General features: G+C 35.1%; 1 protein-coding gene across 6 annotated transcripts; it reads right to left on the bottom strand.

Annotated features, from left to right (window-relative positions):
• Positions 1 to 24,194: 24,194 nt before the first annotated feature.
• On the bottom strand, positions 24,195 to 34,164 carry LOC131070084 (pentatricopeptide repeat-containing protein At2g03880, mitochondrial). 6 transcript variants are annotated; one of them, XM_059219796.1, is made up of 5 exons: positions 32,210 to 34,164; positions 31,971 to 32,064; positions 31,574 to 31,832; positions 24,615 to 24,684; positions 24,195 to 24,509 (listed from the first exon to the last, which is right to left on the bottom strand). In XM_059219796.1, the coding sequence occupies exon 1, from the start codon at positions 33,973 to 33,975 to the stop codon at positions 32,353 to 32,355; it is 1,623 nt and encodes a 540-aa protein (XP_059075779.1). In that variant the 5' UTR covers positions 33,976 to 34,164; the 3' UTR covers positions 24,195 to 24,509; positions 24,615 to 24,684; positions 31,574 to 31,832; positions 31,971 to 32,064; positions 32,210 to 32,352. The 6 variants fall into 6 exon arrangements, with proteins under 6 accessions (XP_059075779.1, XP_059075777.1, XP_059075775.1 ...); XM_059219794.1 differs by having other exon boundaries at positions 31,574 to 32,064; XM_059219792.1 differs by having other exon boundaries at positions 24,199 to 24,509; positions 31,971 to 34,164.
• Positions 34,165 to 72,089: the final 37,925 nt, after the last annotated feature.

Raw genomic sequence — 72,089 nt, 5'->3', positions numbered from 1 at the left:
AATTAGTTGAGAAGGGATTTCAATTACAATTCAAGAATGGTAAATGCAAAATCATGAATAGAACTGGTTTGGAAATTGCAACCTGTAATCAGACTAGAGGTAATATCTTTCACTTGAATAACAATGAGAAGACATGCTTGATTGCACATATTGATGAAAGTTGGTTATAGCACAAGAGACTTTGTCACGTAAATTTTGATTGCATTGTGAAGATCAGTACTACTAAGGTAGTAAGGGATTTACCTAAGATTGTAAAACCTCACAATCCGGTATGTAAAGAATGTCAATTGGGAAAGCAAGTTAGAGAAACTTTTAAGAGTATTCCAGAGAAATCCAATAATGTTCTTGATTTAATTCATACTGATTTATGTGGTCCAGCAAGAACTAGAAGTTTACAAGGAGATAGATATTTTATGCTAATCATTGATGATTATTCTAGAACATGTTGGGTTACTTTTCTCAGGGAGAAATCAGAAGTTTTTGGGAAATTCAAACTATTCAAGGCAATGGTAGAGAATGAAACTAGTAAGAAAATCAAATGTTTAAGATCGGATCAAGGAGGTGAATTCACATCTTAGGAATTTAATACATTCTGTGAAGTGAATGGAATCAGAAGAGAGTTATCAGCACCTCAGACACCACAGCAAAATGAAGTTGTGGAAAGGAATAATAGAACTATTTTGGATGTAGCTAGAAGCATGATATCAGAAACAAACCTACCTCATGTGTATTGGAGAGTAGCAGTGAATACAACGGTTTACACATTCAACAGAGTTCACATCAAAGGTGAAACCGGTAAGACCCCTCATGAACTATGGTTTGGTAATACTCCTACTCTTAAATATTTCAGAATATTTGAAAGCAAATGTTATATTATGAGAGATGATCATATTGGTAAAGTTGATCCTAGAAGTGATGAAGGAATATTTCTTGGTTATTAATCATCTAAGAGCAAGGCATATAGATGTTTTAATAAGAGATTGCATAAAATCATTGAGAGTACAAATGTGAAGATTGATGAACAGTTTAGAGGTAATTCAAGGTCTATGGACTCTGAACCGGCAATTGAGATAATCACAAATGACCCTATATAGAGTGCACCGGTACAGAATGTTGATCCAGACACACCGGCATCATCTGAGAATTCCACAGTGACTGAAGAACAATAGCAAGTGAATACACCCAGGTATGTAAGATTGAATCACTATGAAAGTTAGATAATTGGGAATAAGTATCAAGGTGTAATGACTAGACGAAGACTAGAAAATAAAGAGGTGTGTCTAATTTCTCAAATTGAACCAGCATCAGTTATTGAGGCATGTAAAGATAAACATTGGATTAAAGCTATGGAAGATGAATTGGAACAAATTGAAAAGAATAACACATGGACATTGGTTCTCCGGCCTACAAACAAAAACGTAATTGGAACTAAATGGGTATTCAGAAATAAACTTAATGAAGATGGCAAGGTAATCAGAAACAAAGCAAGATTAGTGTGTAAAGGATATTCACAGAAAGAGGGAATTAATTACAATGAAACCTTTGCACCGGTAGCCAGGATTGAGGCAGTCGGACTATTTCTAGCATTTGCAGCACACAAAAACTATAAAGTATATCAAATGGAGGTTAAATGTGAATTTCTAAATGGTGATCTTGAAGAGGAAGTCTACATTGAACAACAAGATGGATTTTGTTTGACAAATGACAAAGATATGGTTTTCAAGTTAAGGAAAGCTTTATATGGATTAAAGCAAGCTCCTAGAGCTTGGTATGCTAGATTGGACAAATATCTTTTGAAGCTTGGTTACACTAAAATAATGCTGACAGCAACTTATATTTCAAAGTGATTAATGATGACATCTTGGTTAGTGAAGTTTTTGTTGATGATATAGTTTTTGGAGGAGAAGATGGATTGTGTAAAGACTTTTCTAATAAGATGCAGGAAGAATTTGAAATGTCTATGATTGGGGAGATAAAACTCTTTTTACGATTGCAAATTTCACAAACTGATAAAAGTATATTCATATGTCAATCAAAGTACTTGAAAGAACTACTAAAGAAATTTGGTACGGAAAACTCTAAACCGGTAAGTACTCCTATGACTACAACTGATAAACTATCATTGAAGGATGAATCAGCACTTGTTAATCCGACAAGATATAAATCTATGATTGGAGGTTTATTGTATTTGACACAAACAAGACCTGATATTATGAATGCAGTATGTATTGTTTCAAGATTTCAAAGTAATCCTAAGGAAAATCATGAATCAACAATGAAAAGGATTTTTTGATATCTACAAGGCACAACAAATCATGGTTTATGGTATCCTAAATATGAAAATTTTGATCTATGTGCATACATAGATGCTAATTGAGCAGGAGATGTAGATGACAGAAAGAGAACCACTGGCGGAGCATTCTTTCTTGGTAGCAGATTGATTTCATGGTTGAGCAAGAAACAGAGTTGTACATCATTATCAACAGCAGAATTAGAATATGTTGCAGCAGCAACTAATTATACTCAGGTATTATGGATTAAGAAAATGTTGAAGGATATAAAGGTAAAATGTAAAGAACCTATAATCATTTACTGTGATAATATGGCAGCAAGATATATCCAAGAATCCGATATTCCACTCTAAAACTAAACATGTTTCTATCAAATTCAATTTTCTAAAAGAGAATGTTGAAGCAAAAGAAGTAAAATTGGTTTATGTGAATACTAAAGAGTAGATTGCAGATATCTTTACTAAGCCTTTGCCTAAGGAAACTTTTTAATATCTCAGAGAACAGCTTGGGGTTATACCCTTACTGCTAGAAACTTAGATAGTTGGAGCATGGCATTAGACCGACGGGAATTAACAGAGAAATCTTTTTTCCGGCTTTGATGAAGGAGAGCTACTTCTTAGGGGGAGTAGTTGGTTATAACAATTGGTATTTGTAATTAGTTCTATGAACTGGTTGTATCTGGTTTTTGTATTGCTTTGGAATTTGATGTCAAAGGAGGAGAGATATCTATGGAAAAACACATTATCTTTTTATGTATTTTGATTTTTGGTAATTGATCTCTTTGGGAGATTGTTGGTTTTTAGTTTTTGGCATTTCTGCTTTGGGACTTAGATAGTTTTTCCATCTTGTGTTGCTATCAATGTCAAAGGGGGAGATTGTTGGTATTATGGATGTTTTGTCATTGATGTCAACACTTGTCAACACTTGTCAACACTTGTCAGCACTGGCGATCTTTGGTTATGTTCACCGGCATGTTCAGTGACTTATGCACAATCACCGGTATTTGGTTCATCGACAGGTTATATTGTTCACCGGCACAAAGGATGACTTGTTATCATCTGGATATTATTTGTTTATGTTAAAGACATTGTTTGGACACTTGGTTTTGATGATTTGGTTATTGGTCTAATCGAGTTTGCATATTTGTTGTTATCGGCAAATTGGTCTAGGTTATGGACCGACAAGCGTTATCTATTCCAAATCAGCATGACACATTATGGAGATGATTTATTGATTGGTTATTATTGTAAATGCATTGAGCCGACATGATACATAGCATATTGATTCATTTGTAATTGATTTAATTGTAATATTCTTAGTGAGGCGACCTACACATTTGGTCTTAGGTTTTGGTATATATGTAAGATCTCATTTGTGAGATTATGAAGAAGATGTGGAAGAGGAATATAGTAAGGTATATGCGAATATAAGCAAAGCTATACACGCAGACATCATTTGAAGATTAAAGGAAGGTATGAAGAAGATAATTAGAGTTTAACCGGTACGGAATCCAACATATGAGGATGTTATTTTGAGTAGTACATTATCATTGGATTTAACCATCCAATTGTAGTCAGTGTGACTCTCATTTTGTGATTGAGCAGTGAGCTCTAGGCAGTTGGCCTTTCTGCATGTGCAGGCCCCATTTGTACACACATACTATCTGCAATAGTATCATCTGATTGTGGGTAAGGTTTCCCACCATGCTTTTTCCCCTTACAGGGTTTCCACGTACAAATATCTTTATTATGTGTTGTGAATGTTATTTGTCTTTCTGCTTCATGCATTAAACTTTACCGGCACTGTTATTAACTGTTAAACTGTCAACTAGCATTAAGTTTGGTTTACCGGTATTATGCATCAAGTTTTATTAAGTTATATTTGGGTTGAAATTAATAGACAACTGATTCACCCCCCCCCTCTCAGTTGCCTCCGAGTCCTAACAATAACCGAATACATGGATTATAGACTCTGGATGTTCAAATCATATGACTGATGATAAAGACAAGTTTATTAATTTCAAAAAGTATGATGGAGGATTAGGGAAATTTGTTGGAGAAGATGGTGCAACTATTCGAGGTATTGGAAGTGTCTCTATTGATGGTAAGCATAAAACTTATGATGTTTATTATGTTGAACAAATAAGACATAGTTTGTTAAGTGTCAGTCAGATGTGTAGAAAAGGCTATGAAGTTTCATTTAGTAGCATCGGATATATGATCTGAAAAGAGAAGACCGGTAAAAGAGTTGCAGAAGGAGTTAGAACAGGTGGAAATGTATACTACATCAGAGATAGAAAGGAGAGTAAATTCTTTCTAGTACAAAAGGTTGAGATTGTTCCAATAATTATAGAGAAGACAAGTGATACAGAAGAGAGAAAAGAGAAGGAGATAAATGAAGAAGAAGAAGAAGAAGAAGAAGAAGAAGACGACTAGGCAAAAGTTCTTTCTAAGTATGTTTAGAAGCATCATTCTAAAAAATAGATAATTGGAGACAAGACAAAAGGTGTTCAGACAAGAAGGAAGATTGCAAAAGCTTGAGAACAAGACAAATACTATTTTCTATCAATGGTTGAGTTCAAGACTTATGAAGAAGAAAGTAAAGATGAAAGTTGGGTAAAATAAATGGAAGAAGAACTAAATCAAATCCAAAAGAACAAGATTTGAGAGCTAGTACCTAGACCAAGGGACAAGAATGTAATAGGAACTAAGTGAGTATTCAGAAATAAGTTGAATGAACAAGGACAAGCTACAAGAAATAAAGCAAGATTGGTATGTAAAGGATATTCTCAATTGGAAGGAATAGACTTTGAAGAAACTTTTCCTCTGATAGAGAGGATAGAAGCTATTTGTATGTTTCTTGCATTCTCTTCTTACAAGAACTTTAAAGTTTATCAGAAGGATGTCAAATCAGCATTTTGAATGGAGATCTGGAAGAAGAAATTTACATTGAGCAACTGGATGGATTCAAATTGACAGAAGAACCAAAAATGGTGTGCAAACTGAAGAAAGTATTGTATGGACTCAGACAAGCACCTAAAGCCTAGTATGCAAGATTGGACGAGTATTTGTTTCAACAGAATTGTAGGAAAGGTACATCAAACAGTAATCTTTATTTCAAGGTTGATAGAGATAAGTTATTAATTGCTATAGTTTATGTTGATGATATCATATTTGGAAGAAATGATAGTTTATGTAAAGAGTTTCCTAAAGAGATGCAAAAATAATTTGAAATGTCATTGATTGGTGAGTTGTCTTTCATTCTTGGGTTGCAAGTTATTTAATCTAAAGATGGAAAAAAAATTTCTATATAGTGTCATAAAATTGTGGCCCTTACAATTTGCGACCACATTAGGGTCTTCATGTTGGCGATTCAAATCTCTAAGCCTGATCGGAGACCCGAGACTTACTCAACCCCTGGAAACTGCCTTTTTCTGCCCTCTTCACTACCTAAACCTGCTTCCTATCTTGAGACAAAGGCAAGACAGGGGTGTCGCGCCCTTTTCCTTGCCATATTTTGGGGGGCCCTCTGTCCTATATTTGCATTAGACTTTGCATAAAGAAGGAAAAACTTTCCCTGTGTCGGCTTGTGATGAAAACTCGGTCAATTAACCCTAATTTACAAGTATATACGTCGCATTTATCCTTCCCATTTGCATAAGTGAGAATTTGGATAAGTTCAGATACATGAGATCACGCATTAAATCATTCAAGAGCATTCAAGCATTCATTTCCAGCATTGAGCATTCTCAAGTCTCCCTTCAAGGCTAGGTGTTGCATTCAAGTCAAGGATTCAACCATTGAAGAGGAGATCCCTTTCAACATTCAATTCAATACAGTAAAATCTACCTACATTCTATCTACAACCTCCCTTGAGGCGATTTACATTTTAGTCTTTCATTTACATTTACTTGCAAGTACTTTCTTTCATCATTTGGTTAATTCCAAAACTGGGGTTTGACCTGAAGGCAAACCCCCAATCCCAACCCCTTTTCCTCTCTTTTTGTGTGTAGGTTGCAGGTGTGCAACTGTGTTTGCAGATTCGGACTCCATTTGCATAGGCAGAAAAACCCTTTTCGTTTCGCAGATTTTTCGGAAGACTGTGGACACTTTCAGCATGGTCCCGACAACTTTTTCTCAAATTCACAGGGCAACTTCGTCTCGACATATTATAGCCAAATCCAGGGGCACAGCTTCATCTCACGCTTCTATCTCGAGTTATAATCAAGTCTTTGCTACTTTTACACTTAGTCTTAGAATACATAATTCAATCATTTTTCATTTTAAAAGAGGGCTTAGCTTATCATTTATATCCCATTATCAATTCATTTGGTATTTAATCTCTTCCCTAAGAGATTGGATCTAGTGAATTCCCCCCTCTTTTAAATTTAATGTGAATAAGGTGTTTGAAGGGAAATCCGTAGTGAAACTTTCATCTCTCCTCGGAAGGAAGAAAAGCTTTCCTCTTGATCTCTCCATCATTCACCTTTTTCAACCATTACAATTTGGTGAACCCGGCGTCTTACATGCTTTATTCTGAAAATCATTGCATAATTTTCATTTACAAGTCTAATTTTTCTACAAACTTAGTGGTTAAGTCATTCAAAACCCTAGTTTTTAAAATTGAAATTGAACTTGTATTTTGCAAAAATTGCTATCAATTGTTTTGGATCTGAAAATTGTTGTGTTTGTCAAATTCAATTTCTTCATCAATTTGCAAATCAAATTCACAAAATTAAGAGGTTAATTGTCAAAACCTTAATTTTTAAAAATCATCTTGAAATTGTGCAAAAATTGAATTTCCATTTAATTTTCAGATTTTTTACTATTTTCAAACTTATCTTCTATCCTGCAATTCATATTTTCAATTTCCCTCTTTTAGGAGTTGGAACTCTCTTCACTTCAAGAATATTTTTTAAGAAAAACAAAGGATTTTAGATATGTTAGAAGTCCTGAATAGGAACGTCTTGCAGCATGGTTTGGGTTGTAATGTATTAGACGAAATCAGGTCTCTTAGGAGTGAACTTGATGAAATTTTGGCTAGAGAAGAGGTCTATTGGAGACAAAAATCTTGGGAGTTATGGTTAGCTGATGGGGATAAGAATACAAAAAAATTTCATGCTAGCACTAAAATGAAAAGGGTCAGGAGTAGGATTTCTTGCATCCAGGATAGTCAGGGGAATATTCTCTCAGATGATGGGGATATTTCTAAGGAAGCAGTTAAGTTTTTTAAGAATCTTCTTTCATCGGAGAATATTGATGATTCTAACAATATTTCATCTTTCATTCCCTCTCTTGTCTCTCCCGAGGATAATAAAATGTTAATGTCTCCTTTTTCATTAGATGAGGTTAAGAGGGTGGTTTTTGCTATGAATCCAGATAAGGCTCCCGAGCTTGATGGTTTTACTCCTTTGTTTTTCCAGAAATGTTGGGATTTTGTGGGCCAGGATGTTCTTTTGGCTTTAGAGGAAGCTAGGAGAAATAGGTCTATTCTTAAAGAATTAAACACTACCTTATTAGTCATTTTACCTAAGAAGGAGGACACTAAAACCTTTGCAAATTATCGTCCTATAGCTTTATGTAACACTATTTATAATATATTTTCCAAGGTGATTGCTATGAGGCTGGCCACTCTTTTACCAAAAATTATCTCCCTGGAACAAGGAGGATTTGTTCCTCATAGCGAAACTCCTGAAGGGGCTATTGTTGCTCATGAGGTCTTACACTCGATCTCTACCCAGAAATATCCTACCATGGTCCTTAAGTTAGATATGATGAAAGACTATGATAGGGTTGAATGGAAGGCATTAAAAATAGTTCCGGTTAGGTTGGGTTTCTCCTTGGCTTGGATAAAATGGATTATGGCTTGTATCTCTTTGGCAAGGTTCTCGGTTCTCATTAATGGGTCCCCTTGAGGTTTATTCCACTCTTCTAGGGGTTTAAGGCAAGGGGGCCCGCTCTCACCTTTTTTATTTATCTTATTAGTTGAAGCTCTAAGTCGAGCAATTGGCTCAGCCTAGGAGAATGATTTATGGAAGGGTATCAAAATTTAGAATCTTGATCAGAGGATTTCCCATTGTCTTTTTGCTAATGACATCCTCTTATTTGGTTGTGCATCCTTGAAGGAGGCTCGAGTTATAGATCAGGTGATCGGGAATTATGTAGCTTTCTCAGGCCAGATGGTTAATAAGGAGAAATCTAAGATCTTTTTCTTAAATACTCACTCTCTGCTTCAGGATAAGCTTCAAAGGTTTTGGGGTTTCCAATAGGGGGTTCTCCCTTGTACCTATTTAGGAGTTCCCATTTTTGCTAATAAGGTTAAGGTCAGTTTTTGGGATAAATTAGTTTCAGGGGTGTCGAAGAAAATTTTGGCATGGAACCACAAATGGCTCACCATGACTGGGAAAATTGTGTTGATTAAGTCTGTTTTGAATGCGGTGCCAATTTACTTAATGTCAATTCTAAAAGCTCCTAAGGTTGTTATTGTAGTTTAAAGGATACTCTGAGGTCTTTTCTTTGGAATAATAATAGGGATGGGAAGTCTAGGATCCCCTTGTTAGCTTGGGATAAGGTCTATCTTCCTAAAGAACTAGGGACGCTAGCATTCACAGTTTGGAGAGTCAAAATTTGGCTCTTGGGGCCAAATTAGTATGGAAACTGTATGATAATCCGCTTTCCCTTTGGGCTAGAATCATGTTCGCTAAGTATCTTTCTAATGGATCCAAGGAGTCTATTTTCAAGGCCATGACTTTGCCTAAGGGGTTGGCTATTTGGAACTTCATGGGTAAATGCAGAAGTGTCCTGTTACCGTATCTTTCTTGGGTCATGCACAATGGTTCAAAAGTTAGATTTTGGGATGATGCTTGGAATGGTTATTGTCCTATGGATTCTATTAGGGATTGGTCTCCCTTGAAATCAATACTTCTTGATAAATGGGGGGTTTTTCTATCAAACTACTTTAATGTAGTTCAATATGGAAATTTGGTGTTGGCTAAATGGAAATCGATTGAGTTTCTTCCTGTTAGCCCTAGCTTGAAGGCGGAATTTTCTTCGATCCTCAAAGATAGAATCATCATCTTGTCTAAGAAGGATGATGAGCTGATTTGGACTAAGAATTCTTTTGGAAAATACTCAGTGAAAGATGGTTACAATTCTCTTATGCTAGCATCGGGTCTCTCCTCTTGGCCTTACAAATTATTTTGGCATCCTGCATGCCTACCGAAGGCCGGAGCTTTTGCTTGGCTTGCAGTTCAAGATAGGGTTCTCACCAGAATGAGACTGGATAGAATGGGCTTATCGGTTGTTTTCCCTTGTGTTTTGTGTAAAAAGAAATTGGAATCATCATCTCATCTTTTCCTTCATTGTGATTTTGCTTTAGGATTTTGGAATTGGTTTTTTGAGAAGCTAGGCCTGTCTTTTGTTACTAGTGGGGATCTTCTCTCTCACTTTAGAGCTTGGCCTTTTTTGTTTTCCTCTTCCTTTTATGCATGTCTTTGGATCATAGCTCCATCGATTATTGTTTGGAACATTTGGTTAGAGAGAAATAATAGGATCTTTAAAAAGACATCCTCTTCACTCTCTGATATCTTAGTCAAGATAGAGGCTTCTATCTCGGAGATGGCCTTGTCTTATATTCATAAAAATTTAGATAATCTGACATCTTTTTCCCATTGGGATGGCATGATCACTAGGACTTGGAAATCTTTGGCTTGCATCCCTTCTCATGGGTGTGTTGCAAAGAGTCTAGTTTTTAAATCAAAGAGAATCGTGGCAAACTGGGCTCCTCCTCCTCTAGGTCATTTCAAACTTCATTTTGATGGTGCTTCTAGGGGGAATCCAAGTCTGGTTGGGGCTGGTATGGCCATTTTTTATCATAATGTTGTTCTAATTGCTGCTCAATGTCATGCCCTTGGGTCTCAATCAAACAATTTCGTTGAATGTCAAGCTTTGTCACTTGGAGTTGACTTGGCTATCTCTCTTGGGATCAAACACCTTTCCATTCAGGGGGATTCAATGGTAGTTATCCAAAGTGTGTTACTGTAGAAGTAATTGTTGGCATTTGAAGTATTTAATTGATCACATTTTGGAGAAGTTATCCTTTTTTGATACTTATGTCTTATCTCATTGCTTTCGTGAGTTAAACAAAGTGGCAGATTTCCTAGCTAATTTGGCTATTGACTCAGCTGCTATTCATAAGAATATAGTAGTAGGCGACATTCCTCAAGAAGTCCTCCTCGAGTATATGCCTCATCCCTCAGATTAAGTTATCTATTTTGCATTTTTCCTCCATTCTTGTTGAAATATATGTATTATCCTCTTCTCAGTTCAGTATGTATCTGGTCGTCATGTGGCAATAGGAGGAGTTTTATTCCTATCTGCATATGAAGTTCTTTACGCTTCTGCAATTGGGTTAGATGTTAATGTATGTATTTCTAGAAGATTGGAGAGGTTATTTTTCTGGTTGCATTACATGTTAAATACTTTGATTTTTTTCTCCATTTCTTATTGAAGTATTCATATTATCTTCTTCTCAATACAGTTTGTATCATTGCTTCATGTGTTGATAGAAGGCCTTATATCTATCTGCATTTGGAGTAGTTATACATCTTTGTATTTGAGTTAGATGGTAATGTGTGTATTTCTTAAGGATTGGAGATTTAGGCTTAGATGGCATTATTTTTATCAGCTTGTTTCTTTAATATGTTGTACTCATTTTCTGTTCGGCATACATATGGGGGCAAGAAATTTATTTTCTTTATGAGGTTTAAGTTGTTTTTCTTTCTCACACATGGATATCGTCATTTGTTCACATATGGTGCACATTGTGTTAAAGCCGCAGGATGGGGTCTTTATCTCGGCCACTTCGAGTTAAATGGTTTTATTTGGTAATTTATGGAAGTTTGCTCTAAAAGTTTCAAATGCTTTTCTATCTCAGTTCGGAGACATATTTCCTTAGGATTTGCTTTCCGATTTTTATGTGTTTTTATGTCTTGTCAGTATTATCCTCATTTATATCATGTTATGGTTGTGGCATGTGTGTTTTGTGTAATCATTATCCTTTAGGCCTACATTCTTTTCTGCATGCTTCATCACCTCCAACCGCAAGTATGATTGTAAGGTTTTATTATCCGATGATTAATATCTACTTGTTGGCCACCTTGTGCTTGTCTAGGCCTGTCAGTTTTGGAGTACGAATCGTTTATCTTTGTGTGTTGGTATCCTACTTGTGGGAGAGTCACTTATGATTTTTAGTGGAAGGATTTTAAATGCATGCGAATTGATACAAGTGTGATTGTATTGGTTGTTTTAGTACCTTTGTGGGAAATTCAAGCCATTTCTCTCCTTCAAATACACTTCTCTTCTGTCAATGTCAAAAGCAGTTTTTTGTGTTTTTTCTGTTTGGTTGTCGGTGCCCTTCTTCCTGCAAATGTCGTCCTCTCTTCCATCTAGGGTATATAGAGTGGTTTTAGAAGCTCATTCATTGGGGGATGATGATGCAAGTGAGGAAAATTATGTTAAACTTGGCAAGGTTTTCAATTTATTTACTCCCCCAGTGGATTTTGAGCTTCGCAGGCTTTTGGGATGTAGGTGGTTACAGGTTGCTCGCCAAATTTCTTATGGTGAGCTTCTCTCTCGTTTCATTACTGTTTGCTATGATGTTCTACTCAATTTGGATTTGGTTCGCCTCTTGGTATCCTCGTTTGTCTTTCTGATAGTGTGTAATTGGGAGTTGGTCTCTGCTGCATTGGATAGTTATCAGTTTGATATGGGCTCTTTTCCTTATGAGGGTTTTCTTCCTCACCATGAGCTTTTGGCTAATGGCTGGTCTGGTTTGCTTCATCAGTTATGAACGGGATTGATATGTGATTCCTTGGAAACTACTAGAGCCTCTATGGATTTTTTATTATATTTGGCTCCTGACCATTTTGTGGATAAAGCATGGGTTGTTTTTCAAGATCTGCATTCACTGATCTCTTTGGGTTTTTTGTGCTCTGCTCCGACTTGTGTGGCATTCCCTTTAAGGGTGGTTTCACCTCCGTTCTCTTCTCATCTGTCACCAGAAGAGAGCACTAGTTCCTGGTTCTTGGATATCTAACATATTGTCTTTGTTGTAGCTGGTGGTTTTTTGGTTTTTTTGCAGGGTTGCAGGCAGCATGGCTTTTTTTTTCTGTTCGAAATGGTTTGCATTGGTTCTGAAAGAGAATTTTCTCTCATGCAACTATCTTGTATCTCTTCACACCCATCTCTTCTTCGGTTGGAGTTATTCTGCTTTAAAATTGTCAGATAGGACTTTTTTGTAAAAATAGGTACTAGTAGGAGGGTGGAGATTCTAGTCAAAAACATACTGGTTGTAAGGGCTATATATATCTCTATTGTAAATTTTAAAATGGCTACAACCGGAGGTTTTCTTGCGAGTTCTTTCCTGCCGGTATGCCATGTCTGAACCCGATGTAAAATTTGCTTTTAATTAATATAAGTTTAATGGATTTTCCACTTTTATCCAAAAAAAAAAAAAAATTCAAAGTTTCAGAAATTAAGTGGTTAGGTCCTAAAACCCTAATTTTCAAATTTAATTGGATTTTGTGCAAAATTCAATCAATTTCAGTTTTCTAAACATTTTTCAAGGTGTCCCTATCCATTAGGTTTGACCCTTTTCAGATTTTCAATTCAATTCCTCATTTTTTTTCAAAACCCTAATAGGGTCCTATTTTCCCATTCAAACCTTTGCTTCACCTATCTAGAGATCGTAAAATTGGCCAATTTTTTCGGGTTCTCTTTAAAATCATCATAAATTTCATCCTTGAAAATTTTGAAAAAAGTTGGTCGGACTTGTGCACTTTCAAGACGACCCCTAGTTTTTTTCTCGAAATTTTGGGAGACTGTTATGACTGTATTTAATAGCTTAATCCAGAAAATTGGCTGATTTTGTCGATTTTTGATCCCTCTTAAATCAAAAATACTTTCAAATTTCAACATTTCATATTTCAAGAAAAAAATTTAAATTAAGTGGTTGATTATAATCTGCCCTATTAAAAATTATGATTTTATCAATTTTAAAATTAAGTGGCATCCCATTGGCCCTAATTTTAAATTATAGTTTCCTTTTATTTATCATCAAAATTATTTTTGGAAATTGTGTCATTTTCTTCTTCCAACAAAGTCAAATTGTTTAATCATTATTTTCTCAAATTTTGCATTATTCAATTTATGTGCACTTTGTTCCTATTATTCAAAATTAAAATTCAAAATTTCCAATTTTCCCTCTAGTGCATGAGTTTCACCACTATTAGTCCTACCTAAACTATCCCCGTTAGACGAAGCATTAAAATTAAGGCTTCCCAAGGTTTAATTACTAAGGAGATGGAGCATAATTTGAGTGACTTCTTTAATGAGGATAATGCTAATTCTTCCCATCTTAATCATGTCCATATCTATCCAATTGATGAATCCCATGATGAACAAGAAGAAGCTTTGACTAGAGTTTCCATAGATCAACTTTCAAAATTGGACAATCAGTTTGATAACTTTCAACAATGGATGCCCCAAGAGTACCCTAATAGTGAAGCTCTTCCATTAATTAAAGGCCTTAAATGCATGATTCGAAGTGATAAGAATGGAATTGATATATTGCACGATATTGCTCATATTGTTGATTCTAATGTTATGCCTATAAAGAGTTGTACTGAGAACTTAGGTTATTCACAACCTTCGAATCAAATCAATCATTATATTCCTTTGTCTACTCCAATGGCTAGTATTCCTACCTTCACTTCAAACACCATGGCTACATCAACTCAAAATGCCATTCCTACAACAATTAGTTATGGGGGAAATCCCTCTTCTTCATTTAATCCTCCATCTTTACCTATGTCTTCCATAAGTATTCCTATTATCCCTCAATCTATCTATGTGACACAAGGGGGGAATTCATTCAACAATTTTATTCCTCCTTTAAGTGCCCCATTTCCTACTCAATCATTACCTATGCCCTACTTATCATAATGTCCCACCACCTTATTCTCAATCCATGGCTTCCTTCAATAACATCACACCACCTTCTCAATCAACCATGTCTAACATCAATTCTTCTACCGAAGCGACCATTAACAATCTTGCTCAAACTATGTCTTCCTTACAACAACAAATTGCTTCCATGTGTCAATCCAAGTTTAGTGTGCCCACATTTGATGTTGCAAGCCCACTTTCTCTTGATATTGTTAAAGTAGTCCAACCTAAGTATGTTGAGGTCCCTCAATTGGAACTCTATAATAGAAAAGGTGATCCTCTCACACCGGTTAAAACATTTCAAACCTTGTGTACTAATTTTGCTTATGATCCAAGATTACTTGCAAAATTGTTTACAAGAACACTAAGGGATAAGGCTTTACAATGGTATTTCTCTTTACCTTCTTATTCTATCACTTCTTGTCAACAATTAGCAAATGCTTTCATTCAACCATTTCAAAACAACATTGGCCCTACAATCACTTTGACTGATTTAATGCATTGTAAACAAGGTGTTAAAGAAAAAGTGACTGATTTCATTGGTAGATATAAGCATTTGTGTGCTCAAATTTCTTTTCCTGTACCTGATAATGATATTCAAAGAATTTTCATTTCTAATTTGCAAAAATATATCAAGGAAAAACTTGTTTTGTCTGAGTTTACTTCATTTTCGCAGTTGTGCGCAACACTCCACAATTATCAACTGGTTGTGAGTCGGATGGAGCAATCTACTCCTATGGCTCTGAGTGATAAGGGGGGGAGTGTTCAACAACCGTTTGTGAAGTTCAAACCAACAAAAAGCTTCATCAAGTTCAATGATACAATCAACAACAACAATGTGAATGCTACAACAGGTGTGCCTCCTATTTCTAAATTCTTTAAAAGAGAAAGACAATTTACTCCTTTGAATGAATCTTTACATAGTAATATGTCTCGGTTGTTACAAAGAAATGTGATCAAACTTCCTCCCATCAAACAATTTGACCCATCTAAGCTTGTATCCCCTTATTTTGATAGCAATTCATTTTGTCAATCTCATCGTCAATCTGGTCATGATACTGAGAAATGTTTTGCATTAAAAAGTAAGATTCAAGATTTGATTGATAATAATACTATATCTGTGGTAGGTGTGAATGATAAGGGAAACAAGTTAGTAGCTCCTCCTAATCAAAATCTTAATATTTTCACTGATCCTTTTCCTTCTCATACCTCTAACATGATTGAGACTGAACATACCTATTTTTCTCCTTTTGATCTTACTACCACAGCTCCAAATATGGTGAACATGGTAGAGAAACAAAAGACACCTAAGGATCCTTGTATTACATTCTACCCTAGTGAGACCATTAGGGTACCTGATGGGCCTTTATACATAATTGTGAAGGTTAAGGACATACCTTGTCGTGGTGCTCTTGTTGATCCCTCTTGCATGGTTAATGTCATCACTGAGGAATATCTCTTCACTTTACGATTGTATAAACCGATCTATGATGACTTTAATGTGGTTGTGAAGTTATTTGATGGATTCTCTTGTCCTACCACTAGTTCTATCACTCATCCTGTTGAAGTTCACACTAAATCTATGAATGTCAACTTTGCTATCATTCCTTCTTCCGAGCAATTCCGTGTGAAGTTGGGCTACCCTTGGATATCTTCCATTAAGGTTGTTGCTTCTCCAATTCATAAGTGTTTGAAATTTCCTCACAATGGAGAAATCATAACCGTGAATCATAGCTTATTTTGCCCATCCGAAAGAAGCCCTGGTATTCCCATTGATCTCTTTTGGCCTAGCCAATTTCAATCTCTTCCACAAAGGAGTGATGCTTTTTTCCAATCTTATCAAAAATGGAAGAAAGATATGATCTTATCCTTGAGTCAACCTAGATCCCCAACAATTGACATTCCATCCTTCTTGAAGATGAAATCCTTCCCCTAACGGATAGGACTAATCTTCCTCAACCTATTCCTATGGATGTATCTATGCCTTCTCCTAACAAGACCAACAACATTCCTCTTAAGGTTAGACATGTACCACCTCCCCATGATGGATCCGGTCTCTTTCCTACACCTAATATTCCTCCTTTCTATGGCACAGTTCCACCTCCTTGCTCTTATAGAGAGAAGAGATATGCCTCTCCTCTTATCCAACCTAAAAGACCTCAACTAAAGCCTTTAATTATCAAAGAGGAGATTGTTCCTCATTTCATAAATATTCCTCCTCCTTCTTAGTCTTCCACTAAGACTCGACAAAATCATTGTGCGAGAGACCACCAACGAAGGCATCGTGCTTCTGATAGTGACTATGAATATGTTGATGTGGACAAGCATTTATCAACTGAATTTTCACAAATCATAATCCTAGCTCCTAGAATTGAACAAAGTGACTTAGCACATGAGCATAGTCCTTGTTTGGATCTTGTGATAGCTCCATCTGTTGTGCTCGATGTCTCTCCTCTGGCATGTTGCTTGCCTTACCGAAATAGTGATCAGCAAGATCAGGAGGCAAATGTCGTGCTAGATTAGAAATATTAGCACTATAGATTTTCTCTATCTCTCCTTTCTTGCTCTTTTGTGACCATTCTTCTATGTGTATCCATGTTCTTCTATTTTTCCCTCAATGTCTACTTGAGGACGATGCAAAGCATTGAGATCTCTTTTGGTCTGTCTCATGTTGACTCAAAAGGCATCCTTTATTCCCTTTCTTCCAAGGTAGTGTCCTTTCCTTGGGGAATGACGATTATTATATGCACATATACATATATGATATACATGAGTTATCATACAACATACCATACTGACCCCGAGGAAAGTGAAACTACCACGTGTTTTGTGTTCATTATCCTTGGGTTTATTCCTCGACTAGGGGCTAAATCCTTGCGATAACGTGCTCCCTCTCTTCTCTCTCTTGGGTGTATCCTACCTTAAAGAAATCACTCCAGATAAGGCATGTGTGATCGCTTTAACGTGGGGCATACACTCCACTCATTTTTTCCTTTTCGATACTTAGAATTATTTAGTGAACTCAGCTTTGGTTTATAATTTTGGTATCTTTTTCGTGACTCATAGTGAGGGGAACCTTTCTGCTTGCAGTCATGGTTTTCCCTTCTTGATCTTCCCTTTTACTTTGTCAATCAATTTTGTAAGATCCTTAGTCCACGGGGGGCTTGGTGCATCTTGCCTCCTTGACATGCTAGAAGTCTTTCAATCTTGTTTCCTTGTACTTTACCGGCAGTATTGGCATACGCTTATACTCCCGCTAAAGTGGGGGCTAAATGTAGTGAAATAAAATTGTGATCCTTGCAATTTGCGACCACATTAGGGTCTTCACGTTGGTGATTCGAATCCCTAAGCCTGATCGAAGACCCGAGACTCGCTCAACCCCTGGAAACTGCCTTTTTTTTCCCTCCACACTGCCTGAACCTGCTTCTTGTCCTGAGACAAGGGCAGGACAGGGGCATTGTTCCCCTGTCCCCCTAGGATAGGGGCATGGCACCCTTGTCCTTTCCCTATTTTGGGGCCACCTCTATCCTATCTTTGCATTAGACTTTGCATAAAGCGGGAAAAACTTTCCCTGTGTCGGCCTATGATGAAAAATCAGTTAATTAACCCTAATTGACAAGTATATATGTTGCATTTGTCCTTCCCATTTGCATAAGTGAGAAGTTGGATAAGTTCAGATACATGAGATCACGCATTCAAGCATTCCTTTCTAGCATTGAGCATTCTCAAGTCTCCCTTCAAGGCTAGGTGTTGCATTCAAGTCAAGGATTCAACCATTGAAGAGGAGATCCCTTTCAACATTCAATTCAATACAAGCAAAACTACCTACATTCTATCTACAACCTCCCTTGAGGTGACTTACATTTCAGTCTTTCATTTACATTTACTTGCAAGTACTTTCTTTCATCATTTGGTTAATTCTGAAACTGGGGTTTGACCTGAAGGCAAACCCTCAATCCCAACCCCTTTTCCTCTCTTTTCTGTGTGTAGGTTGCAAGTGTGCAGCTGTGTTTGCAGATTTGGACTCCATTTGAGAGGCGGAAAAATCCTTTTCATTCCATGGATATTTCAGAGGACTGTGGACACTTTCAGCACAGTCTTGACAAATTTTCCTCAAATTCGCAAGGCAGCTTCGTCTTGACATATTATAGCCAAATTCAGGTGCACAACTTCATCTCACACTTCTATCTCAAGTTATAATCAATTCTTTGCTACTTTTACACTTAGTCTTACAACACATAATTCAATCATTTTCCATTCTAAAAGAGGGGTTAGCTTGTCATTTCTATCCCATTATCAATTCATTTAGTATTCAATCTCTTCCCTAAGAGATTGGATCTAGTGAAACCCCCCCTCCCCCTCTTTTAAATGTAATGTGAATAAGGTGTTTGAAGGGAAATTTGCAGTGAAACTTTCATCTCTCCTCAGAGGGAAGAAAATCTTTCCTCTTGATCTCTCCATCATTCACTTTTTCCACCATTACATTCTCAAAACAAGTATGTGAAAGAGATGTTAAATAAATTTGGTTTTGATGATTGTGAATCCATTACAACTCCTTTAATTGTTGGGTGTAAGTTGAAAAAAGATGATGAGTCTTTGGAGGTTGAACAAAAGAAGTATAGGTCAATGATTGGTGAATTGTTGTATATGACTACATCTAGACCAAATATCATGTAGGTTGTGTGTTTGGTGGCTAAATTTCAAGCAAATTCAAAGGTGACATATGAGCAAGTTGTGAATAGAATTTTTTAGATATTTGAAAGGTATTGTGGATATTGGACTTTGGTACAAAAAATGTGGAGATTTTATGTTGAAATCTTATACTAATGTAGATTGGGCTGGAAGTGTTAATGACTGAAAAAGTACTAGTGGTGGTGCATTCTTTTTAGGGGACAGATTGGTCTCCTGGCTCAGTAAGAAACAAGATTCAGTTTCCCTATCTATTTCTAAAGCATAGTATATTGCAGCGGCATCTTGTTGTACTCAGGTAATTTGGATGAGACAAACTCTTAAGGATATCAAGATAACATGATGAAGCAATTTCTATTATCTGTGACAATACAAGTGCAATAAACATTTCAAAAAATTCAGTTATGCATTCAAGAACAAAACATATTTCAATCAAATATCACTACTTAAGGAAGAAAGTTGTTGAGAAGGAAGTTCGATTGGAGTAATTTCTACTAAAGAGCGAGTTGTAGATATTTTCACTAAGGAACTAGCAAAGGATACATTTGAGTTAATTCAAGAGAAGCATAGCGTTATTGCCCCTCCTAGCTAGGTGCATTATGGAGATGCATCTTTCCAAGGGGATCTTTTATGCCTATTTCCTTTCCCGGATTGATGTTGTGGCTTCTTTTTATGAGGAGCAATGTTGTGTGTAGTGTTGATGTGACCTTTGTCCTTTATGGCAAAGGGGGGGCGATTGATCAGTTCTGAGGGAGAGATTGAGCAGTTCCAAGGGAGAGATTGAGTGGTTTTGAGATACTTCAGATAAGGGGAGAGATTGAGTAGTGGAGAGATTCAGTTCTGAAGAGATATTGAGCAGTATTGTTTTGCAAATGTGTAGTTTTGGTTGTAGGTTGAGTGCAATTGAGTGTTGTCAAGTGTTTCCATCAATGACAAAGGGGGAGATTGTTGGAAGTATGTATTATTGTGGTTGTCATTGATGTCAAACTTCTTGTTCCAAATAGTTGTTGGTCTGGAATGTTTGTGGTGCAGAGATATCTTGCTATGTTGATGATACAATTGTTTTGTTGGTTGTTCTGAAAGTGTTTGGGTCTGAAAAGTGTTGTTAATATTGTTTTTTATTGCTATTTTCTTTGGATATAGTTTTGGTATCATGGATATGATAGTTTTGTGGTTTGGAAGTATTGTTGTGTTCTCTGGGTGTTGTAGCAAATTGTTCATAGTTGGTTGTCATATTCTATGTTAGACCTATCCTTAGGTCCAAATATGATTTGTGGAAGATTGTTTGATGTATTATGTGGTCTCATCGTAGTGTGTGGAGATCCGGATTAGAGTTATTTGTATTGGAGGATATGTTTTGACTGTTAATTGCTTATATGGATGCATAGCATGTTGGTATGTTGTTTGTTATGTTCAATTGATTGTGAATCGGTGAATTGATCTTTGGAAAATGTGTTTTTGTCCCCTCTTTCTCCTAGAGTGGATCAACATGTGTTTTTTTCGTCTGAAAAGGTTTATTTGGTTCAGGTCAACTTGGTTCAAGCTTTGATGATCTATCTTGTATATGAGGAATTTGTACTCGATTGAGTTGTGTGAAAAAATAAGTAGAATCATGAGATGAGGTGTGAAGTGTAGATGAGTGGTGTGAAGATAGTCAGTGAGAATCAGTGAAGAGTAGAGAAGAAGAGTTGTGCTCAAATGATATGCAAGTTGTGTTGAGACTATGACAAAGATATGAGATAGAGTTTTGGAAATTGAGGTCTAAATTGTTTGTGCTAATGTTTATCACTTAATGCAAAGTTCAAGGACAGCTTCATGATCAGGAGATCCTTCTTTTCAAATCATTTTTGTATCTTGCCCTATTGCAGTTAGCTTTAGGTTTGCAAGTCCTCTTTTGTATCTTACCCCAAGAATAGTTAGCCTTGGTTTACAAGTCTGGAGCAATGAGATCTTTTCATTGTAATCTAATATACATAGTGGATATATTTTGTGGGTAGGTGCTCACCTTGGTTTTTCCCTGTTTGGATTTTCCACATAGAAAATTTTGGTGTTCATGTGTTTGATGTGTAAGGTTGTTTAATTGTTTGTGTGCTACATTAATTTCTATTTTGGACTGATTCACCCCCCCCCCCCCCACCAGTCTTGCCTTGGGTACAACATTTCTCTTACACATAGTTGTATATTGTAATACCTCACTAAGGAACCCTAAGGAAACAGGCCATGAAAACCTAGAATATTTCTTTCTTGAAATATTCTAGAAAAAACTTAATAACTTCAATGCCAAAGATATGACACAACATGTTACACTTGCATGACAATGTGCAAACAAGTGTCACAAGAAAGACCATGGCCCATGGGAACATCTACACAAGACCACGTCATTGCACAATATAGGTGATAATAATGGAAGAATAACAACTGAACCAACCACCACTATGAAACGACAAGAGAGAGAGAGAGAGAGAAAGACGACGCCTTGACAATGATCGACACATACCATGATTGTGTCCTCTCATTGAATGAAACTAAGATGGGATGAGGGAAGATCAACCTCCAATCCACAAACAAATAGGTTGACCAACTCAATCCCAAAATCTCTCGACACATACATAGGAGTTCAATAGCTTAATTGCAAACATACAACATCCTTTCACAACTCAATGACACACCAATGGAAGACTAAAGTCCCTAAATTCCAACAATCATTAGGGAAGTCTTAGGAAACCACAAGGATGATCAACATGGGTTTGAACCCTCACAATAATACACAAGAGGTTACAAGACCTTACTCGGCAAATTACGCTTTCTCCTTGGACCTAGGTGTGATGATTAGATTCGTAAAGACATAATCGCACAAACTAATGTAATTGACATCACTAGAGCTTACTAACAACACACTTGGACCACCTCAAAGTTTTCCTTCGCTCTCCAAACCCTGACGAGCAACCTTGAAGACCTAAAAATGCCCCTTGGGACCCCAAAAAGCCCACTAGCAAACAACTTAGGAATTTGACACCCTAGGTGGACTTGGATACCCACCCAAGATGCTAGCATGCCAAGTTAATACTAGCACACCATGCTAGAGTCCTCTGGCTACGTTATAGTCCACTAGGCATGCTAGTGTCCAAATTGGACACTAATGTCCCTAGAAACCTTGAACTCATGTTGTCATCCTCTAGATGTGAATCTATCTTGACTAGCACATGAACTAAAGCTATTGAACGATCACCCAAATTTCATGGATGCATTGGAGTAGACTAAAGGCTCTGAATTAGCTTGAGGAATGCAAAAATTCTAGAAAAAAATAGAGAGGAAGCATGCAAAATAACTCCCCTTGACACTAGATGCCACTAATAAGCTAGAAGAGAGGATAAGGGGGTTCATAATTACCTCAACAACACCCTAAACTCCTAACCTAAGTAAGAAAATGCAAGAACATGGAACACAACACTTTTCCACATTCACAACACTACACAAGATGCTCTGGAAGGCCTCAAATACACCATAAATGACTCTAAACAAGATGGAATGCCATAATAAGGTATGACAACCTCTAAAGGGGATTACAACACCCTCCAAGATGACTCAAAACACAACTAGGTTCGTTTCAAGCCCAAAAGAAGATTCCTACTAACACTTTCTTAATCAACATAAGCTTCATAATCAATTACAAAGCAATCATGCTCAACTCCAACATCGAGACATGTAAATCAATCTACATATTACTACATAATCCATCCAATTGCATTAATCCATAACATGATATTGTTCATAAGTTTTATTGAAGTTCAATATCATTAATCCATAAAATGTTATTGTTCATAACTTAGCCATTATAAATTGACTATACATATAAATTTTAAGTTTCGAAGTAGGAATGCATGCACACAACAAACAAATTAGATCGAATATCATCTTTTATATATCAAAGTGTAGAATAATTGTATATGTACATATACAAAAATGGCATATATGTCAACTCAATAAAAAATTTACAAAAAATGTGGCATATGTCATCTAGAGATCTATATACAATAGAAATTTCAAATAGCTACATGTATCGGTCCTTTGATGACCACAACTGACACTATATGTCTCTACCAAATCCTATAGTGTTGCAAGGTGTGTGCTCTTGGCTCCCTATGTTGTGTAGCATAGTGTTTGGGTTTGCGACATGGCATAACCACCTCCCATGGATTCATTAAATCACATGATTGTATTGAGTATTCACAGCTCGATCTTTTGGTGCAATGACATTTGTGTTTCTAACAAGTGGTATCTGGGCCTAGTTCATGGGTTTAAACCCCTCGCTTGCATTGTGGAGGGGATTGTTGCAAGGTGTGCACCCTTGGTCTCCTTGTGTTGTGCAACATAGTGCTCGAGTTTACGACATGGCTTGACCACCACCCATGAATTCATTAAATCTTGAGATTATATTGAGCATTAATAGGGCCATCTTTTGGTGCAACAACAACTGTGTTTCTAACATATAACTTTGTGATAGATCATCAAAATTGAGCCTCTTTAAAGTATCACATGGCTCTGTAGATGGTTACACAAAAATAATCCAAACAACATATTAGATTACTTATGTCAATAATAGTTTACAATTATCAAATTAACATCAAAAAACTATATTGAACTATAATTTCTCTAAAATTGAATTGTTGATTACCTCGTGTCTTTATTTTTTGGTTGAAAGGCATTCTAAAAATGATGGTCCCCTTTGACAATTAGGAGTCCTACCATATCATTGAGGTAGAGGATTTGTGTAATGGACAAATTGTAAATACAGCTATACCATGTAAAATAAAATTGATACAAGTTAATATATATTGTTGACAAAGAAACATAAAGTAAACATATATCTACTTCTATATAAACGTATACCCGAGCCTCTGGTCATTCTCCTATTATCATAGGAGAGATCGTCGTTGATGAAACAAGTATGGTTGTTTCCTATATAAAGAATGACAAGATTGTAATTTACAATGAATATACATGTGCATACAATCATGATATCAAAAAAAGAAAAGAAAAAGCATATACATGTTGCCTATCTTCTTCCAACGTATAAGGTGCAATCATCAATGTTATAGACTCCATTGGTTGTTGAATATAGAAGACAAAAAATGGAAGACAATCACTCTAGATGTACGTATATAATCATAGTGTATTTGAATAATCAACATCTAAATCATGCTACTATAACTCATATAAGCTCCTTAAACTATTATATCAGTTAAAACGGTGCTCAATTGCCTTTCATCCATCAACTTATCTCAAAGAAGAAATTGGCATAGGTTTTGCCTTAGTCACGCTTGGCATACGCTACAAGAGTAAGATAAGATCAACATATAATATTAAAATATTTCAATAATCACACTTCAAATGATATGCATATTCAATAAAAAGTTTAAGTTCACATATATGAAAAAAAGGATATCGTACATCTTTCTAGGCCAAATGAAATGGTCGTAATGGTAGCATCATGGACCTATGAAACCTAGTATGCTATCAACACCTGTTAAACCCCACATAAATGTATATTAGTAAGTTAATCTATCTTATTACACATTATTCTGAATACAAGATCTTATCCTATGTTGGCATGTCATAAAAAATTTACCCGATGAAGATGCAAGTGCACAAGTTGTGATAGGAATGGTCAATGATGTACCACACTCTACTACTACATCCTGAAATGCATAATATTTGCATCAGTTTAATTCGATCTATAACTAAAAATCTATTTACATTTGAAAATTTTAAGTATTAAATAAATAAATAAAACGTTATAAATTCAATTCAAAATACCTACATCTCAGTGCCTTACACTTGTCGTGTCAAGTCATCTATCAACACCACATAATCTGATGCACTATCCTAATGGCCCCCACTACTTCCATAACATCTAGACTAGCAATGTGAACACACATGGGAGATTGAACCATCTACATGTGCATCAATACTATCCCAAAGCATAGATGGTAACAACTAGAGGACATGTGATACCTAGGCATACTAGAGGTAGATGGTGGAGGTGTTGCACCATCATCTGGGCCAAGAGGTTGGGATAATTATGTACCATGCTAGATGATGGTTTCATTCAATGTGGAAACTGCCTAAAGAGTTTGTACCTCCAAAGACTCCTTCAAGGCTACTAGGATTATGACATAAACAATGGGTTTTGTTGCTAGTGGTCTCTGATTTTGACAGTTATTTACCCACCAAGCTCTTGGTCAATCCTAGGTAGAGCCTCCATTTCTACCCTACAACTCCCTCATATCAAAATAATTAGGAATTTGATGAAGGATAAACTCACAATATAGTTTTCTCAAAAATATAAAGGCACCTCAAAATTATTACGAGGTTGGTCGAAGACCATCCACCACCTATCCAAAAAATTAGATTTGATGCCCTCATGATTACACCAATGTATTGGAAACCACTTTGAAGTAAGAAAAAGATGCTCATTGGTTCTAAAATCAATGAAAAGAGCACATATTTGTGCTTTGCTTATTTCTTTATCTTTTACTACATCCTATGACAAGCCATTTGTGTAATAATCATGACATGAATCCCTATGTTTTCCAATTAGTTATTTGTTTGGTAATTTTGTCAACACTTGCGACCATTAATTCCAAGGCTATGGAAAGGGAGGCATGATGATGCTGTTTAGAAGTCTTCAGTCTAGAAACTAACTAAGAAATAGTGGCTTTGTTTTGTTGTTAACAACCTATTAAATCATCTTGGTTGTTTTGTGTGGGGTTTATTAGAGGAGTTGGAGGGTTGGCCATCCTAGGATTTTCCCAGGGGGTTTCCTAGGGGTTTTCATGAGGCAAATTTTGTTTAAGCACAAGGTTTTGAACATCTAATATCAATTTTTTTTTAAATAGAATATTAATCAAAACAATAATAAAACAGACAAATTTTAATTAAAATATCAAAATGCACAAACAAATGGTGACCTGCCTCTTTGAGTGGCATGGTGATTTCAATTGCTAGTAGAAGAAAAACAATTGAGGTTTGTTGCTATTTTGGAGGGTTTTATCACTATTTTGTGACGATTGTGGGTGGAAATGACCCAATAGGCCCTTTAAAAAATATAAGTAGAAAAATGCAATCAGGGTCTTTTGCTTTAAAAAATTCAATCAGATTTTTAGTATGTTTAACATGTATAGAATTTTAATTTCAAAACCCCGCACACTTTAAGGCTTGGATTTTCTAAGTCATAACATGTTCAAGATAGTTGAATTTTCAAATAACTCAAATGCATTACCAGCGTTTTTGGGTTATTTTAGGTGAGTGACCACTTTTTTGTTCACCATCTTGGTGCACGTACCCCAAAATGCTAACCAGTCTTATCAAAAGTGTTATTACGATGTCCAAATGTGACATTGCATTATCAAAGGTGCCATTTCATTGACTTGATTTGCAACTTCCTTATCTTGTTGTGTTACTCTAACTAGTTTACCTAGTTTGACATCCAAACCTAATTTCCCATCTTGACCTAACAAAATTGACCTTCATGCAAACCAAAAGAGAGCTAAGGGATAGGCACTTACCACTGAACTTGACCCAACTACTTACTTGTACACCTAAACATGCTCCACTCAATGTGCTACTCTAGGGATCCCTACCATTTCACTAACTTCTCTTTCTTTGCACCTTGAGATTTCGAACTTTCTAATTTGCAAAGGTGTAAATGAAGTCAAGTGACCCTCCCTAGCTCTACTTATAACCTCCCAGAACCCTAATATGTACCTTTCCCTCTACCTTGTGACCATGTCATGAGATTGACCCAAAACTTTTTTTTCGTCAATCTCTCGAGAGGGCATCCATTCAACCTCTATCCTATCACCAAGGAATATCAGCAGTATCATTTTTTTAATAATGTTATAAAACACATTGTCTCAAAGAGGGGCAAAATGTAGACATCTAAAATTAGCTAATGCATTTTCATTTCATTATCCCTTCATCATTTTCCTTCTATTCATACTTAATTAAATTATTATTATTTAAATAAGCTAATTTTTTCTCTATTATAAATTAAATAATTATTATTATTTAATTTAATCACTTTTTCCTCCAACGTTTTATTATTTTATTGATTTTCTCCTGTAATTAAATATTTTTTTATAATTATTTAATTAGTTAACACTTCCTTTAAAGTTAAATAATTTGTTTAGTTTCTCACCTCAAATAAATGAAATAAATGTTTTATGTATTTTCTCTATGCATTTACACCCTCTTAATCCTTCCACCTCATCAATCCATGTGCAACTATAAGTCCTACCCTCTCTCAAATTTTCTCATTTAAATTAATCCTTCTAACTAATCTATGTCATTGATCAAATGTCAAGTGAGACATATAGATAAGACCTTCACTCATTCATTTTCCTCCCTACAACTTTCAAGAACATTATCAAGAGCAATTCCATGTCCTAGCACTCTTATGATAAAAATCTCCTATGCAAATCGCATGAGCTAGCACTATCACTATCAAGCATATATCAAACATCTATCAAGCATCAAGTGTTCCTTTTATCATGTTGATATCAAAAGTTATGCTAAAAATCTAAAAGCAATATACATCAAGAATTCAAGTGTTTATCAACAATGAAGCAATCTGAGGTCTTTGTTGTGGTATTATTGTGTATCATTTAATTTATCCATAGATCTTAGGCTTTATTGAGTGAGCTAGAATGTGGATTTTGGATTTTGTATTGCATTGTTTTATGTTGTTTTGATTCACATTTTCATACTCTCATAGTTAGCAACCTAAACCTTTTTCATGTTAATATAAATACAGTGACAACTAGCTCCCACAAGGGTTTCTTGCAATGTACAAGAGTGTTAAAGTATCAAAATTAATGATTGCCAACCTTACCACTTTTTGCTTCTCTTGGTTCTATATGATACCTTCAAGGAAAGGTTTGGCACTAGGAGAATTACGCGATGGGTGATTTCACAATATTGTGACCCACCTTTTGGTCAAACTAGAACATAGATATTAACATTTTTCACCAAATTTTCACATTTAACACTTATAGCAACTAAACCATTAAGAATTTGAAGATGATGTGAACTCATGATTTTTGAGATTTTGTTTATATATTATTAATTTATATTTTTCTAAAAATAAAGAAATAATTTGAGAGTTTTTTACTTAACTTTTAATAACATGATTTTTAATAGTTAATAGAGTTTCTATAAGGGTGGTGTTTATGTAGTATAACATAACTTTATTTGTACAAAGGATAAAATTATAAATGTTAACATAGATTCATAACACAAATATCTATGGCACAAATAAGTTTACATGATTTTCTATTGCATTATTTAATTTTTATAACTTTTTGAACTGAGATTGGCTATGATTCAAACATAGGTTGACTTAATATTATATTACGTTTTTGTATTAATTCGAACTAACATTTTTTTTTGTTGAAATAATAATGTAGCTAGGAAATCGGAAATCATCACAAGCAAATCAAAATACTAATCATTAGCTCAATCACGAAAGCTCAAATGCAATGATAAATCCTAAAAACATTCAAATGCAAATGCAAACCAACGCAAATGTGAATGTCTCCTCCAGAAATCTCCATTGTCCTTCTTTCTTCTTCAAATAGCTTTGTTGTGGATCTCACCTACAAGTGCATGATCATGATATGAAAGCAAGTAGACAAGATGATTGCTCAAGAATACTCGAAGGTGATTGATTCGACAAAGTAATTCAAACAAGTGATTATTAGATGGGGATTGAAGAAATTCATCCAATTTATAGATAAATTGGAGAAAAGACAAGATTAGCATTAAATTGACATTAGAGGCAATTGATTTCAAAATGGGAAAATTGAGTTGAAAGAAGAAGGTTATGACACCTTCTATGTCATGAGTTATGACATATTGCCAATGCAAAGGTTAGAGGACTAGAAGCTTATGACATCTTGCTATTCCAAAAGTATGACGCATGAGAAATTCATGCTTCCACTGAAGCACAAAAATAGGGAGAACTAGAGAGAAATTAATTAGGTGGAAATTAAATTTGACAAATTAGAAAATAGGTGGAAATTAGGAATTTAGGAAAAATAGGAAAATTAGGAAATTAGAAAATTAGAAATGAAGAAATTAGAAATTTAGTAAATTAATTAATAATTTCTCATTTATTAATTAATTCTCAAAGAGAGAATTTAGAAATTGATGAAAAATTAGGAAATTAGGTAATCAATTAATAATTTGTCATTTATTAATTAATTCACAAAAAGAGGAATAATTAGTTAGCCAATTAAATTAAACATTTAATTGTGACACGAAGACCTAGGATAAATAAATAAATTATTTAACCTAGAGGGAGAAAATGGAGAGAAAATGACAAACAAGGTTAAATAAATAAATCATAAAACCCTAGAAGATAAATTAGAAATGCAAGGATGACAATTAGGTCTTGATATAAAGTTGATTTGATGTTGATTCGATCATGATTTTGAATTGATAAATGATCAATGTGATAAATGATTTGATTGATAAATGCGCCAATTGATGAGGAACAATGACTAATTGATCGAAATTGACACAATTGAGAAGGACGACGATCGGTGACAAATTGATCGCAAAATGACAAGATTGAAAATGATAACGCAAAACGACAAGATTGAAAATGATAATGATCGATGACAAATCGATCGCAAAATGACAAGATTGACAAGAGGACAAAACCCTAATTAGGATTGACGATGTCCAAAATGATGACAAATTAGCACGCACATTGATGCGACAGGATAAGATTGACCAAAATCATGACTGAAGATTATTGTCGACAAGACCAAATTCGAAAGCGAGACAACTGAAGAATGCAGAAGAAGGACTCGATGCTCGCAAATGATAAAGACCAAATGCGTGACATAGGAGAAATGTTAATGCGACGCAAAAAACCCTAAAATAAGGCAATGCATAAATGTTAAAGTACGATTCCGCAAGCGTTGACCATTTTTAGGTGTCTACAAATAACATTAATATGTGAAGGATAATTATTTTCAAAAAAAAAAAATCTATTTTACTATTACACTATGTGTGCAATAGAGACCACAATTGCGACGAAAATTCATCTTCACTAAAAATACAAAATAAATATAATAATTAAATTAAATATATTCAATATTATACTTATTGGAAAGCTTATTTCTAGTGCTACAATCCTACAAATTATCTTTATATATTTGTTCCATTTTTTGCTCCAACTCAAGGTTAGAAATAGAATATTTTGAGGAAAATTTAAGGTCTAAGGTCATAAGGTCGCTTTTAGGATCTTCATTCAAAGGTCCTTCCAAGGTATTCAAGGACCTTCATTTGAAAGTATGTCATTCTTACTTAGAAAATAATAAAACCTTACCTTCGAATGAAAGTAATATCAAAAAAATGAAAAAAAAAATGGACCTTTGTTTGAAGGTCTCTTTTTATTCCTTTTATACTAATTTCCATAAAAGGAATAAAAAAGAGCCTACAATCCATTTTTATTCCTTTAATGGTAAATGGGTTAAAAAGGACCTACAACAAAGGTCCATTTTTATTCCTCTTATGGTAATTTATATAAAAGTCCATAGAAAAGGACCCACAATCGAAGTTCCCTTTTTTCCATTTTTGAGAATTACCTTCGTTTGGAAGTTTCTTACATTTTAAACTTTCGAGTGAAGGTACTTTTTGATGTACCTTCAAACAAAGGTACCTTAGTTCAAAGAAACACGTTTGATTGAAAGTATTTTTCATTTTCACAACCATCTGAGTTCAAAAAAATGATGTCTCACAAGTGAGACTGACTATTGTAAGTTCACCCATGTGGAACAAAGACATCGTGAATATTTGAATGTGATATAGATAGCCAACTAGAACTACTTGAGATAAAAGAGTCTTGCATCCATGGGCCACTACAAGAGCTCACTAGCATTTTTAGGAGAAGAACCCATTACAATTCTCAATGCCAAAACAATCCTTTTAAATTTCCTTTCATATGAAGTGAAGAGAGCATTAGCTTCTTGAATAACCTAAGGCTTCACTTTATCATAAATTTAAACATTTCTTCTAAAGATCCTAATAAGATGACATATGGAGAACATTTCTTCTAAAAATCCTAACAAAATGACATATGGAGTAGTCGATGCCTTCTATTATCTTCTATCAATAATAATTACAAACAACCAATTTTATGTTTCCTTTGAATGTCATACTTCCAACTCTACTTACTAATGCCATGTCTCAAGCTGAAAACTAAATTTTGTAATTTTAAACCCTATCATAAAAAAATTTAAAAGATAACCCAATTAAACCATAACAAATAGCTTAGAATTTTTTAAATTGCTGAATAATGAAACCTAAAAAAATTTAAAAGATAACCCAATTAAACCATAACAAATAGCTTAGAATTTTTTAAATTGCTGAATAATGAAACCTAAAAAAATTTAAAAGATAACCCAATTAAACCATAACAAATAGCTTAGAATTTTTTAAATTGCTGAATAATGAAACCTAAAGTGTGAAGGAAAACTAAGATCAAACTTTGGAAAAAAAAAACTACTAGCGACATACCTCTCAAACGTTGCCATAAATCTTGTCCATTCAACTCAAAATCACTAAATTTCTGTTCGAATCACCTTAAATTGAGAGGAATGCTATTAATGCTTAGGAGTGAGAGCTAGAAGAGTGAGAGTGGAAAATAAAGAGTTTTTAACTTTTTGCCGCAGACTGTTTTCTACTCCAATCGGCAAGTTTTTAGTTCAAAAATTATCCCAAATTCAAGTTTCATTTTCAATTAATCGATAAGTACGATCAGAGGTGTATTCTGAACCTGTATAGACAATTCGGAGATGCTTGTAACAAATATGAGAGTGATGGATCTTGTACATACATAACAAATAAAGAACTAATGGTATGGCCGCTGAGTATCACTACTTTGTAAGTAATCAGAAATGGCAAGAGGCCATACCTAGGAGGCAGCCAGCTCAAGCGTGGATTTGTAGAAAGCTTGTCACTACACAGGTTTATGTTTACTGTTGTTTTCTCTAGGATTCGCCAACAATCTGCCCAAGAAAAGAAGAGAAGCCATTGTTGATGCAATGAAACTCTTGGCACTCCCTTTCAAGGATTCCATGTTTACCAATCTCAGAGGTAACAGCGAGACAGTAACTTCATATTCAAAATTCTTGACAGTTGGAAATGCCATACCTGGAGGTATTTAAGTGTTAAGTCAATAGCCAACTTGTCGATGGTATAGCAGAGAATATGTTCCTTCTACTTCCCTGCATCATCCACTACAACATTTATGTTGTACACATAACCAGCTTTCTTCACCTGTCTGGACAGCCTTTCTAACTTGGAACAGATTTCCTCTGCATTTGTGGGGGTGATTTGACATCAACAAGGAAAGCATGCACCTTGTTATTCAACTCAATCCAGCTGCACCCGGGATTCTTTTTTACCTTATTGTCTTTCACCATCTTTCTCACCTTTCGTATGCCATCCCACTTCCCTGTGGCAGCATAAATGTTTGACAGAAGAACATAGTTTGCAGCATTCTCGGATTCCAAATTAATCAGTTGTTCTGCCGCCCGTTCTCCTAGCTTTATATTGCCATGTAACCTACAAGCGCTGAGCAAGGACCTCCAAACAGCTACAGGTTTCATGGGCATTTTGTTGATTAAGTCTTCTGCCTCATCCAAGTACCCGGCACGGCCAAGAAGGTCCACCATGCAGCAATAGTGATCCACTCTGGGGACAAGATTATATTTTAGACTCATGTTATAAAAGTAATGAGAGCCAACATCCACTAGACCTGAATGGCAGCATGCAGACAACACACCAACAAATGTTACATGGTTTGGCTTCATGCCTAATATTTCCATTTGTTCAAAGAGTCGTAGTGCCTCCTTACTATAACCATGCATAGCATACCCTACAATCATTGCAGTCCAAGACACAACGTCCTGCCTAGACATTTTCTCAAACACTTTCCATGCATCCTCTATCGTTCCACATTTAGCATACATGTCTACAAGAGCACTCCCCACAAAGACATCAAATTGAAATCCATTTCTGATTATGTACTCATGAAGCATCCTACCTGGTTGCAAAGCCGCCAAATTCGCACATGCTGGGAGAACAACAGCAAAAACACCAGGGTCTAAACATATCCCGGAAGATTGCATTTGATGAAAAAGGCGTAAGGCTTCATCAAAACGTTCAATCTGCACATATCCCGCAATAATTGCAGTCCAAGAAACCACATTTCGTACAGGCATTTTATCAAATACATCGCGAGCATCACGCAAACTCCTGCATTTAACATACATATCTACAAGAGCACTCCCAACAAAAATATTTAACTCAAGTCCACTTCTTATTATTTCCTCGTGGGCATCCTTTCCCTGCTGGAGATCTCCCAAATTTGCAAACACGGGCAGAACAGAGGCAAATGTAAACTCGTTCAATTGAAAGCCTACCCTCTGCATTTCGTAATAGAGTTTCAGAGCATCCTCACAAAACCCATACCTGGCATAGGCTGCAATCATTATAGTCCATGAAACGTCACTTCGTTCCGACATTTTATCAAACACTTGGCGTGCATCTACCAGACTGCCAAACTTGGCATAGATAGACATAAGCTTGTTGCTCCACGAAATATGTGGACTAATTCCATTAGAAATCATGTGTGCATGGACTAGTTTGGCTTCTGACATGGATTTTTTGATGAGACATCTCTGTAAGAGACAAGCATAATCTGGTTGTATTCCTAAAACTTTAATGGATTTGTTTAGCCGTGTTCCCACACTATCCCCAATGCCATTTGCGTATGATGGTTTTGTTTTAAGAGCAACAACTTGGATTCCTATGTTGGAGTTGAAAGTGGATAGATAGCTCTGAAACATTTTGGTTTTTATGCGTTCAAAATGAAAATGCCGTACATATTTTTTTCTGATCAATGCTTCTTTCATTATCAGTGGTGGTAGCCGATACCATCCTTTTCAAACCGTAGAATTTCGAAGTTCTTCCATATTTCATTATCAGATGGTGTTTTGCTTAGTCTTCTCTGAACTTATTGGAAGCAACTAATCTCTACATAAAATAGTATTCCATGAAATCTTCTTGCTGTAAAAAAGCAAAAAATATACAAAAAATGATCGTGTTTTGTACATCTGGAGAATTTTTTAAAAAAATTCAATGTCATTTTATGTGGAGATTAGCCTACAATAAATTAGTGTAATATATCAATTTCCTAAAATAATTTAAAAAACATATATTTATTAACAAAATTAATCTTAAGAGAAGTGTTATGTGTTGAAAGTTTTTCTATATGTTAATTTTTTGAAGGATGAAATGAGGTTTATTTATCATTACTTTTATATAACTCATATTCTATTATTAAAAATGGTTGGGATGAAATTATACTTCAAATTTTAAATAAAGTATTACATTAAATGTAAAAGAATGTTAAGGAATAAAAATAAGTTATAATGGATATAATCATGATTATAATATCATATCAAAAGTTAAAGTAATAAATCATGTAACAACAATAGATTAGGCTTAGATATCCAACCACCATCTAGAAGGTCTTGGTTGTCTAAAAGTGGCTCCCAACTAGTGTACCATATGTAAGTTATTGTTAAATCAACTAAATATCCACATTCTATTGAGGAGAAAATGAAAACATATAACAAAAATTTATTATTGGCCCTAAAGGAAGCCCTTGTATATGTTGTTAAGAAGATATTGAGGAGGGATAACAACTTGAAGGTGGAGATCAACCAAAGCATCCAAGTATTCGTAATGATTCCTCCCCCAAGAGAGCAGTTGCAACATGAATTAGTATCATGCCCTCTCTTATGACCCCAAGATAGATACCATGTGTGTGTGCTCAAAGATGAATTGGATGGAATCCTTACCATAGTTGATAAACTTTTCCATAGACCGTCTAGGGGTTGAACATAGGATTGCATATATTTCGTTGGAGTGCTCTACCACTAAGTTGCTAGTTAACTTGGTGACCAATCTATTTATAGTTTAGGCTTGGATCATTTTCCAACACCCTGATTTGAACCACACTATAAGTGTGCAAGGTTCGTGGCATAGCCTAACTCTTATACTAAGCTCATTATATATGTAATATTAGGTTGGGTAACAATAAAATAAAGTAAGCTACTAATCAATTATCTATAGAAAGTAGAATTTGCAACAACTAGCTATTTATTAAATAAAAGTCCAATTAACAGTTCAAGGAATGACTCCTAAACAAGCTTGGTTTGGCATAAAGTCATCAATTGCTCATTTAAGGGTGTTGTGTATGCATGCATATCAAAAGAAAAAGGTCTAGAAGTATGACAACTTTAATACAAAGGAAAGAGGAAGCATTCTATCACTTGGCATGTGTGCTTATGCAACAAACACATTCATATTTGACTTGTCTTTGATTATTCACTAATCTTTATCACAAGTTACTTGATAATTTTGTTCTAGCATTTGGCCAACACTAGAACAAGGAGCAAATTACCCTAGTGATGAAGCCCATGTAAATGTGCAACTTCCAATGCCACCTTGTTAGCTTAATCTTGAATCTATAAAAGAACATTAGAAGTGACAACTCACTTAGTATAGAAAGAGAAATATTAATCAATTTGTAAACATTCAAGAAAAGGGATGAATTTCTATCTTTCCAAACTAGGGATAATACTTTCACACAAAAAGCATATCAAAATAGGTGAAATTGGAAGGTAATCTTAGTCAATCCCTCAAGTGAATGGTATGCCAAGAAAAAGACTAGCTAAAAAGGTTTGGAAAAATCATGTAACTAAACACAAGTAGTTATGGCTCTTGGTGAAAACTAAAACAAATGATTCAATATCTTCAAATGGCCACACAATGGTCTCTTCAAATGCCAAGATCCTAAAGAGAATATTTGAAAAGTAATGCATCAAGAAAAATGATCCATCTCAGGCTCAAGGATGTTTTCCAGTTTATTTTAAATCAATGACTCTAAGTTTGCAAAGTAAAGTGAGGAGACCATCTCTCATTCAAACTCTACAATAAAAGAAAATATGAAGAGACAAAAAGTATATTATGTGGATATGATGTTGATGATTTTTTGTGACATAAAATGGTTTATGACAAACATTTGAATCTCCTCATTCTTGGTGTATATTATTTCACCCACTTTACTTTATTGTCAAAATTTTGCATCACCAATTTAAGGGAGTGGATGATACATTTGTTATTTATTTGAGATGTAAGCCCCAAATCTATAAGACCTAGTAATCTCTTAAGTGTTAGGGGTGTCAAAAGTCTCTAGAAGATCACCACAAACCTATCTTTGGGATAGGTAGGTAAGGACCAATGATTAAGGTGGGTAAGACCTTATTTACTTCTGACTTTACAAGACCAAGGGGGGCTTCCTAAGATGTTGTGTTGATGATTAATAGACTAAGGACTCCCTTAATCCAAACTATACTCAGAGCAAAGTGTATCCCAATTTTAATTTCATAATATACCTATGTACTAGTTTGGACATATAAGGATAAAAATCTTACAAATAGATGGCCTACCATATGAGCATATGTGAATGTGTTTGACAGCCCCTTATGTTGTTATACATATTTAAACATGGCAATAAAACACACTAAACTAATCAAAATCAAATCTATTTTTAATTTGATGGGTTTTAGTATGTTGAGGACTATGACAGAGAGAAAACAAGTAACAGACTAGTGCTTATATCTAGTTTGAGCATCAAAGCCTTTGGTATCACACAAAATATGTAACAATTAAAACCAAGGTGATATATTAAGATATCACAAAGGGATATAATGTTTTGAACATACAAGTATCATGGGCTCTATGTATACATTTAATTTGATGGGTTTTTTAGTGTGTTGAGTATTTTGTGTGTGTGTGTGTGTGTGTGTGTGTGTGTGTGTGTGTGTGTGTGTGTGTGTGTGTGTGTGTGTGTGTGTGTGTGTGTGTGTGAGAGAGAGAGAGAGAGAGAGAGAGAGCAAGTAACAAACTAGTGCTTATATCTGGTTTTAGAGTCTTTGGAATCACACAAAATATGTAACAATTAAAACCAAGGTGATACCTTAAGATATTACAAAGGGATATATTATTTTGAACATGCAAGTAACATGGGCTCTATGTATACATTTAGGAAAGCAATAGATAGTTGTATAATATTAATTAAGTTAATCTACTTAGTTATCCTTGACTATTTAAATACACTTCCTTATTATGTTGATTTGATGTACCATACAATATCATTGCAAGGATTTTGCAAACAGTTAGTTAAGAAACTAATCAACTAAAACTAAACACTCAAGGAGACATTCAACTAGGGTTAGTTCTACCATTAACCAATCAAACTACATGGATACAAATGCTTATTACAAATTATGGGTAACACCCAAATCACTACAATTTAAGAATAACTCTACTCAAGAATAGGATATCAAAGCTACAAGGCTTCATGTGATTGCTATCAATTCTGCAATTTTTATCTCCTCTATTATCTTCTATCCTCTCCTTTTTATTTAAAATTCTTTCCATATTTTTTTATTTATGTTGGGCATCAAGAAGAATTAGGGTACATGAAACATCGAGGAAACCTAGCCTTTGTTGCCACCAATCTCATACAAATAGTTGGGCACATGAAATTCAAATGTTGGCAATCAAAAAAAGGGATTATTGGATGCCTCTACAATTTGATCATGCTTTGCATTAAAGGGATACGAGTTTAAATGCACCACATGATGAAATTTCTCACATAATCAGCAATTTGGATAATGCTTCTAATGAGATTGTTCCTACGATCAATAAATATAGCGTGGGCATTATTTTAACCCTTGAAGTCCTAGAAAAAATCATTTAAATCCCCTCAGTAGTATTCTAGATTCAAAATCTGTTTGTTGAAGAGGTGGATGGAAATTGATGGTATCTATCAAGGTGGAAAATATGTCACCAAGGAAAAAGAACAACAATACAAATTGGCTTCTCAAAAAAATATACAACGATTAGGGGTCAACCATAGAGCATACACTATACAATCTACTTGTAGGATGGATAAAATGAGACATGGTAAGCCTAACGAGTTGAGGCATCAATAGTTAGTCATTTTTTTTAGAATTTTAACAATGAATGGAATCTTGAATAAAGATATGGAGGATGGAGAAACATATTCAAGGGAGTTCATATAATATTTCTCAAATCAATTATAAATAATGGACCATAAGGAAGGGCAATTGCAGTGGGCAACATTATGGATCACAAAATATAAAAGGGCTAAGACACATCAACTATTTGAAGTGCAAACATTTGTTCTAGTTGGGGACATGTGTCTCTTGCAAGCATATCAAGAATCTAGATCTTCAATACTAACACTTGAAAGACATAAACATATGTACATGACAAAATTTGTTTTTTTTTCAAAAATATCCCATTACCCTTAGGAGAAACAGTGCTTGAGGTGGTGCCCATGAACTAGAAACTCCATAAATTATAAACCAAGTGCCTTAAGGAAAAAAGGTTACTTGACAATATCCTTTAACAATTTGATAGGTCCCAACCCAAAAAGTATTGAGTTTTCCATTCTTTCCTTTATCTTATGATCTATAATTCCACATAAGGACAAGATCATCAATTTTAAACTCCTTGATAGCCTGCTTATGAAAAAGGCAATTTAGCTTTTGTTTCCTTAACAAGTTTCTCTCATGAGTAGCCCTCTTGAAGTTATCTAATTTATATAGCTCATGTATTCTTTAGGAGATAATATCTTCTTCTTTCCTTAAATTTATTCCAACAACCTATGGATTGGTAGCTCAAGTCTAATTGGGAATCTAGCTTTAGTTCCATAAACTAATTCAAATGGACTCCTCCTAATAGCCTTCTTGCAAGTTACCCTATCTTCTCAGATAAAAAAATTTAACTTATCATCCCGCATTTTCTTAATGTGCGTCCAATGTTTTGCTAATGATTTTCATGATGCATGTGTTGCTTGGTTTATCTTTCCCATTAGCCTATGGATAATATGTTAATTAATTTCTTGAAGATATCCCATATTGTCAACACATGTCAATAAAAACCTTAGATCTGAAATACATTGCATTATCAACAATAATTCTTGATGGGGCACCAAACCTAGTGATCATATTTTTAAGAAAAAAATTAATTACCACCTTTGAAGTTGCATTCCTTGTAGGAATTTCCTCTACCAATTTGGTGAAGTAGTCAATGGCTACTAATATCTATATGTACCCATTGCAAGACTTTTTAGCTATTTCTCCTATGAAATAAATACCCCTTTACTAGAATGGATCCCTTGTTGAAATAGTAGTGAGGGGAAGTGCACCTGCAAATTTTAAATTGCCAAAACAAAATTGGCAAGCATCGCATCCCTTGAAAAAATTGGCCACATATATAAACAATGTGGGCCACCAATAACCCACTCTCATAATCTTATGACTAGTGGTCTTTAACATATAATGTCAACCACACAATCCTTAGTGACACTTCTCAACAACTCTTACAAACTGCTTTCCATAATAGATGACCCTCCAAAAGTACATATCTTCGAGTTTTGAGTTTCAGTGTTCTCTTTTTCTTGTCATTTATCTTAGACAAGAAATTATAATTTTCCAAATAAAATATAGTGTCCTTACACCAAAAATAATCCTTCAACTAATATGAAACAAAATAAAGATCAACCTAGTGGACTTCAGTAGCTTTTAGATTTGCTCTAGTCATTAGTTATTTCTAATTCTCAATACATGAATAGATTTGTAGTTTGACCCTCCATATCATACTCTTTGAGATTGTTGATCCATGTATACCTCTTTCTTGATGTCTCTTATGGCACACATGCTACAATCTTGGCTTCCACAAGATAGGTTCTAATTATTTTTACAACCTTAACAAAAGAATGGTCATGCTTTTTTGGGGATGTAATAATTCAATTCAACATCACACAAGGATTTTTTGAAGCAAACTATTGGTTGCCAATATCCATCATCATTATTTTGTACTAGAACAATAGCAATAGTATACAATGATGAAAAAAACAACTAAAAAATATTTGCCTAATCTCTATGAGGAATTGGTCTTTATCCCAATTGGAATATTGCCCCTTCTTCAATACTTTAGAAATGACCTTTTTCTTCTCAACAAAGTTAGGAACAAACCTTTACACAAAATTTATTTATCCAAAGAAATTTTGGACAACCTTAATAGTTATGGGTATGGGATGAGATAAATGGCCTTGACACGTCTTGGATCAATTCTTACCCCATCCTTAGTCACAATATGCCCATGAAGATTACTCTCTTCAACACCAAAAATACGTTTATTAGGATTTAAAGATATCCCATATTTTAAATGCCTTTATAACATCAACTCCAAATGTTTGTAGTAGTAATTTTGATCGTTGGTGTATGTAGTTAAGTCATCTTGATAGACAAATATGATCTTATCTATGATGCATGAAAATGCTACATCCATGGCTCTTTGAAATGTGGCTCCAACATTCTTCAATTTGAATGACATTTTGGTTAGGAAAATGGTGTCTCAACTTTGTAATAATAAAAGGTTATTGGTGCATTTAGAATGTTGGATACACATTTGTTTTTTTTCCTGTTGGTGTGTTTTGAATGCTAGACACACATTTGTGCTTTTTCCTACTAGGATATTATGTATGATCTATAGAAGTGCATCTATATTTCTCGATGGCTAATAAAGCCACATTTTATGTATAATTTATCATTGTAAATCTTGACCATTTATCATTAGGTCGCAAATCTAATGTTGGATATTTTATATGATTTGTTTGCCCTAGAAGTAAAACCTATTTTACAAGGGAATTGTATTACAATTGTGTATTGTTATGCATTCTAATAGTTTTATAGTTATTGATTTATCTCTAGATCTTCATTGGTGATACTCCTATGAGAAACTTGCTCTACAATTATATTGTAATTTGTTGTAGATTTCTAAATAATATATGGGGCAACTTTTGGACTGTGAGGTTTTTCTCTTGAAAGGGTTTTCCCCATGTAAATCACTATCTTGTGGTTTGCATGCCATTTAGGTTTATTTTTGTTAAGTTTCTATAATTGTTGTAAAGATCTAAAAAGAGTTTTCATTACCCTCCTCTCAAGATTAGTGTAGGAAGTTGTTTTGCTACCTTAACTGTCTTTTAATTCTTACAAATTACAAAGGTTCCCCATGGCATTATAAAGATTGTCTCATGTTTGTTTGAATCCTTGACCATGACTTGATTGTACCCTAAGAAGCTATTCACCATAGATCTCAACTCTGACCTAGTCACTTGCTACAACAAATGATCCATACTAGGAAATGGATCTAGTTGTCCTTGAGAGACTTAATAATTAGATTTCTAGAATCTACATATGACCTAAAATCTGCATTCTTTTTTCTCATTGGAATAAAGTTAGACACACATTCAAAATGCCTAATTTATTTAATAATATCTTCTTCATTTAGTTTCATCAAAATTCCTTTTGCATTTTATGTACAAGAGTTGGATTGATGGGGTTTTTATTTTGTCTAAATGGTTTTGTATAGGTGGCTTGACTGGAATGATATATTTGAACATGCCTTCTTTGTAAGATTCCATTTCATCATAGGACCAAGCAAAACATTTATTAGACCTTTTCAATAATACAATCAACATTTTCTTCTTTAATGATCTTAATTCCTTAATGGAATATACATCATTTTAGGAGATAACTTGATTCTTAGTTTTACACCCTCTGAAAGGAAGCTAAGGTGTAGAAAACACTTCCTAAAACTAATCTAGTGGGTGAGATAGTGCAAATTTTCTTACAAATTTTCTATTACAGAAATAGAAACACATTCATAGGTAGGTAATAAACATACATAAAGATAAACACAATGAACACAAGATATATTGTGGGAAAAACCCTTTCGGGTAAAAAAACCCCACACTCCAAAAGAATAGTACTTTGTACTCCAGTAATCAATTTATTATAATACAATACCAATACTTAGGTTCTTCAACAAGAGTCTACAACTATAACCCACAACCTAGATTAATTCTAGTATCATAACACTTCACCTACAAAAAGTTTCATAACTACTACTCTCCAAGGCTACCATTTATATAGAAATACAACTCAAGAAGAAGCTTCTAGATGAAGTAACAAGATGGGGTTGTGCAAAGCATTTGGCCCTATTTTTCGGCCACCTAAAAGTATGCAAATGACATGTGTACATCTCCAAATTATTCCCCATTCAAACCTCCTAAGTTGGGCATTCAAAAATTTCTATTTGGAGGTATGGCAGATGCTCTTACGCATATTACAACCCTCATAACTTACAACACTTGCAGTTGTAAGAGAACCTATCTTTAATGAATAATACTAGCTTATTCTCTTACAACTCATTATAACCTAACTTGGGCACCCACCTTCTCCATGCAAAAGGTATGTCCTGCCACTTGTCCAATATGCCATAGAATCTATCATAGGCTAACACTTGTCAAGATCCTCAAATTGGGAAGCCTATCTCCACTTGTACAACATGTGTCATACAATCATCACCAAGTAGGATACCACCAAACATGTGGCTCCCACTAGATGACTAGGCAGGAAAATAATAGATAAAATAATAAATAAATAAATGCAAAATCAATGTTAGGATTTGCAAAGGTTGAGACAACTTAATCCCAAAATTCTCTCACTTGTCGAAGACCTTTCAAATAGCCCTTATATCAACTGCAGGGGGTTGAGAGGCCCATAGAACTAGAACACCATCTAAAATTTTATGTGCTCGCTGGTTTCGTTAATGCATCTACAACATTCGTCAAAGTGTTAACATTCTCCAATTTTACCTTCCCATCCTCTACCATATCTCGAACAAAATGAAACTAAACAACAATGTGCTTCATTCTTGCATGGAAAGTTGGATTCTTTGTGTCATGCCTGTGAAGTGTGATACCTGCAGCTACAACACAAAACACTCAATAGATCATTACAAGCATGGTTAGAAAATGGTAGGCAAATAAGAATGAACCATGACAAAGCGACCTATCGCCTCCTAAGAGATGCGAGTATGGATTTTCTCTCAGATCTAGATAAGCAATCCCAGTGACTTGACTACACCTACATGGAGGATTTGAAATGATAATGATATGCAAAGATGAGATTGATTATGCTAGATTGATCCAAGAGACTAATTAAGCTAATGATATGCATGATTAAGCTATGATGATGATGCAATTAAGCTAGAAAAGAGATTGATTAAGCTACATGATTCAATAATTATGCTAGAAAATGATCAAATTAAGCTAATGCAATTGCCTATAACAATGATGCTCAAATGATATGCCTATAGTAACAATGCATAAGATGAAATGAGATGGGATCCTTATTGCTCCAAAATGGGGGCTATTTATAGGATTTCCAAGGCCAGGGGTGAGGTGGCAGGAATCAACGATCAAGATTGAGTCTGAATATGTCAAGGGTGAAATTGGAGGAGGTTGGAGAAGAGGTTGGAGGAAGAGACACTTGTCATCTATGTGGTGAGAAGTGTCAAGGAGATTTTCTCATAAAAGGGCAAGTATCCAAGAGAGGAGACATGTGGCCAAAGTGCCATGTGTCTCAAGAAGAAAATATCCACACCATAGGAGGTTAGGATAAGGAGGTTAGAATGTGCAAGATAGGATAGGGTTAGTTAAACCCAAGGTTAGGTGGAATGAGTTAGGAGGCATGTGGGTAATTTGAATTTTAAAAATTCAAATAATAGAAAAAGACTAATTAATTCTCAACAACTCATAAATTGATTTATTTTAATTAATTAGAGGATTAGAAGAATTGATTGAAGTGGGGGGAGGATTAATTAATTTGTATTAATTAATCAAAGAGGACTATTGAAATGAACCTATTAAATAAATCCTTAGATTTATTAATAAGTAGATGAAAGTGAGAATTTAATCAAATTGCCTAATGAATTCAATTAAATTAAGAAGGGGGATTAATTAAATAATTGCTTATTTAATTAATTATCTTCAGACCATTTTTAGGTGTATACACTTTGCTAAGCAAATAACACTAACTACCACAACAGATAGTAATCAATCCTGCATCAAACCCAATATCTGAACACAACCGTCTAAGCCAAATGGCTTCCTTACAAGCATGAATAGTTGCCATATACTCTGCTTCTATTGTGGACAAAGCGACTACAACTTGTTGCTTACTCATCCAACTAATAGCACCACCACTCATAGTGAAAACATAACCACTGGTGGATCTTCTTCTATCAATATCACCTACCAAATTTGAATCCACATATCCATGAATATTTTAAGAATGATGAGGTCTAGTAGGATAACCATGATAGCACAAGGAATAATTGGAAGTACCCATCAAATATCTAAACACTGACTTAATTGCATCCCAATGCACCCATCCAATATTAGCCATATATCGACTCAAGACTCCCACTGCTTACATGAGATTGCCAATTGCACTTGAATATGGTACAGTGGTCATGTCCTCCACCTCGATAAGATATTTTGGATAATCTCCCATATATAAATTTGTCCCCAATGCAATAGGAACTATCATGGATCTACAAGCTTTCATGTTGAATCTCTCCAACACCAAACTCACATATTTACTCTACCCTAACCAAATATTTCTATTTGATTTGTCTCTTTTGTTCCATTCCTAGAATGTACCTAGCTGAACCTAAATCTTTCATCTCAAATTGTGCTGACAACTGAGACTTCAAGTCAAAAATTAAATGTCCATTCCCAAATAGTAACATATCATCCATATATAATGCAATAATGAGAATGCGACCATTATCGGTTTTAAAGTAAACATAATGATCGGATTTACACCTCTAAAATCCCAAACTTAACACATAGGTATCAAGCTTTTGGTACCGCATCCTAAGAGATTGTTTCAAACCATACAAAGACTTTTTCAACTTGCAAACTAGATTTTATTTACCTTTCACTATGAAATGATTTAGATGTGACATATAAATCTCTTCCTCCAAATCACCATGAAGGAATGTTGTCTTCACATCCATTTGCTTGATTTCCCAATCATGAATTATAGCAAGTGATAACAAGAATTGAATGGATGTCAACTTTGCAACATGAGAAAAAATCTCACCATAATCTATTCCATCAACCTACGAATACCCCTTTGCAACCAACCATGCTTTATGCTTCTCAACACTACCATCAAATCCCAAATTTTTCTTGAACACCCCTTTGCATCCCATGGGCTTATGTACTTCAAGTAAAGGTACCAAATCCCAATTATTGTTCTTCTTCAAAGATGTCATCAAATTATTCATGGCTTCCATCCAGGAAATCTGCATCATGCACAACCATAGCCTCCCTAACAGTCCTAGGCTCATCAGTGTTAGCAATCAAAGAAAAAAATACATTTGGAATCTAACAATGAATATCCAGACTTATCTGGTGAATACCCATATCTATCAGGTTGTTTCCTATCATGAGTAGACCTCCTCAAAGGTTGAGGTTGAGGTTCTTCATCTTCTCCAAAACTTTCAGAGTTGCTAGAGCTCTCCTCATCATCAAGTCCACTAGGAGCTCGTATTTCTTCTTTCTCAGAGTTAGAATAAATCTAAACTACCTCCTTATTATGTTTCTCCTCTTTCTCTGGTTGTAGCTCAATATTAAAAGGTTTCATCTCTCTAAAAATAACATTTTTTCTATAGATAACCTTCTTTGTCACTGGATCCCAAAGTTTGTACCCTTTTACACTGACACCATAGTCGATAAAGATGCACTTGACTGCCTTGTTCTCCAACTTATACCTCTTTTCACTCGAAACATGAGCATAAGCTTCACAACCAAATACTCTGAGATGTCTCATCAAGGGCTTATTTCTTGACCATGCCTCCATAGGTATCTTATCAACAAGTGTTGAAGTAGGAGACCTGTTTGTCAGATAGCAGGTAGTGGCTACTACTTCAACCCAAAACTTTTGTTTGAGGCCAACACCACTAAGCATACTCCTACCCCTCTCCATCAATGTCTTGTTCATCCTCTCTACAACTCCATTTTGTTGAAGGGTGTATGGAATTGTCTTATGCCTCTCAATCCCATGGTCCTTACAGAACCTATCAAAATTTGCTAAGAAAAACTCACCACCATTGTTAGTCCTCAAACACTTAATCTTTCTACTAGTCTTATTCTCAACAAGAGCCTTAAACTCCTTAAATAGACTAAAGACTTCAAATTTACTTCTCATAAAATAAACAAATGTCCTACTATAGTCATCAATGAATGAAACAAAATACACTGATTTTGAAATTGAAGGAACATTAACAGGACCAAAAACATCAGAATGTATCAAGTCCAACAATCCAAAAGATTTGTGAGAACTAGAGTAAAAATAAACATGATTTTTTTTACCATAGATGCAATGTTCGTAGAAATCAAACTCAAGATTACAATCATCAAGGCCCTCTATGAGGCATTTATTTTTCATGGTTTTGAGACCCTTATCACCAATGTGACTATCTTTGGTGCCATAATGTTGTCTTCTCAGCTGGGAGTTTCATCTCCAAAGCATTGGCACCCTTAGGTACCCATAAATCACAACCATCAGATGTAGAAGAAATAGTCCTCTTCATATATCAATCTGATGGTGTGGATGAATAATCTAGAGCCCTCTTCTTGGACTCTACAGAAGCACTATTGCACTATACAATGCACGTATCCAGCTTATACAAGGTGCCAATACAAATACCCTTAGCAAGCACCATAGAAACTCTAGTCATCTTACATCCACCTTGTGAGTAAACAGCTTGCACACCCACATCACTCAATTTACTTACAAAGAGTAGATTTCATGCCAAACACAAGATGTGCATCACACCATCGATCCCCTTCACTCTGCCATCGAGGAATATAATCTTGACTCTTCCATAGCCAATAACCTTCAAATGAGAGTCATCACTAAGATACACCTTTCCACCATCATGTTCGTCATACTTTTAAAACCAACCCTGATGTGAGGTCATGTGAAAAGATGCACCTAAATCGAACAACCACACATCTTTTGATGCATGCATTGCCAAGGCTGTGAAAAATGCTTCACCATCATCTTGAGAGGATTTGTGTGAATGTGAATCAAAGGATCTCTTCTTCTTATTTTTCTCCTCCTTACATTCTTTCCTAAAAAGATTGTTTTTTCCACAGTTCCAACACTTTTCCTTGGATTTTTCAAGAGACTGAGATCTCCCACAAGATTTAGATCTACCTTTTTCATCTTTCTTTTCCTTCTTCTTGCCTTTCTCTTTCGATCTACCACAAACTGCAAGAGCCTCCTTAGCTGACTTAGAAGTCTTCCTTCATGTCTCTTCAAAAATTAATGATGCTACCACCTCATCCATCTTGAATTTGGTGGTTGTACTCCCAATAGCCATAACAAGGTGGTCCCATGAGTCAAGTAACGAATACAATAGAAGCATGCAATGATCCTCCTCAATCTTATCACCAATAGAACCCAACTAAGCAACAATCATTTTAAATGCATTGAGATGATCAACAACGGGTCCTCCATCTTCCATTCTCAGATAGTACGTATTCTTTCTCAACAAAGAGCTTGTTTACTAGGGATTTAGCCTAATAAACATCTCCAAGCTTCTTCCAAAGATCTTTCACAGTCTTCTCTTCACGGACATTCAATAATACAGAGTCTTCCAAATAGAGCCTTATAATGTCCTTAGCTTTTTGATCCATTCTATCCCAAACATCTCGCATTATATTCTGAGGTTTTTTTCAAGATATTGTCGCCCATAGATCTCAATCCACAAGCATATCCTCCATTTACAACTTCTAAAGTTTGAAGTCGCTGCCATTAAACTTCTCCATATCAACTTCTATGGATGTTCTTACCATCTTTTTCTAGCAATAATATTTTGAAAATACTCTGCAAAACCTCCCACTCAAACTTAGATCAATACAAAAAACCCACTACCCAACAATGAAACCAAAACTGGCTAGGATTTGATACCAACTGAAAGGAAGCTAAGGTGTAGAAAATGCTTCCTAACACTAATCTAGTGGCAGAAATAGTACAAATTTTCTTACAAATCTTCTATTACAGAATTAGAAATGTATTCATAGGTAGATAATAAACATGCATAAAGATAAACACAATGAACACAAGATATATCGTGGGGAAAACCCTTTCAGGTAAAAAACCCCATAATCCAAAATCACAGTACTTTGTATTCCACTGACCAAATTCTTACAATACAATACTATCACTTAGCTTCTTCAAAAAGAGTCTGCAAGTACAACCCACAGGCTGGAGTAATCCTGACAGCATAACACTTCACCTGCAAAATATTTCATAACTACTACTCTCCAAGGCTACCTTTTATAGAGAAATACAACTCAAGAGGAAGCTTCTAGATGAAGTAACAAGATGGGATCGTGCAAAGCATTTGACCATATTTTTCGGTCACCAAAAATCATGCAAATAACATGTGTACATCTCCAAATGACTCCCCATTCAAACCTCCTAAGTTGGGTACCCAAAATTTACTATTTGGAGGTATGACAAATGCTCTTACACATCTTACAACCATCATAACTTACAACACTTATAGTTGTAAGAGAATCCATCATAAATGACTTATATTAGCTTATTCTCTTACAACTCATCATAGCCCAACTTGGGCACCCACCTTCTCCATGCAAAAGGTATTGCCTACCACTTGTCCAATATATCATAGAATCTATCATAGGCTAACACTTGTCAAGATCCTAAAAGTGGGAAGCCTACCTCCACATGTGCAACATATGTATCATACAATCATCGCCAAGTAGGATGCCATCAAACATGTGGCTCCCACTAGATGGTTAGATATTTGTAGCCAAATAATAAATAAATGCAAAATCAATGTTAGGATTTGCAAAGGTTGAGACACCTTAATACCAATACCCTCTACATCTTCACTAGTTATAGCCTTACTTCTAGCCTTATATTGATACGCTTTGTCAAACATCATTTCTAAAGAAACAAGGCCCCTTAGAATGGCATTTATTTTGAGTTGAATGATCTCATTTCCAAACAGAGTCTCCTTACCTTTTTCATCCTTCTCACCATGGGTTTCCAATCAATTATTTGGTTATTGAAATGATGAATGCAATTCAATAATTGATAAATATGTTGATCATCATTGAAAAGAAGCCAACTATAAATGTTATTTGGGATAATAGGCCTTGTAAGAACTTCAACATAATACATGCAGTGAGGGATGGAATAAGAATCATAAAACCTTTTAACTAATGTATCAAGAGCATCATCCATGACAATATTTTCTCTTTCAACCCAAACAATGTTGAAAGCATTAAATGTTTCAATAGCATCATATACTGCATTCCTATACATTATCAACCACTTTTTTGTAGCATACATGTGTGAGGCCCTACCCCGACTCAGTTTGACATTTTTAGTTATTTGCATATTGAGACTATTATGGATGCTTTATTTTATGCTTTATGGATTTAGAAACTATATGATTTCCATGATTTGGATCACATTGACATATGATGATGCTCTATTTTATGCTTGATGATTATGAAACTTTACATGTTGCTAGAATAGAATTATTTTGAAATGGTGAATGTCATTATTGGAATTGCAGGACTTCATTTTGATGATAGAAAAATGATGCTTATTTTATGAATGGTTCAATTTTGAGAATTACGTTAATTGCTTATGTGAAATCGAATTTAATTGAAAGAGATATTGAATTATTGTTGCCAATGTATGAAGTGTTTGATGTGCAATGAAATCCATGTGTTTGATTATGTATAATTGTGACTATTTGGAATTACTAATGTGTTAATTGAGATGCGCAGGAAAATTATCCATGTGACCGTGGAATTTATATGGAGAACCAAACCTAGACCAATGTACGTTTGTTAAGCCGGGAGTTGTCTATTTGGAGAGACAACACCCCATTTGTAATGTATTTTATTTGTGAAGTGTATGATGCTTGAGTGTTAAAATTAATTTTTATGTATATGTGTAATCCTACAAGAGACAAATTCCATGTGTGATTTTTTTTATATTGTATTTTTATTGTGTCACTTGACACATGTGCTGATTAGTGTCATTGATTTTGACTTGTCTCTTGGAGGGAGTTTTGTTTCTACCAAAGCCATTCAAAAACATGAGTGTGGTCCCAAATTTGCCTTGGGTAGGGAGTCTTGGGAGTGGTCAACTCAGGTTTGACCCGTAGGTAAACTTCAGTTGGGTTTCTAAAGGGTTAAATGGACTCCTAGGGTCAGTTTTAAGGCTTTTCCAAAGGTCCAAAGGGTATACCTATGGGTTAGGGGTATTTTGAAACATGTGACTTCTCCCATGTGACTTTTTAGTCACCTCAAAAAAGTGGTGTTTCCAAGGTGAACGAAAATTCAACTTAGAAAGTTCCTCCTAGGATAGACAACCTTCCCTTTTGATGTCAAACTCTCTTCCCCATCTTCTCTCACCTTTTCCCTTTCCAGTTTTAGTAATGTGTAAGAGTTTGGGAAGAGCAACCAATGGGAACTCTCATCTCACCCAAGGGGTTGGGAAGTGTGTGAGAGGCCTTCTTAGGCAAGAATTGGAGACTTAGTGAGTAATCACCCACTCTCCATTTTTGGAGATTATGCTTTTGCTTTGAAAATTAGTAGTAGAATAGAAATTTTGGAAAAAGTTTGGAGAAAAGTTTGTTTGGAATTGGGCAGCTCATCCCCAACTAAATCTAGCATACCTATTGGCAGAATAAGGTTGGTTTTTATCTCCTCTTATTTATGTTGTTTATGTAGTTTATGTTGTTTTGTTGAAAGAAAGAAAAGCTTGTAAAGAAAGTGTTTATGTAAATTGTTGTTTATAAAAAAAAAGAATGTGTAGTTTCATTTCTATGTGTTTTGTTTGTGTTCTTGTTGTTTTTGGGAGTGTCCAAGATCTCCTACTCTTGGGAGAGTAGGATGGTCTTGGGGTGGAAGGAGTATGACAGCCTTGGGTGAGAGGCTCTCCTTATGGAGAGTGATCTCAAGGGTGTCCTTTGTGACCCTTGTTGCATAGCCTTGTGTATGCATTTGGGGGTCATAAGGGGAGTAAATATGGCCTTGAGCCTTTTGGGGGGCATAAGGTATGTGGATGTATTTTTGTTGCATTTGTATTGCCATGAGGTGGCTTGAGTTGTATTTGGCTTGCAATCTCCCCATTGGTACTTGGTCCACTTCCACCCGTGGAATGAACATCACAAAGTGTGGTGAAGTGTAGCTTGGGATGGGAAGATGTTTGTTGAGTGTATGCCATATATGTTGTGTTGTTTGTTTGCTTGCTTGTAACCCGTCTAGTGCTTGGTTCTCCAAGCTCGGAGGTGGCTTCTAGTAAGCCTAGGCTGGGAGGTGAGCTCTCCATGGTCAAGTTGTGTTTTATTGCAGGTTGCATGGGATGGGAAAAGAAAAATTAAGGAGCTATGTTGCTGTTTTGTGTTGCAGAAAAGTGTTGAAAAAAAAAAGAAAGAAATGTATTCAATGTTGTAGCTTGTATAAGAATAAAACAAGAAAGGGGAATGAGAGTTATGTTGTATTTATTTTCAAGAAAAGAAGTGTAGTGATTTTATTCTTATTACCATGAAAAGAAAGATATTGTGGGTTTTCAAACCCATTTGTATTCACATTTACCTTGTATCTACATTTGCTAAGAAATATATATATATCTTTCCTACTTTAATTAGTTTTTGCAAAAGAAAGAAGCAATCTGTTAGATTGTATTTAAATCTTTTTGTTTTACAAAAAAAGAGAAGTAGATGCATTTTTATGAATTCTGCAAGTAAATGAAATTTATTACTACATGTTCTTTATGTTAATGCTACTTTAAATAAATAAATAAAAAACAGTCATTTATTTTCCGCTTTAATGCAGAAAATGAAACTTAGTATCTAGTAGTCTATTTCCTTCCAAAAAGATTAGCATTTAGGCTTAGTTTATTTGCCTACAAAAAAAAGAAATATATGTTTTACCTCATTATTAAATCTGCAAATCACATTAGGAAACCCTTGCATGCATTTTGAAGTTTCACAAAAATAATAAACTCAAAGATCCCCTATAGGGGTTATAGCAAAAAGTAGTGTATATATATATATTGCTTTAAATGTTATTCTGATTAATTCTGTTCATTAAAAAAAATAAAAAAAATCTAGTAAGCTTGTTAAATACACCATATATATATATATATATATATATATATATATATATATATATATATATATATATATATATATATATATATAATTTATCCTTATGCAAATCTGTTTATTTCAAGTAAAAACTATATGTTATTTTTTTTACCAAATATATATATATATAAAAATGAAAATATTAAAAAAAAAAACATAATATATAATTTTTCGCATGTTATATTTTTTTAAAACAAAAAAAAAATGTTTTTAAAAAAAAATTGTTTTGAAAGTGGGACGGGGGCCACAGCCTTGGGCGGCGGCGCCCACAGCCTATGGGAGCCCGCAGCTGTGGGCGGCGCCGTCCACAGACTGCGGAACCCGCAGCCTGTGGGCGGCGATGTCCGCAGCCTGCGGGTGCCGCAGACTGTGGGCGGCGACGTTTGCAGCCTGCGGGAGCCCCAGCCTGCGGGCGGCGCTGTCCACAGCCGCGGTGCCCGCACTGCCTCTTCCCATGCCCGCCGTCAACAAAACCCTTCCTCCGTCGTGGGAACACAGTCAGTTTGGCCCTGCGAGCCATTAAAAAAAAAGAAAGGGGAAATGGGCGCCGCTCCCTCCTTCGGCCGCATCCACACCTGCACACACACACACAAAAAAAATAAAATAAAGGAAGTTACACACCACACACAACACTCACAATCAAAAAGGTAATAAAAGTTAGCACATTTGCCCTAACCCTATTTTCGGGTTAGGGCAAACATACTTAGAGATTGAAATAGGGTAAGAGTGGGTGTGGGGTTAGTTAATGAAATAAAATAAAAGAAAAAAAAAGCCCCCCTCCACTTAAATATATTCATTAGCATATAGGTAATTTTTTATATATATATATATATATATCAGGGTCTTAATATCTTTATGTATTTGGAAAGCAAGTAGTTAATTGCAAAATAAGGAATATTCTTATAAAAGAAATATAAATAAGTAATTTTTTTTTTAAATTTGTTATAGAGGTTTGAAAACTTAATTAGTTAGTTGAAACATTATCTAATGCTCTTTTTAATTAGAAAATAAATGTAGGAGCATTGTAAGGAGAAGATTTTAAATCCTTGGGTAGAGCATGCCTTTTTTAAAAAAAAAAGAAGTAATAATAATAATAATATCACAACGATAAATGTAGGGTCAGGTGGCTCATTTAAGCCTAAATTATAAAGTATTTTTAATTCATGGGGATTTTATGTTAATAAGGGGATTTAATAACTAGAACGATTAAATTTAGATCCTAGGTGGTTAAGAACGATAAGATAAATTTTGAATCATTTAAATTTGAGATTATTCATTATGCTTGAGATTTTAATTATTTATTAATGGAGATTAGTGATAACCTTTTTGGGAGAAATATTAGCTCGTTGATGGCTTAGTTAACTTTATCCTTAAATTGAATTTAATTACCTGAATTACACAAATGTAGTTAAGACCAAACTAAGTGCATTATTTTAATTAAGTAAGTCGTTATTAAGTCAAGTATTTAAAAAAAAAAATTATTCCGTTTGTGCCCAAAAGTTTGGGCATGACAACATGCCTCTATTGAATATCCCAGACAACTGAGAAGGGGCGGGAATAAGTTGTCAATTAAAATTTATTTTAATTTTCTCACAGAAATAGATCCGATAAAATAATCTCGAATTACTTACTGATAAGTAGATATAAACAAGAAATAACACACACATGAAACACTAGATATTACGTGAAAAACCCAAGAAGGGAAAAACCATAGAGAATGTTAGTTCTCGATATGAAAATTGTTGGCAAATGCACACTCCAATGAGACATTGTAGGTGATTGAAGGTTTTGTCATTGATGGCAACCTTACAATCCTATGACACCGGCAAGACAATTTACTGGCACTAGCAAGATTGGACTTTACACTGGCACAAAGACCACCGGCACTGGTAGTAAAAGGAAGCATACCGACACAAAAGCCGACATGAATTTTGTTTGTACTATATTTTGTTAATTATTGTAAAATCATTGTAAGCCAACTTGGCAAGTTGTAAAATGACTCATATATATAAGATATCATTGTAGAACATTTTGTAATAGATGGAAGAAAATGTATAGGCAAAATAAGGCAAACCTATTATGCAAATTATAGGTTAAGGGTTTATGTATGAAGCGGAGCTATAAACCGGTACTGGATCTGGCATAGAAGATGCTATTTTGAAGAAGTACAAGACACTGGATTTATATAATCCATTTTCTAAGTCAGTGAGACTTCCCATTTTGTAATTGAGCAGTGAGCTCTAGGCACTTGGCCTTCCTGCATGTGCAGGCCCCTCTTGTAGTAGTAATATTCTCTTATTGGCCAGCAAGTGAATATTGTGGGTCACAAATCCCACCGAGGTTTTTCCCACACCAGGTTTCCTCGTTAAACTACTATGTTATGGTGTGTTTTTCATGTGGTTGTTGTTATCTCTATTTATTTCATTACTTTATATTTACCAGTATACAGTATTAATATGTTCTACATGTTTTAAGTTAAGAAAATCATCTAACCGGTTAGATACTGATTCACCCCCCCCCCCTCTCAGTATCTGTGGGAATCCTAACAATTGGTATCAGAGCCTGGTCCTCTATTTTTAGAAGCCTAACAGCTTGAGAAAGATCTTGACACTGGTAGAGATGGAAAACTTGATGAAGCAATTAGAAGCAGCTCTCTCAGACTATGATGCAGAAAAATTGAAAAATATCAAACTTGAAGATGATCTAAAAGCTGCATAGGATATTATTCAAGCACTTCAAGTAAATCTTACCATTTCAAGAAACAAGAGAAGAGAACTTTGTGAAAAGATGCAAATTGAGAATGATGAAAAGGAAACTCTTAGTGATCTGATGAATAAGCTGAAACAAGAAAACATGACAACAAAGAATGAGATGCAGGATATGACTATGAGATTTTGTAAAGAAACTGAAGATAGAAAGAAGAATGAAGAAGACTTGACTAGAAGACTGAATGATGCTGCAAATGAAAACACAAGACTTAGTTATGAAAATGATATGTTGAAGACAGATTTGATGCATGCACAGAATGACTCAAATGAACTCATGAGACAAAAAGGTATCTTGGAAGGAGAACTGGCTGCTACAAATCAACATAAAGAAAAATTCAAGAAAAGCTCAGAAAAACTAGGTGACTTGTTGAAGAATCGGAAACCTAATGGTGACACTAATGGTCTTGGCTTTGAAGCTAGTGAAAGCTCTGGTACTGCAAACACACAGGATCGTGGCAAACCGGTAAGACAACCTACTACTTATAAATTTAATGAAAAATGCTTTAACTGTAACAAGTATGGTCATAGAGAAAATCAATGTAGATCTAGAAATTATCATAATACCAATACACCCACCGGTCAATGTTCAAAATGCAACAAAATTGGTCATAATTCTGAAAATTGCAGAATGAATGTGAGATGTTATGTTTGTGGAAGATTTGGACACTTATCTAATTAATGCAGAACCCAAACCAGCATAGGATATGGAAAAGCTATTCAAAAAAATAATGTGACTTGTTATGCTTGTAACAAAATTGGACATATTGCTAAATTTTGTAGAAGAAAGTCCTCACTGGTAAATAACAAAGGTCCTAGTTTGAAAGGTAAAGAAAAAGTTGAAGAAGTTAAGCAGGAATTCTCAAAACAATGGATCAGGAAATCAGAACTAAATGTTGATAGGAATACTCCTCCACTGACAGAACAAAGTAACACTCCACCGAGAGAACAGAGTAACATTCCACTGGCAGGAGAGTCTTCATCTAACTGAAGAAAATTTCCTTGAGGGTTTAGCAATCAAATGTGAAACATGCTATTATTCCCTCGGTTGATGGTGAGAAGGTGAAATTACTTCTATACCGGCAGATAAGTTAAGTAATTACCTAACCAGTAAGCATTAAAAGTGGTAGTTGGCAAAATTAACATTATAAATCAGTGTTTTAGGCTCCATTTTCATTTCACTAAGCATTCAAACAATCAAAGAGCACGGAAATTCCTGAGCAAAGACATTTTGAGCAAAGAAGCAAAGCAATTTAGCAAGCAATCTTTCCTAAGGCAGATAAAGGTATTTATAATCTGGCTTCTTCATCTATTCCTGAATTCATAGCAAACCCTACTGTAGTCAAAGTGATTAAATTCCCTAGACCTGTATTCTAGTTAGTTCCCAAAATTGCTAAGAAAGATGATAATGTTGGTGCATTTTCTCAAATCCCCAAAGGAGTAGTTTTTGCTGAAGACCCTAGAATGTACATACATTGTCACATAGAAGAATTAGGTGATGAGGAAATCAAAAGCATGTATAAGACTGTAATTTGTGATGATTCTGGTAATGTGAAACCTGAACACAAATTAGTTGAAACCCTATGATTCACTGAAATTCTCAGTATTCCAAATTTTCCTAAGGATGTTATAAGGATAATTTTAAGCAGGGTTCATGGTGAATTCTTCTGGTTAGACTCAGTTCAAAAAATTACTAAAGAGGCTATGACAGGGTTACCCTTCACTGCTAACAAACTTGATAAGACAAAGAAGGTCTCAAATGACCTGGTGATGAACCTAATAGGTGAAACATCTGACAAGAGATCTTTAAGAGTGAATGATGTAACCGACATCAATGTCAGATTCATTAGCATGATTTTAGGCTATAAAACCACACATGCAAATAGATTAAACTCAGTCTCTAGCCTATGCATAAAGAGTGCCTATGATATGATCAAGGATAATGCAAAAATAGATGTGTGTGAATGGTTGAAAGATGAAATTATTGACAATCTTGGAAAGATAAAGAAAGACAAAAAGGGGACATTCAGATTTGGAAACCTACTTGTCTGTTTAATGCTACACATAACAAAACAGGTACCCAGTATCGGTAATAAGAATCATGGTTTTGATATACCAGTAGGCAAACAATTGTCTGATTTACTAAATAACATGGGTGAAAACAGAGAAAAGAATATAAATGAGTACTTTCAGGCATTGAAGACTCGGATGAATACTAGAGTCAGACTTTCACAAACAATTGTAAATAAGTATAAGGATGAAATATGCTTTGTTATTAAGAAGGATGAGATTTGGATGGAGGAACTTATCCCAAGAACCATTTGGGTTACTGCAATGGGTTATGAAACTGATGACCACATAATTGAAACATATGCAAAAGCCCTTCTGGAAGCACCCAAGGAACCTGAAGAAGAGGTATTTGGCAGTGCTGAGACTATTGAGAATCAAATTCAATCTAAGAAAAGGGTAAAGAAGGTAGAGGCAACAGTAAGAAGAGGATCTAGGCAAGCAAAGGCTATCAAAAAAGATGTACTTAAACAAACCGGTATCACTGAAGATGAGTTAGAAACACTATAGCTAGAAACTCACCTTTCACCGGTAGCAACTTCTTCAGAAAGTGATATGCCAGCTACATTTAAAAGAGTTGTGAGGAAAAGAGAACCTTCACTGGTATCTACACCTTCTCCTAGAAGAACCAGACAGAAACAACAGGCAGTAAGGCCCCCAGCTAAGAAGATAACTCCAAAGAAGAAGAAATTAACACCCAAGAAGAAGACTCAACAAAACATTGATCCAATTAACAAACTACTAGATGAAATAGCAAAGGGTGGAAAGCAGAAAAACATCAATAAATTATATGATTCATTATCAATTGATGACAAGGAGAAAGTTGAAAACAGTGTAATTCTACACTTGGACATTTACAAGAAATTTCTAATGCAAGTTGTAGATGAATTACCGGCAGAACTGTTTAAAAGACTTGAAGCTAGAAGGCAAGCTGTTGTAGAGCTTGATAAGAAAATGAAAATTGAAAAACTACTTGTTGTTTATCTTGTCAACTCACCAAAACAGATAGATGATCTGATCTTTGAGGCTAACCGGTCAGTATTTTCAACTGCACACCAGCATGTAGCACTTATGGTTGGTAGAGTGAATGAGGTTGCAAAGGAAACTACCAATGCACGGGACATATTCCCTATAGAGAAGGAAAAACAAGAAGAATATAGAAAACCCAAACGCATCAAAGTATATCAGAAGGATAAGGATAAGGGAAAAGGCAAGGTTGGTGGACCACCTAGCATAAAAATAAAAGATAACTTATCCCCACCGCCTCTGAATACTCCACCGGTAGTGACTATTGATAATCAACCAGATAGTGAGAGCATGGACATACCACAAGAGGACACAAATCCTAACTCTGAGGTATTATACACAGTGGACATTGATACTCAAAAGGTCAATATTGTGGTAGATAAGGATACAACTGAGAAGATAGATATGGCTAATGAGCAAACGGTAACTGATGGTATAGAAGGTAAACTGACAGATGATAAGACAAAGCAACAAGCAAAGCAGCAAGCTCCATCACCGCAACAGGTTCACATAGAGTCAGTGCCACCCACATCAGCTCAGCAATCCAAACCTTTGCTTTAAGAAATGGAAACACAAACTGACCTACTAGAGGTCACCACAACCAAGGAAATTGCTCCCACCAATGGAATACAGAGTGTTGGCTCTTCAAGTATAGAATTCAAACCAACTAATGTAAAAGAAGTTCTTTTGGATTCCATAAAGAAGATAATAGATTGTAGCTCACAGGCTTACAAGGTAATAAATGACACCATTCCAATTTTGAAAATGATAGCACCAAAATGTAATGTAGATAATAAAGGTTCTTTGAGTCAACTTGACACATTGTCTAAGTATATTACTGAAAACATTGTGACAGTTGAACAAATAAAAGAGGAAGCATTCAAGGAGAGATTAGAGAAGGAAAAACACAAATTATTTGAGGAAGAAATAAAGAAGTGTACAAGGCAATTTGACACACTTCTACCAGAACTATGTAGCACATTGAAGGAATTCAAAACTTTGTACAGGGATACATGTAAAACTAACTTTTTGACAGTTGATATAGACAAGAAAATCAGCAAGATACAGGAAGAAATAAATCAGCTAGCTGACAATTTCATTAATTCATCTGATTCATTATCAGTTTTTTAGCAGAAGATAATAGGTTTTGACGAAGAACTACTAAAGTTGGAAAGAGACAAAGAAAGAATAAAAGGAAAGGCTAAAGATCTTAAATTGAGACTTAGTCCAAAATTGGACTATCTCGCCTCCTTAAGGAAAGAAATATCTGATGCCTTGATTCAAGGATAGAAAACATCGGCAGAGCAAATGCAACACCTCAGCGGTATAGTTCAGAGGACAGAGGGCACAATAAAAGACAACAAAGCTTCATTGAGAGCTTGAATCTAGTTTTGGCAGATCTTTTTCAGATTGTAACCAACCGGTTACAAGGATGAAGCATGAAACCACACTCATTGACACTTTGACAACCTTTGTCATTAATGTCAAAGGGGGAGTAGTGGAATAAGAAAAATAATCAGTAAAATGACTCATCAACTCAGGGGGAGTAAACATTCTTTTGGTACACATTTTTGGTAAGACAATACCGGCATATTCTTTTTGGATGACAGTTTTTGGATTTTTCTCATGAGTGTTGCCATCAATGCCAAAGGGGGAGATTGTTGGCAAATGCACACTCCAATGAGACATTGTAGGTGATTGAAGGTTTTGTCATTGATGGCAACCTTACAATCCTATGACACCGACAGACAATTTACCAGCACTAGCAAGATCAGACTTTACACCGGCACAGAAGCCGATAGGAATTTTTTTTGTAATATATTTTGTTAATTATTGTAAAATGATTGTAAGCCGACTTGGCAAGTTGTAAAATGACTCATATATATAAGAGATCATTGTAGAGCATTTTGTAATAGATGGAAGAAAATATATAAGCAAAATAAGGTAGACCTATTATGCGAATTATAGGTTAAGGGTTTATGTATGAAGTAAAGCTATAAACCGGTACTGGATCTGGTATAGAAGATGCTATTTTGAAGTAGTACAAGACATTGGATTTATATAATCCATTTTCTAAGTCAGTGAGACTTCCCATTTTGTAATTGAGCAGTGAGCTCTAGGCACTTGGCCTTCCTGCATGTGCAAGCCCCTCTTGTAGTAGTAATATTCTCTTATTGGCCAGTAAGTGAATATTGTGGGTCACAAATCCTACAGAGGTTTTTCCCAAACTGGGTTTCCTCGTTAAACTACTGTGGTATGGTGTGTTTTTCATGTGGTTGTTGTTATCTCTATTTATTGCATTACTTTCTATTTACCAGTATATAGTATTAATATGTTCTACATGTTTTAAGTTAAGAAAATCATCTAACCGGTTAGATACTGATTCACCCCCCCCCCTCTCAGTATCTGTGGGAATCCTAACAATTGGTATCAGAGCCTGGACCTCTATTTTCAGAAGCCTAACAGCTTGAGGAAGATCTTGACACCTGTAGAGATGGAAAACTTGATGAAGCATTTAGAAGCAGCTCTCTTAGACTATGATGCAGAAAAATTGAAAAATATCAAACTTGAAGATGATCTAAAAGTTGCACAGGATATTATTCAAGCACTTCAAGAAAATCTTACCACTTCAAGAAACAAGAGAAGAGAACTTTGTGAAAAGATTCAAAATGAGAATGATGAAAAGGAAACTCTTAGTGATCTGATGAATAAGATGAAACAAGAAAACATGACAACAAAGAATGAGATGCAGGATATGACTATGAGATTTTGTAAAGAAATTGAAGATAGAAAGAAGAATGAAGAAGACTTGACTAGAAGATTGAATGATGCTGCAAATGAAAACACAAGACTTAGTTATGAAAATGGTATGTTGAAGACAGATCTGATGCATGCACAGAATGACTCAAATGAACTCATGAGACAAAAAGGTATCTTGGAAGGAGAACTGGCTACTTTAAATCAACATAAAGAAAAATTCAAGAAAAGCTCATAAGAACCTGGTGACTTGTTGAAGAATCAGAAACATAATGGTGACACTAATAGTCTTGGCTTTGAAGCTAGTGAAAGCTCTGGTACTGCAAACACACAGGATCATGGCAAACTAGTAAGACAACCTACTGCTTATAAATTTAATGGCAAATGCTTTAATTGTAACAAGTATGGTCATAGAGAAAATCAATGTAGATCTAGAAATTATCATAATACCAATACACCCACCGATCAATGTTCAAAATGCAACAAAATTGGTCATAATTCTGAAAATTGCAGAATGAATGTGAGATGTTATGTTTGTGGAAGATTTGGACACTTATCTAATCAATGCAGAACACAAACCGACATAGGATATGGAAAAGCTATTGAGAAAACTAATGTGACTTGTTATGCTTGTAACAAAATTGGACATATTGCTAAATTTTGTAGAAGCAAGTCCTCACTGGTAAATAACAAAGGTCCTAGTTTGAAAGGTAAAGAAAAAGTTGAAGAAGTTAAGTAGGAATTCTCAAAACAATGGATCAGGAAATCATAACTAAATGTTGATAGGAATACTCCTCCACCGACAGAACAAAGTAACACTCCACTGGCAGAACAGAGTAACATTCCACCAGCAGGAGAGTTTTCATCTAACTGAAGAAAATTTCCTTGAGGGTTTAGCAATCAAATGTGAAACATGCTATTATTCCCTCGGTTGATGGTGAGAAGGTGAAATTACTTCTATACTGGCAGATGATGGTGAGAAGGTGAAATTACTTCTATACTGGCAGATAAGTTAAGTAATTACCTAACCGGTAAGCATTAAAAGTGGTAGTTGGCAAAATTAACATTATAAATCAATGTTTTAGGCTCCATTTTCATTTCACTGAGCATTCAAACAATCAAAGAGTGCAAAAAATCCTGAGCAAAGACATTTCAAGCAAAGAAGCAAAGCAATTTAGGAAGCAATCTTTCCTAAGGTAGATAAAGGTATTTATAATCATGGCTTCTTCATCTATTCCTGAATTCATAGCAAACCCTATTGTAGTTGGAGAGATTAAATTCCCTAGACCTGTATTCCAGTTAGTTCCTGAAATTGCTAAGAAAGATGATAATGTTGGTGCATTTTCTCAAATCCCCAAAGGAGTAGTTTTTGCTGAAGACCCTAGAATGTACATACATTGTCACATAGAAGAATTAGGTGATGAGGAAATCAAAAGCATGTATAAGACTGTAATTTGTGATGATTCTGGTAATGTGAAACCTGAACACAAATTAGTTGAAACCCTAGGATTCACTGAAATTCTCAGTATTCCAAATTTTCCTAAGGATGTTATAAGGATAGTTTTAAGGAGGGTTCATGGTGAATTCTTCTGGTTAGACTCAGTTCACAAAATTACTAAAGAGGCTGTGATAGGGTTACCCTCCACCGGTAACAGACCTGATAAGACAAAGAAGGTCTGAAATGACCTGGTGATGAAGCTAACAGGTGCAACATCTGACAAGAGATATTTAAGAGTGAATGATGTAACCGACATCAATGTCAGATTCATTAGCATGATTTTAGGCTATAAAACCACACATGCAAATAGATTAAACTCAGTCTCTAGCCTATGTATAAAGAGTGCCTATTATATGATCAAGGATAATGCAAAAATAGATGTGTGTGAATGGTTGAAAGATGAAATTATTGACAATCTTGGAAAGATAAAGAAAGACAAAAAGGGGACATTCAGATTTGGAAACCTGCTTGTCTGTTTAATGCTGCACATAACAATATAGGTGCCTAGTATCGATAATAAGAATCTTGGTTTTGATATACCGGTAGGCAAAAAATTGTCTGATTTACTAAATAACATGGGTGAAAATCAAGAAAAGAATATAAATGATTACTTTCACGCATTGAAGACCCGGATGAATATTAGAGTCAGACTTTCACAAGCAATTGTAAATAAGTATAAGGATGAAATATGCTTTGTTATTAAGAAGGATGAGATTTGGATGGAGGAACTTATCCCAAGAACCATTTGGGTTACTGAAAGGGGTTATGAAACTGATGACCACATAATTGAAACATATGCAAAAGCCCTTCTGGAAGCACCCAAGGAACCTGAAGAAGAGGTATTTGGCAGTGCTGAGACTATTGAGAATCAAATTCAATCTAAGAAAAAGGGTAAAGAAGGTAGAAGCAATAGTAAGAAGAGGATATGGGCAAGCAAAGGATATCAAAGAAGATGTACTTAAACAAACCGGTATCACTGAAGATGAGTTAGAAACACTACAGCCAGAAACTCACCTTTCACTGGTAGCAACTTCTTCGGAAAGTGATATGCCAGCTGCATTTAAAAGAGTTGTGAGGAAAAGAGAACCTTCACCGGTATCTACACCTTCTCCTAGAAGAACCAGATAGAAACAACAGGCAGTAAGGCCCCCGGCTAAGAATATAACTCCAAAGAAGAAGAATTTAACACCCACGAAGAAGACTCAACAAAACATTGATCCAATTGACAAACTACTAGATGAAATAACAAAGGGTGGAAAGCAGAAAAACATCAATAAATTATATGATTCATTATCAATTGATGACAAGGATATTGTTGAAAATAGTGTAATTCTACACTTGGACATTTACAAGAAATTTCTAATGCAAGTTGTAGATGAATTACCGGCAGAACTGTTTAAAAGACTTGAAGCTAGAAGGCAAGCTGTTGTAGAGCTTGATAAGAAAGTGAAAATTGAAAAACTACTTTTTGTTTATCCTCTCAACTCACCAAAACAGATAGATGATCTGATCTCTGAGGCTAACCGGTCAGTATTTTCAACTGCACACCGACATTTAGCACTTATGGTTGGTAGAGTGAATCAGGTTGCAGAGGAAACTGCCAATGCAGGGGACATATTCCTTATAGAGAAGGAAAAACAAGAAGAATATAGAAAACCCAAACACATCAAAGTATATCAGAAGGATAAGGATAAGGGAAAAGGCAAGGTTGGTGGACCACCTAGCATAAAAATAAAAGATAACTTATCCCCACCGCCTCTGAATACTCCACTGGTAGTGACTATTGATAATCAACCAGATAGTGAGAGCATGGACATACCAACAAGAGGACACAAATCCTAACTCTGAGGTATTATACACAGTGGACATTGATACTCAAAAGGTCAATATTGTGGTAGATAAGGATACAACTGAGAAGACAGATATGGCTAATGAGCAACAGGTAACTAATGGTACAGAAGGTAAACCGACAGATGATAACACAAAGAAACAAGCATAGTAGCAGGCTCCATCACCGCAACAGGTTCACACAAAGTCAGTGCCACTAGCATCAACTGAACAATCCAAACCTTTGCTTTAAGAAATGGAAACACAAACTGACCTACTAGAGGTCACCACAAGCAAGGAAATTGCTCCCACTGGTGGAATACAGAGTGTTGGCTCTTCAAGTACAGAATTCAAACCAACTAATGTAACAGAAGTTCTTTTGGATTCCATAAAGAAGATAACAGATTGTAGCTCACAGGCTTACAAGGCAATAGATGACACCATTCCAATTTTGAAAATGATAGCACCAAAATGTAATGTAGATAATAAAGATTCTTTGAGTCAACTTGACACTTTGTCTAAGTATATTACTGAAAACATTGTGATAGTTGAACAAATAAAAGAGGAAGCATTCAAGGAGAGATTAGAGAAGGAAAAACACAAATTCTTTGAGGAAGAAATAAAGAAGTGTACAAGGCAATTTGACACACTTCTATCGAAACTATGTAGCACATTGAAGGAATTCAAAACTTTTTACAGGGATACATGTAAAACTAACTTTTTGACAGTTGATATAGACAAGAAAATCAGCAAGATACAGGAAGAAATAAATCAACTAGCTGACAATTTCATTAATTCATCTGATTCATTAACAATTTTTGAGCAGAAGATAATAGGTTTTGAGGAAGAACTACTAAAGTTGGAAAGAGACAAAGAAAGAATAAAAGGAAAGGCTAAAGATCTTAAATTGAGACTTAGTCCAAAATTGGACTATCTCGCCTCCTTAAGGAAAGAAATATCTAATGCCTTGATTCAAGGATAGAAAACATCAGCAAAGCAAATGCAACACCTCACCGGTACAGTTCAGAGGACAGAGGCCGTAATAAAAGACAACAAAAAGTTCATTGAGAGCTTGAATCTGGTTTTGGCAGATCTTTTTCAGATTGTAACCAACCGGTTACAAGGATGAAGTAGGAGACCACACTCATTGACACTTTGACAACCTTTGTCATTAATGTCAAAGGGGGAGTAGCGGGATGAGAAAAATAATCAGTAAAATGACTCATCAACTCAGGGGGAGTACACATTCTTTTGGTACACATTTTTGGTAAGACAATACCGATAGATTCTTTTTGGATGACAGTTTTTGGATTTTTCTCATGAGTGTTGCCATCAATGCCAAAGGGGGGGATTGTTGGCAAATGCACACTCCAATGAGACATTGTAGGTGATTGAAGGTTTGGTCATTGATGGCAACCTTACAATCCTATGACACCGACAAACAATTTACCAACACTAGCAAGATCAGAGTTTACACCGGCACACAGACCAACGACACTGACAATAAAAGGAAGCATACTGGCACAGAAGCCGACAGGAATTTTTTTTGTAATATATTTTGTTAATTATTGTAAAATTATTGTAAGCCGACTTGGCAAGTTGTAAAATGACTCATATATATAAGAGATCATTGTAGAACATTTTGTAATAGATGGAAGAAAATATATAGGCGAAATAAGGCAGACCTATTATGCGAATTATAGGTTAAGGGTTTATGTATGAAGTAGAGCTATAAACCGGTACTGGATCTAGCATAGAAGATGCTATTTTGAAGCAATACAAGACATTGGATTTATATAATCTATTTTCTAAGTCAGTGAGACTTCCCATTTTGTAATTGAGCAGTGAGCTCTAGGCACTTGGCCTTCCTGCATGTGCAGGCCCCTCTTGTAGCAGTAATATTGTCTTATTGGCCAGTAAGTGAATATTGTGGGTCACAAATCCCACTGAGGTTTTTCCCACACCAGGTTTCCTCATTAAACTATTGTGTTATGGTGTGTTTTTCATGTGGTTGTTGTTATCTCTGTTTATTGCATTACTTTCTATTTACCAGTATACAGTATTAATATGTTCTACATGTTTTAAGTTAAGAAAATCATCTAACCGGTTAGATACTGATTCACCCTCCCCTCTCAGTATATGTGGGAATCCTAACAAAAACACGTATTTTTTATTATGGAAAAAATAGGTTTTGAAGGGACCCAAAACCCTTTACATTAATATGAAATCATCTATTAGGGTGACACTAGTTAAGGTGATTTTACAAAGATTGATCATTACCAAAATGCTCATTGCAGGTGGCCTCACTACCCAGCTAAAATCATCAAAAATAGGAGGGCTCACTACCCAAAAGAAGAAATAAAACATCCACCACTGAGACACAATTGCCACAAAGTTGTATTGGTAGAAGAAACCTTAGGCTTACTTCCATTGGTACCAAACAACATTATCTCACAACCATACTGATCAACCACTTCACAACAACAAAGATAGATCTTCCTTCTATATCTCTTTGTATGATTTTCTCATTACAATCATACTTTATTTATATTGATCTTTGAAATAGAATTTCCCAAGTTGGCCAAGAAGATAATAAAATGCAAATTGAAATAGGTCTTCACTAAGAATTCCCACGGTGGAGAGGAATGAGAAGTGGACCACATCACAAGATATTATTGATCAAGACAACACATTATCTAAACGCTGCAATCACCAAAGCAAAAGGTAGAGCATACAGGGTCAACCAAACCCAAAATGATCACATCCAAAACCAAAAATTTAGAGCACACCAACATGTGTCAAATCAAAATAGGAAAGATAAATACATGAATAACATAAATCTACAATCTCATCAACAAAACTAGAAATGTGGAGAAATGCGAAGCTCTGCAAACTCTACTAGAAAATATCATCATCACTGCATATATATCCATAGCACAACTTCTAGACCTCCACAACACAAGAATAACATCTCAAAGCAATATTTAACGATATACCAACATTGCATGAACACATCTGCAACATATCAAAAACATGAAGCAAAACCAAACACTGAAACACAAAATCAGTACCTTGACATCAATAAAAACCATATTGATACATCAAACATCTTCACATTTGCAATAATATCTCCCTTTATCATTGATGACAACATTCATCAATGACGAAAACCAACTCTCTAGTCTCTCCCACTTTGACATAAAAAATAAAAGTGAACAACACTCAACACAAAGACCATACAATCCCCCTAAGAGGAAGCCCCATAACATTAGCCTAGACTAAAATATGCATGAAGTTCCCTAGACTAATGCATTGCCAAATGCGCTTAGTTAAACTAGGAAGGGGTGTGACCCCCAACATCTATCAGAGATACTCAAAAGTATGTTTGCACAAAGCCTTTGTAAAGATATTTGTAACTTACTCTTTTATAGGTACATATTTGAGTTTCACTTTAGTGTCCAACACTTTTTCCCTTAAGAAATGATACTGAATGGAGATATGTTTTGTTCTGGAATGTAGTACCAAGTTCTTAGAGATATTGATTGTACTTGTATTATCGCACATGATTGAGATCGGTTCATCAGGCATCAAGCCGATATCCTACAATGTTTGTTTCATCCAAAGTATCTAAGTGAAACATGAAGTAGTTGCAATGTACTTAGCTTCTATGGTTGATAAAGATACAAAATCCTACTTCATGCTTAATCATGCAACTAATTAGGAGCCAAGTAAAAATGATCCTCCATTGGCACTATTTCTATCATCAACACTTCCTGCCCAATCTGCATTAGTATAAGCTTTCAAAGTAAAGTCTAATCCTCTATGATACCACAGTCCAAAATATTTTGTTCCTTTCAAATATCTGAAAATCCTTTTTACTGCAACAACATTATATTCTTTTGATTCTTGTTTAAATCTAGTTGTAAGACAAACAACATACATGATATTCAGTCTAGTAGCAGTTAGGTATAATGGTCCTCCAATCATTGATCTATACTTGCTTGCATCAGTATTAGGATATTTGTCATCATTAGTCATCTTGCATCTAGTAGTCATAGGAGTACATGCCAATTTGGAATTCTCTGATCCAAAATTCTTCAATAGATCTCTAACATACCTTGATTTAGAAATTAAAATACCTTTACTGTTGTGATTAACTTGTAATCCAGGAAAGAAATTTAACTCATCAATCATGGACATTTCAAATTCCTTTTTCATTTCACTAGCAAACTTCTAGCAAATGTCATCATTTCTTCCTAAAATTATATCATCCACATATGCAACAACAATTAGGATCATACTTGATTCAACTTTAAAGTAAATTTTTCTATTAGCAGACCCCTTTTTAAAACCTTGATTTAGTAAATACTTGTCTAACCTTCCATACCAAGCTCTAGGAGCTTGCTTCAACCCATACAATGTCTTCTTCAATCTGCAAACAACATCTTGCTCATCTGATAACTTGAATCCATTCGATTGTTCAATGCATACTTCTTTTAACTCCGCATTTAGAAATTCTTACTTCACATCCATTCGATACTTTAAAATCCTTAAATGTTGCAAAATCTTAAAATATCCTAATAAGCTCCATTCTAGCAACAGGAGTGTATGTTTCTTCAAAATCAATTCCTTCAACTTGTGTGTAACCTTTTCATACTAATCTTTCTTTGTTTCTTACTACATGACCATCTTCATCTAGGTTATTTCAGAACACCCATTTTGATCCAATAACATTCTTATCTATCGGTCTAGGGACTAGTTCCCAAGTTTGATTTTTCTCAATTTGGTCCAGTTCTTCTTTCATAGCCTTCATCCAATTCTAATCTTTATAATCTTCTTCAAATATCTGATAAAATTATAAGGCACTGAGAGGGGGGGTGAATCAGTGCAAGCAAAAACAACAACACAAATCTGATCACCACTTTAAATAGCTTAAAGCTTAATAAACATAAAAGAAATATCACCACATAAGCTAACACCCAATATATCATGTTCCACATAACACAAAGATTTATATGTGGAAACCCAAAAGGGAAAAACCACGGTGGGAGTTAGTACCCACAAGATTCAATATATGCAGAATAAAAATATTTGATCATTTAAGGTCTTACAAATATGTTTGGTTAGGAGAAGACCCTGTTAGGAGTCACCCGGTTAAGGGACTTACCTCAGCCCTTTTAAAAGCTTTGCCCTATTAGGAGAAACCTCCCAAGAGGATCTAGACTCAAGTTAATGAGCTACCCTGTTAGGGGATTTCCAATTTTAGGCTTGTCAGGACCTACCTGGTTAGGGGATTTGACTACAACAATTGTTAGGGAAACAACACTAAAATGATCTACATGTAGCACCTCTATGCTTGATAAGATCCACTTCAGTTCCACTCAATACATCAACAACACATAAATACAAAGCTTCTCAATTTACTGCACAATCAAACTCTCAATATTCGTTTATGATCTCATACTCCGTCTCATAACTCATCATACTTTTTATAAACATCAACTTAGTCGGCTAATAACCTTGGAATAATTTCCTAGGTTCAATGAATCTAGACAATCTTACACTTCATGCTTTACTTATGTTGGCCACCAACATAACAAGCCAAAAATAAAACATAATCATTACCGGTTTAACCAATTCAAGTCATTCTAATCTACCAGTTGACTGTCCTTCAAGATTGACTGCTCTGTTTATCAAAACTTTCTCATCTTGTTGAATCTACCAATGCGGTGTTGAATATACCTGCAAGTACCTATCTCCAACATTCTTGTAGAACCACATCACCTAACTCTTCATTTATCACTCATATTGATTGCTTTGAATACAACTCTGTTTTTGTTTACCGATTGAAGTCCTATTTGCCGGTTCACTGATAAACTGTCTCCTCTACTAGTTATGCTTTACCGATTGGCCTAAAAGACTTAGATGACTATCAAAACATAGTTTCCATCAATGACAACATAAAACAAGTCATCTTTCAACTTATTACATCAAAACATCATCATCAAACCAACAATCTCCCCCTTTGGCATTGATGGAAACACTTAGGAATTTTGTCATCTAAGTGTGCAATACAAAAATTGACTCAACTCATGACACATACTCCCCCTTAGCAATTACAACATTTTACAAGACTTATCTACTACTCCCTCTTATAATTACATCATAATTTTGACTATACTACTACTCCCCCTTTGATAGCAATGGCAAAGGTAAGAAAATACAAGAAAGATAAATGCAATATACATCAAAATTTGCATGACCATATATAGATATAAAAGTTCAAAATGTTTTACAATGCCATCTTAGAAAATGCAACTCCAAAATGAGACTTTAACTGCTTCAAATCATTGTGCCAAGTTTCCAAAAGAGTGTCGGTTATCTCAACATGTGTTCTTATTTGGCAAGCTAGATCCTCCATGGCATCAATTGTACTCATCTCAAGTGTAGCTAGAATAGATTTAGTTTCCTTGTAGCCTCTCTGCAAGACTTCCACCTTAGGGATCAAAATTGTTTGTAGTTCTTGTAGTGACTTAGTCCTTTTGACCTATTCATTCTCATAAGCTTTTAGCTTATGTTGAAGTTTAACAACCGATCTACCAAAAGTTATAACAGAATCATTTAGGGGCTTAAATGATTCACTTAGAACTTCAAGTTCCTTTTCAACTTCCTGTTTCCTTTTCATTAGATCATCACAAAATAATAAAAACTTTGCAACAGTGGACAGAATTTTACCTTCGGTTTCAAGTGCATCTTTAATATGATCTTTATTAACTGTTAGAGAAAATTTTTCTTTATCAATATCATTCATCAACTACTCTATACTCTTCTTCTTAAATTCCTTTTCCACATTCAAATAAGCGACATCTTCAAAACTTTTCATCTGTTCACCAACATCAACAATCAATTGACCTAACTTATCAATCGATGTAGATAGTCTATTAGTGTGTCTCTAGTAATAGACTAGACAAAATCTCAACTAAACATTTTATTGATTGAGCTTCCTTTTGTTGTTCCTTCATTCTTTTCTTCTTAGCTCTAGATTGCATGGTAGATTGATGGAGGAGCACCGATCTAGTTCTTACCGGTTGAGCATTTTTTTAGTGGAGTTGCTTGAGAGCGTGACATTTCTTCTGGTTTGAGTGTTTAGTGTTGTGGTTTTGGGTTTATTCCTTTGTGTTCGTGATCTTTGTCGTGTTCAAGTTTCATAGCATTTTGCTTTTTTTCAGTGAGATGTGGATTCCGGTTTTGGCCCGGTTGATATGTTCTTACCGGTTAGTCTAGCAGTGTGTTGAGTGAAGTTGGATCGAGTTGCGGTTGATCTTCGTGACTTGCTAATCATTAGAGATGTTGCTTTGGGCCTTGGCTAGTATTCCCAAAGGTTTGTGCATCATTTTATGTTTTGGAGTTCTTCTTGGTGATTTGAGTTGACATGTTACCATTGCACGTTTCATGAACCGGTTGGTATTTGGGCCGACTTTATCGAGTTATTATTATTGTGGATGGTATAAAGTGTGGTTTGCGAATCATTTGAGGAGATAGAAGTTAGAAGATTGAAGATAGATTTTTGAGATTGAGAGAAGATGTAGATTCAATGAGATTCTAATTTTTATAGGACTGAGACCAAAAGGCTGAGGTCCGGATTAGGGTAGAACCAACAAACCGTTCCCGGAAGTTGATCTGATATGTGGATGATCTATGGATCTTGTAATTATGTTGTAAGTGTTATTTGTATCCTATAATGCAATCCAATATGTGGTATGTGTAATATTTCAAACGGTTATAAGATTTATTCAAACTGTTTACCGGTTATGTGTTATGTTATGTTACCGATTGTTCTTTCTGTTGTTTCTAG

Source organism: Cryptomeria japonica, chromosome 4 (assembly GCF_030272615.1).
Source record: "Cryptomeria japonica chromosome 4, Sugi_1.0, whole genome shotgun sequence".
Taxonomy (NCBI): Eukaryota; Viridiplantae; Streptophyta; class Pinopsida; order Cupressales; family Cupressaceae; genus Cryptomeria; species Cryptomeria japonica.
Note: the sequence above shows the minus strand (reverse complement) of the source record. Positions and strands in the feature narration are given on the sequence as shown.

Bases quoted from the DNA above. Each gene is read 5' to 3' on its own strand.
- LOC131070084 (XM_059219794.1), bottom strand. From the start codon at position 33,975: ATGAAAGAAGCATTGATCAGAAAAAAATATGTACGGCATTTTCATTTT.